We start from the raw sequence: 54,015 nt of genomic DNA on the forward strand, positions 1-54,015 counted from the left end.
AAGGAGGGGGCAGCGGGCCGCGATAAGGGCGGGAAGTTCTGGGGCTGCCTTGGGACCGGAGGATGAACCTATGTTATTTTTCCGAAAAGCATACCGAGCTCTCCTCTTATTATAGGGAATAAACTGGGGGGGGGTGGAAATTAGCCTCGGATCTGTCTGGGGTTTTATTTGGGCATGTAAAAATCTCGCGCTCGTAACTTATTCAAACTCGTAGTCGCAGCGATGTCAAGGAGATGATCCAGGGTTTGCAGGCTCAGGTTTCAGACAAAATCATTTCGGTTTTGGCCCCCACCCCCGAATTAACACTTTGAAGAGTAAAACACTTTAGTAAGCAGCACGTGATAAACATAACAGTTGACTGATGATGTTCTTAAATCGAGTATTTTAAAATACTCGCTTATTTGCTTTAAGCAACAGTGGTTCAGCTTCATTGCACCGCCTTCAGGAAAAAACTAACCTTTCCTTGGCTGCTGATCTAAGCTGAGCTGAAAACTTTCCATTTTACTAGAAATCCTGAGGCAGCCCTGCCATCTGGTAGGAAAACATGAGCAATTCTCTCTCATTCAGCTGCTTCATTTTTCTTAAGATTACTCCCAAGCACAGAACAAGAGGCAGAGTGCAGGAAAAAACTGTTTCATCTCGGTCTGAATCCTAGACAGTCGGTGTTCTCCCTTATGTGTGCCTGTACAGTGTTGTGACTAGCAAGGTGTTGTGCCTAGATAAGTACTGTAGGACTGATTGCTTTGGCACGGGCGGTGAAATACTGCGTTGGTTCATGTAAACTGCTTTTCATTTGCGGGTTCCTTTTATTTATTCAACAAACAGGTAAATTACTCGTGGGTTGATAAGTTCCTTTGTAGTTCTTGTAGAATAGCTTTTATTTGTACACAGGCTAAGAAGTTTGCTGTGTATGCCCTTCTCCCCTTACATCAGAAAAAAAGGGGTTAGACTGTGTTTTGCGAGAAGTCACGTTGAAAAGCAGAGAAGGAAGACAGATTCTTCTAAGCTTCTCCCTTAGCAGAATGCCTTTCCTGCAGCAGGCAGGGCTGGGCGTGTGTGCTTGCACAAAAGCACTTGGCTGTCTTCTGGAAAAGCCAGAGTTGTGCAACCCTGGTATTTATTGCATCTGTTGATAGCTGTAATTCCTGTCAGCCCTTAGGTTCCGGAAACAGACAGCTTCCCGGGCCGCGAGAGAGCTTTTCTGGTAGGATTATTTTGATACTTGTACCTATTGAGGTATGTGAGTACCCTTTCTTTTTTCCTAGGATTATGTAACCTCATATTAACTACATATTCCTTATTAGTGTATGATTTAAATGTAGCTCTGCATGGTTTCATACAGGAGAGGACAGGAACTGGATTTACTGCTCCTCTCTTCCGTAAGTTTCTAACTGGTTGAAATGCTGCCAGCTTCAGAAAAACAACTCCAGGTTTGCCCCGTATGAGAAAAAAAAATCAGGCGCTCTGTGCTTGTGGGTTTTTTGGGTGATCTTCCTGCTAAAATGGTTATGTGGTTTACTAGAGTTCATTCCTGTATTACAATAATGGTTTACTAGAGTTCATTCCTGTATTACAGTAACTTCTTTTTTTAATTGAAATGTCTTCGGTCAAAAGCGAAACTGCAAGTAAATGTGTAAAGCTTTGCAGGGCTGAGCTGCGCTGCGCGGTGAGCAAGCCGCTGGGACTTGGGCCAGGGGAGCGGATGCCAATGTTAACCTAGTAGCTCTTGCTGCTGTCCTGTTTTGTGTTGTCTGCACAACGCCTTCCTCCCCTGGGGCTGTGATTTTCCCCAGATGTGCTTTGCTTTCGGGAGCGTGAACCTACTCTGGCGTCCCTGGAGTTATCCAACGGATAATCGAGGTGGTGGAAATTTGAGCCTTCCCATGCTGGACTGCAAAGCCGGTGGCACACAGCATTCCCCTGGATTACGAAGACAGCGTGGGGTATGAAAATAAAGGTGGAGCAGAACCACGCTCTCCTTTCAAGTTGCCTTCCAGCTGGTTGGTTTTTGGACACCTGTATTCGTTGCCTTGCCAATCCCTAGAGACGAGGAAGGCCTAGGAAAAGTCATGCTTGTTACTTTAAATGGATGTTTCCTGCTTACGTATGCCTGGTGTGGCTTCTCTGTGTAATTATCGGTGGCATGTTATCGACACTAGCCGTTTGGGCTAATTAAGTATTTGTAATGCGTAGGCTGAAAGACTGAGGTGGTTTTGGCTTGGCTGCGGTGGTGCGTTGTTTTTCTAACAACTGATTCGTAAGGCTTCGGATGACTCCAGAGCCTCAATAGGCACATCTGGAAAATGGAAAAATACTAGGAACTCTTACATTGCTTTCAGTCACGATCGTCTTTGAAAATCTGAGAGTCAGTGAGGGCAAATACGTTCCTTTCTCTTTCTGGGATATTCATGGTAGGTCAGAAGAGTTACCGAAAGTGTATTCCGGGTTAGTGAGTGGAAGGACTGGTTTTGGATATCTGTTCCAGCTAACTCTTTCTGAATGACTCAACATGTAACCTTCCTTCAGGAGCTTCCTCCCTATGCTTTAACACACCGTAAGAAACATTACCGGCACATCCCTGGGGTTTTTTTTGAGTGCTCTGGCACATGGTGCAGTTGGCGTGGCTGTTAATGGTCTGCCTGGCCGGCCACAAGTTGGGAACGCTGTGATAACGTTTCTCGGACACTCGGGAATCATGTCCTTTATAGTGCTGTCTCTCTTATTGTGTAAAAGCCGTTCTGTGGACATTTGAGGCGAGATATGAGACCAGCAGTAGTCTGGACCAGTCTGAAACTTTCTATTTCTCTCTGCTGTTTAAATTAACACAATGAAAGTATCCTTATCCTGTTGGATCAACAGCAAGTCTAGCCTGATTTCAGTGGTGCTGAGATTTCACCATGGTTCTGTCCTTCCCTCCTAAGGCCAGATTTTACATGTGGTTATCAAAACTGCCGATGTAGTGCTTAGGTTTGCCAGCTGTGTGACAGGATGGGATGCAGGTGTAAAGGGCGACTGCACTTGTAAATATTGTGTCAGTATGATTTCCGTGGTTTTCTGGTGGCCCTTTTTTTGGTTACCGGCTTTCCCACTCACTGGTACAGCTTGTCAGTGGTGTCATCATGTGAATACCGAAGCAGATGCTGTGACCCGGTGAGATGTCTTATGTCAAACTTTGCATTAGAAATACTTGCAGTGGATTTGAATGCGCTGGGGTTTGATTTTAAGGCAAATATGTAGAGATGCCGTTTTTCTGCAGGGTTGGCCTCTCGCCACAAGGGGACATAAGCAATGCGCTCGTGTTTCGATGTCATGCGTGCAAAAGATGTGACGTGCAGCCTCTGTAGTGAGGCTAGCAGAAAGCCTGCGAAGAGCGCCAGAGGTGAGCGAGTTGCCACCCCAGCCCTCTCCGTATTCCCCTGGTTTGTGCAGCCCCGCGGGCACGGCTCCCGAGGGATGTGCGCTCTGTTTGCTGACTTTCCCCGGCATTAAATGCCTCGCTCTTGTCTTGCTGCGACAGGCCTGTCTCGTGGGCCTGGGCGTGCTGGGTGGCAGGGGGCACGCTGCCGTAGTACCTCCCCTGTCTCGGGACTTGCTCTCCTGGGGTGGTACAGGGGTGACGTGAAATCATCCTTCACTCCTTCAGGGATGTATAGAGACACGGAGGAGGAAGCTGGTGAGAGCTGATTGCTGCTTTAGAGCCATAAAATCCAGGCTGGTGGACGTGTTTGCTTGTGCGTAAGCGATGCTAGGGTGTAATAATATTCACTGCCTACACCTGTAACGCTCGTGTAGGGTTCAAATACCAACCCGTGCCCTCCTGCTGCTCTTCCTCTCTGCTTCACAGCCCGTTTCTTGATCCAAACCACCTTAGCGCTGTTGAGGGTACAGGGGCGGGAGCCAGTAGGTGGCAATGTGTGACCAGACATGGGGAGCCATCATTTGTTTTGGGGTTTTTGGTGTTTTGGGGGGGGGGGCGGCTGGTTTGGCTTTTTTTTTTTTTTTAAGTCAGAAACTTCATTTTGATATTGCAAGAGCTGTTGTGGTACTTTTAAGTTAATGGTAATAATGGCAGTGGTAACTTCCAAGAGTTTGTTTGGGAAAGGCATTAACAGAGTACGCAATGACCTATAGCTAGGTTATGCAATGAGTTATTGTTACCGTACAGGAACCAAGTGCCTCATGTTAAAACAGAAAAGAAATAGGCCCTTCTCAAAGACACATGCATTCCAAAGATAAAGCAAGATATTCAGCTGGATCTCAGTGTGAGAGGGAGGAGAGATGCATGGGAAGGAGGTGCGTTCACTGAACTTCTAGATCCCAGTGCTAAGAACAGCTCCGCTCCATGAAGCAGAGAGGAGGTCTTCCAAAGGAAGAAGAGAGAGCACAGTTCCCTCTGTCTTTATTTACTTCTTTGCTCCTTGCTTACTCAGGAAAAAGAACTCTTCCATTTCCCATCTCATCTGACCTGAATAAACTGATGAGGAAGCTCACCTTGACTACTGAAGAGAACTGTTTCTTACAAGACAGACTTTGTTTCTGCCACTCTTCAAGTTGTCATTTTCTTTCTCTTTCTACATCACAGTCTGCCCTTGGTCCTCCTTCTGAACCCCTCTGGCTTCTTCCCTTTGTTTCTTTCTTGCCTGTCTGCTATCTCAGATTCTCTTCCATCTTCCTGCTCCTCTTGCTGTCCGTTGTTCTTCCCTCTTGCCATCCTCCTGATTGTTTTTTCTACCCCCTCTGTCGCTCCCCCCACCCTTGGTTTGTTTTTTCTCTGGGGCCTTTCTTCCCTCCATTTGGATTCTCTCCCTTTCATCCATCCCACTGCCCTTATTTCCGCTTTCTCCCCAGTCTGCTTTTGCTGCTCAGGACTAGACACCTGTGGAGTGACTTACAAGACAAGTGAAACTGCGCGGTCATGGGGCAGCAAGGAAACAAACACCGGGAAGAGACTGGGAGGTGGAACAGACTGATCTGTCTGTTGGCATCACGCAGCAAGACCCAGTAGTGTGTCCTCAACATTTCCCTCCTTATTCTGTTGAAAGGACGGCTGCCCTCTCTATAAATAGCTGGTAGAGATCCAGGGCTAGAAAAAGAAAGCACAGCAGGGACATTGTGGAAGGAGGTGGAGGTGTTCCTTGTGACTTGGAGCCCCTTCTTATTGACAGCTATGTCTTTGGAGGAAGGTTCGTGCAGCTTGGTGGGAGAGAAGCTCCTGTGATTCCAGCTATCATGAGACAAGAGTCGGAAAAAGAAGAGTAAGGGAGGTTCAATGCCATAGAGCAGATGCTTGCTTTTTGCTCAAAATTAAAAGTAAATCATCTTTAAGCCCCGATACAGAAGAAAAATTGTCAGCTCTTCCCTGTTGTCTTTTTTTTGAAGTTGGAACAAAGCCTGGAGTCTTAAGCGTGTTGGAGCATCACGTTTCTCAGAGAAGAGTGTCTGAATGAATTCCAGTAGAGCTGACAATGAAAAAATAATTTGTACAACTTAGAAACATGTTGGGGATGAGTAGTCTGCGCACAGCTGCTGATTGTAACTGTGCTCGCAGGATTCCCCTCTGTCTTTTAATAATAGTTAGAAAGCTGTGGGCTTTTTGTTGGTGAGCCCTCGCGGAGTTCTCTTTGTTTACCAATAACCGTGAGTCCAGCTTCCAGTATTTGGTGGTCATCTCTCATCTTTGTATGTGGAGGTGATTTACCAGTTGAAGTTTTGCTGCCCTGGTTGTACGTCACTACAGTTGTAGCTGGCGTATACATCTCCCTACATTTGTTACTTTGTGGAACTTCTCTCGAGCTAGGAAGAGAAAATACTTGGCATACAGATAAGGCTTTTCCTTCTGTAATTGCTTCCAAGAAGTATGCAATTCATGTGTGATGTTCCCCACACACACAGATACCCTGTGAACTTCCTACATATGACCTATGATATCTTCACGATAGCTCAGTTTTTGACCTTGTCAGATTCACAAGCTATATGAGACTGGACCTTATCAAGGCTTGCTTAAGAGAAGTCTGTGTTGCTGTGGGTAGCCCAGCACACAGCGTGACACCTTGACTTGAGTTCTGTGCGATAGAGGGCATGCCAGGGAGTGGAAGCTCCATCTCTCACGTCAAATCTCACGTTGAAGATGTGAACGAGGGAAGGCTTGAACTGGTGTGTTACAACCGTCGAGTGAGGGTTGATCAACCTTTATAATCTCACTGATCAACTGTGACCGTTAAGAGACCAACGGCGTTCTTTGCAAGAACTGGAACAACAGTCCAGGTTTCCTACAAAGATTACAGTAGAGGTAAGTATGTTCTCCCTAGGTCATAACCCTTGCATTTCAGTTTGATGTTCTCTGCTCTTTGCTGTTTCCTCTTCTAGAGAACTAAACTGTGGAAGCTCCACTTTCTCAAAGTGGCCAGATACCAGCAGTAATCAAAGGCATCGCAATACCTAGTTCGGCTAGTAGCAAGTATTTTAAATACTGTATTGGGAATTGATAAGGTTCTATAACAATGATAAAATCTATTTGCTGCATTAAAAAAATCTGTTTCCTCTTGCTCTGAAGCAAATCCTTTGGAGTCTAAGAACTGTGACAATTGGTATAGACTCCAGTGAAATGATCTGGCTGAAAGCAGAAGCTTCACAACCTCAGCGCACTTTGGAATAGCCTCCAAAGCACCATCTCTGTACTTCTTTACATTCGCCACACGAGGGACAATGTGGTCTTGTCTCCTAGGTATGTAGCAGCAATTCTAAATGTGTTGGTTTATCAACATTTTGGATGAGATACTGTTTTGATAGCAAGGAGCTTAAACATTGCCTTCCCTGGGACCAAGATTTTGCCAGAGAGACTGAATCTGCTCGCTCTGTCTGGTTTGACACCATTTAGATGGAGATAATTTCATGTGTACAATGCAGACTGAAGAGAGCCAACCTTTCCAGCTCCCTTCAAAAGCAGTGACTGAACAAAGAATGTTACTTTGAAGAGTTACAGATAAGCACTAAAATAAACTGTCTTTTGCTGATACATAGCAGGACCAGTGAATATAGCATTTCTTTTTTTTCCCCCCCCTTTGAATTTGTATAGATGTTAAGGTGTTAAAGATTCCACGTTCTGTGCTGTGTGGCAATAAAAACTCTATTCCGTTATCTCAGTTTATAGTGTTTAAGGGCACCCAGCTGTGAGAGATGCAGCCTGCCTTGGAGGTACATGACCCTTTTTTTTTTCCCCCCCTTCCTTTAAAGATAGATATATGATTGTGTCCCAGACTACTCTACCTGCGATGTCTTTATGTTGTGGAGCTTATGGCACAATGCAACACTATCCGTTTTCCTCGGATGTAGGCTTTAATTGTCGTTTCTAGTGAATCAGTTTGGTATCGCTCTTGCTTTCTAGCTGGCATCCTAAAACTAAGTGACGAAAAAATAGGCCTGAAATAAATGTGAACCTTGCTGAAATAAATGTGAGCCTTTCCACAGAAAGGGATCTAAGGTGGAATAGAGGCAGAAAGAGAAGACAGGAGGGAACCACGTTTCAATAAATATTCTCACTTTGGCATCTTTGTCTCGCTCCGGCTTACGTTGGCTGTCGCCCTTTCAGATTGAGCCATTGTAACCTGCTGTATTTCAGAAACCTTGCTGGACTGTGAGAGAGAGGATTTGCCCAAGGAAGCAGGTGCCTGGTTCATCTTTACCTTTTATTGTTCTGGTAACCCTCCCTTGGAGCAGTTGCTGTCTGATGATGTTTCGAAACAAGGCATTTGTGTTACTGTAGGCACATAGGCTCTGGTTGTAAATTGGCGTTGAGAGGTAGCGAAGGCAGCCGCGTCTCTCTTCTCTCTTGCTTGGGACTGGGGAGGCTCTGTCCTTTACAGAAACTCTTGGTGATGAAAACAGTAGGATTTCACAGCACGGGGAGCGTTGGTTTATGGCTCTGTGTATAGCCTCACAAGGGAACACTGTTCAGTAGGCTTCAAAGTGATTCAGCCATGGCATAACCGTGGCTGTGGCCACATGTAATATAGCCTGTAGCTCTTTAAAGAGGATTAGCCTTAGATCAGGGACAGCATTCATTGCTGGATTTCATGTAAAGTAGAATATGCTAATGAAATGGAAATGTCTACAGCAAACATTGCATAATATTGTAAACCTCAAAATTGAGCATTGTGTCTTGATATCTCTGCTGGAAGTCAAACTTTCATATTCTGTTTGTTACTTGGAGAAAAACTGAAGTTTGTAATATCACCACAAGCTGTCTATAGTAAATTAAGATCTAGTTTGCAGTTTTACAAGCAAAGTTAAAAAGATAACAACAAACATTTGAAGGTAACTTTTCAAACACTATTGAATGCTTTAATGATGTCATAGCTCTCCAATAGAGACAAAATCCACCACACCTTAAAATATCTTCATTTGGGTTTTCTGCAACAGGCATAGGCTTGGTTCGATCCTGCGTTCTCTCCCCGTCTGCCCTTCTGTTGCTTTAAACACCGTGTTTGGGCTTACAAGAGTTTCAGCGTCAGTCCTGCAGAGAGACAATATTTCTGACATGCGTTTCTGAGCCGTTTTGTCTTTTTAAGGCACTTTCTGTCTGTGCATCAGCCTCAACTAGCATTCCGGTAGGCTTGATTTGGCTCTCCTAGTTCAGTTTTATGCCAGTGTTTTGAATGCTTAAAGTTTAATATTGTATATATGTAAAAAAAGCCCCCAAACTTCAAGAGGACCCGCAATTCAAACTGTCTGACTTGAGATGTTGTAAAGGATTTTACTTGCAGAAGGTCACGAACATCTCTCAGAAAATTGTTTTAGTGGGAGCGCTGGGAAATCACTGGCCGCTTCTGAAAGCCTCGGTTGTGTTGTTGCATGTAAAGGAACTCATTCTTACTGTATTAATGTGCGGTACATAGTTTATTAAACCTAAAATCATCTTTATTTTTGATGTCGCGCATTTGTAAGCTTCACAGGCAATTTGTTACCCTGATACGAAGCTGACTCAGTGCCTGGACTTGAAACCTTTGCCCATGGAAGCGTTTAGACCTGCTTTGGGTGCTTTCTTCCTCACACAAGTAAGCAGGCATTCAGGTGAGACTTTGTCTTACCAGCCCAGCAGTGTGTGTTTGTGGCCTGGGGTTTGATGCCCACGCAGCACATGCAGACAAATGCTAGATATAAAATACAGTGATGGATATTATATACCCCAATGGGCCATTTTACTTTTGTGTGCTTACACAGTGATGACTTGAAGTGCCTCATCCCAGTCTGCTGGGGAATAAAAGTCCAAAGAAAGCCTTTGGGAAGAAGATCCTCCTGGCTCCGTTTCCAAAATGTCCGCTTTCATTACTTAGTAGTTTTTTCTCTCCGCACAGCTCCATATCTTAGGATTTTGTTATTCTGGGATTTATTTTTTATGGTGGTGGATAGGTTGGGTTTTTTTATTATTATTTTGCCGTTTGGAAGGGTTTTTTTCTCTAGACGTGGAGGGTGGTGATACATATTCATGAAAGAGAAGTCTTTCCAGCCCCTGCTCGCATTGACAAAGACTTAGCTGTTTCACAGAGCAAGCTGACTGGAATTGTGTGGGGCCTGCCTGACCAGATTAGAGCAAACAGCAAGTTTATTCCTCCAGTCGTCAGGCCTCCCCTTCCTAACAATTTCCCCAATTGTCATTTTGACAAGGCTGTCATTAGGTGATGGCTTCTTTTGGCCATTTTCAGATAAAGATAATTTCCTTAACTTCCATTTTATTTGACAACAAGTAGTTTGGGAGAGAAAGGAAGTGCTTCAGTAGTTTATGGATTAAGGGTTTGTCACTTCAAAGGCATCTTTGATCTAAAAATATGTGCTGTACCAAATTCATTATGTCTTTTTTTTCTTTTTTTAAAGAACTTTTTAATTTATTGATCTGCCCCTCAATTATTCCCTTTTTTGCATCCCCTGGTAGTACATGAGATAGCAATGGTGAGGGGAAAGCGCCCACATGGCCTCTCTGAAAAGTCATGACCAGGGCAAAACAACAGGTGCTTTTGTTCGGCGCCCAGCGCCGGCTCCGTCACAGATCTGGTTTTAGCCAGAGGTCCCGCCTGCTCCTGCCATGGGAAGGGTGCGCGGCTGGGTGTAGAGCTGGGTTAAAAACTGGGAGACAGAGAATATGTTTCATAAGGAATGGCTTATTGCACATTTTGTGTTTGTCCGGGTCGCTCCTCCGGTGTAATTGAACGGCCTGAAAACATGGATCTTGGGCAGCGAGCGTTTAGCAAACCGGAGTTTGTGTAGTTCGGTGATCAGTTTTGACTCCCCGGTACCCCCTTCTGCCAGCTCCAGGCGGTGGGCACTTGCCGTGTGGTTTTGGCTTTTACAGCTTTCTGTGGGTAATCACACACACACACCCCCCCCACCTGCCACCCCCCTGAGACCCTACACCCTGACTGCTCCTACCACAGTGCTGGCAAACGACCTTCTCTGATTAAGGGTAGCTTTCAAGTCAAGCTCCGGAGCTCCTTTTTTTTTTTTTTTTAATAGGAGTAACTTTCCTGAAGCTCCGTTTTGTGTCTGTGCTGCACTAAGAAATCCCAAACCTCATTCTAACAAAGAAAACCAGAAAAGCTCTTTTCCTGGTCTGTTTGCAACTTAAATGCTCTTCCACAAAGCGCTAAGCTCAGCTTTGGAGCAGGCAGGTGCAGCGGCCGTTGAGTATGTCGCTTGCCCGACCCCATCCACCTGAGGAGGCACGCTCGGAGTTGGACTTGATGATCCTTATGGGTCCTTTCCAGCTCGAGATACCCTGTGATTCCTAAGTGCCGGTCTGCACGGGCAGTTTCTCTTTGGTTACTTGCTTCGCGCTGCTGCAGGGAGAGCGGGATGTGGTGGAGGTTTGAATATGGATCAAGAGCTGGGCTTTTGCAACGCCTGCCTTAGCTGTGCCAGGCACCGGGCTCCGCTTTGACCCCTCCTCTGCTTTTTACGACTGACAAAACTCTGTTCTTTGCTCTAGCGGTGTAAATCCATCGCGGTAGCCCATTACACTAGCCTTATGCAGGCTTAGCTGAGGCTGGGATTTGTTCTGTATTAATATTAATATCTGTTCTACCTAATTACTTCAGCTTTTTCTGTAACATTACCTCCGTATTATACCCAGCCGGCTAACCACCTCCTTGCTGCTGGAGGCTGTTCTTGATCCCATTTCTAAACAGAAGCACTGCTGCTTCAGCTCTGGCTGGGGTAGCTGTGCAGAGGCTGGCTTTTTTTTTTTCTTTTCCCTTTTGCCTGCTAATTGGCTGAGACCACCAGAATTTGGAGGACACAGATGTCACTGATAGTTTGCCTAGGGAGCACATTCATGCCCATCTGTTGCAGTCTAGAAGGCTGTTCATATATCCACAAGGCCTTCATTTAATTCTTGTCAGAAAGTAATGTAAATCCAGTTTACCTCAGAGGTCACAGCCAAGATTTATGCCAATGAGCCCCCTGCAATTTACACACACTGTAGTTGTATAGGATGAAAAGAAACCCTTTCATGTTGGTGCATATTAACAAGAAAGCTTGCCTTAGGAGAGGCTTTTTGATTGAGGTTCTTCCTTATTTTAATACAGCCAATGCCAGTTGGTATATCCAGCTTTACCGAAAGAAAACATCTAATCTTTAAGCCAGAGAAGTAAACTAAATAAATAAATAAATAAAGCCCCTAGCAAATCGATTTTTTTTTTTTTTAACCATCTTTTCTCTTTCATGTGGCAAAGCCTCTGCGCACTGAGAAGAAAGGTAAATGCTCTAGGAAAACACAAGCATGCGTGCATTGAAATAGTCGGGAAACGGAATTTGCTTTCAGTGGAAGATGATATTTAACTCAATCAGTGAAACCTTTGCTGAATTTTCGTAAGCGTGTTTTCTTTTTCTGTTTTTTTTTTTCCCTCAAGCTGCCAAATCTGAAAATAAAGTTGAGCCTGTTGTTTTTGACACATGCAATGGGAAGGACTCCAGAAGGCTTGTGCGCAAATCCGCAGGAGGGAGAGCAGCGGAGGGTGCCGTGCGATCTGCATGCTCCCTGTTACCTGCTGAAGGAAAAAATACCAGCCTCAATGTTCAGTCCCTCTTCTAGGGAGAGTCTTCTACAATTTTTCAGTCTCCCTACAGAAAGCAAGGGGAGACAAAATATCATAATATGGAGGGAAGATGAGACCATAACTCGATCAGCTGGGGTGCAGCTCATCGGTGTCATGATTTCACCCGTCCTCCTTATTTAGCAAGAGACTATACCAGCTTAAAAAGCTCCCTCAAAAATTAGCGTAGCTTCATCGACCTTAGTGAAGCTACGTCTAGATAGGCCACGGTACACCACGAGCTGCTGTGTGCAGTCTTCGTGTTGGGCAGTGAATTACTTGATTAGGACAAGGAGACTGGATTTCATAGAGTCGGAGGTAAGGATTCCTACCCCAGCACGCACGAAAAATGCTGTCCCACCCCGTGGTGTTGGCATGGCTAAAGTGTACGGGAAAGCCTGTTGAATTAGACCGGAGGGAAAAGCTAGAAGTGCAAGTGGTGCAGATACTTGAATTGAAAAACAGCTGTTAAAAAAGAAACACTTTTAAGTACTTTGGTTATTAAAATTGCTTGTAAGAGCAGGCAGAGAAAAGTAGCACACAAAGGTGGATCAGGGTGTGCCGACAAGATTACAAGGGGGTTTCAGAGTTGGGCACCTCTGCTTCTTTAGGCCCAGCGTAGTTTGAGGGTGTTCCTTTCATTTATACTGGCACCGCTCGGAGGGATCCTCCTCCCTTTTCCTCCTACCTTTTCTCTAGTTTGTCCGGCCGGTGGATTTTAGCTTGGCAGACATTTCCAAATGTTATAGGCATGAAAATCAGTATCATTTGCACGGTATCATAATGACCGGCGTGGTTTGGGATTAGGAGGGAGGAGAGCAAGGCATCAAAATGAAAACAGGGCTCAGATTCTAAGCTCCAGTGTAGCACTTAAAATAATTAAAATGTTTATTTGAAAGTCAAAACAGCCTCAGTCATAAATAACTATCCATTCCTCGATTGATTGTGTCGAGTCCCAACCGAGAGCTCTGGGAATAAGGTTTATTTGCTCCCTGTTGGGATTAATCCATAAATGTAGTCTCCACATGGAACTCATCAGGTCTTTGCTTCCTCTTCATTAGTCTCCCTGGAACTGGAGGGTAGCCTGAATAAGATGAAAATTAGGAGAATATATTTTCAGAGAGAAAAGGTCTGGTGACCTCTAATTTGTGTTTCAGGACCATAATGCTGTGGAAAATTTCCCAAATGATGTTGTCTGAGAAACCAATGCTTGTTATGCTTGCCGTATTTGAAGTTTGAATGCGGCAATTACATCTTCTTTTTCTTAAAGCCTCCAAAGCTAATTGCGGTCTTAAACTAGCTAGATTGACTCCCAGGCTTCCTCCTATCCACAGTAGAACTTAAAATTCCTTTCTCTTGACAGATCTTTTGGTCTTCTAGCCCAAGGGCTCCGAAATGTCACAGTATGGCCCATTTCTTATTAAAGAGATCATTTCACTGTAGCCCACCCAATTCCTCCCGCCTTCTTGTTCTGAACCCCAGCTCCAATTAGAGGGCAGCCACAGAAATATACTTTCTCATCCTGAGACCTTTGCAATTTTTTTTTCATCGTATTTGGTGCAAGAAGTTATTTTAATCCAGGCTCCAACCAGAAATGGCACAGATTTTTTTTTCATCATTTCTGTTTTAAAGCGTCTAACAATTACATCAACCATTTAAAAACACTCTGTGCCCAAAGCTGGAGTAAAGGAGCTTTCCTGTCATCAAAAAATGCTTAAGTCCTCAGCCTGATGCAAAATTGTTTTTATTATGTGTTTTGAAAGCGGTAGCTACAGCATTTGTTAGTGCGTCCTTAGAAAGCATTTTTGTCTAGACAGTTTTGCAGCATATCAAGCTGCAATTTTTATCACTTCAAAACTGTAGTCTCCTTAAAGTACTGTTTGTTAGGATTTAACGGTACTTTAAGAAAGCTAATTAGTAAGCACTGAGAGGGTTCTAAAGGCCTCTAGAAGGTTTTGCTCGTTTTGCTCTTCGGCTTTAGTCTCAGGTCCTGTATTTGCCCCAGGTCCGTAAGCTGCATGCTTGGTTATTTTCACGTCCCAGCTGTCATTCAATGCTACAGCTGTCACAAAACACAACTTACAAAGTGGCATCTGCGTAAAGGATGCTGCTATAGTTTAAAGCTCTTCGGTGCATTTTAAGCTGATTTTATGATGCGAGTCATTGCCCCTAGTGATGGGTCTCAAAAGGCTATCTTCCTTCTGAGTACTAATGTACAGTTTATTGCACTTTTCTGTATGGTTCCAGCACTTTGTTGTCACTGCTGTTGTAAATCATTATTTATTACTCTAAGTGTCCTTGCTGTTTATTCAGTTCTTTGGAAAAATGTACTTGAAGAAAAATTTCTCACCTGCTGACATTCATATATCACTGTTATAGATCTGGCAGTTTCCCGGTGAGTTAAATCTTTACAATCCTAGGAAGCCAAGTGCTGTACTTCTGCACTAATTTAAGCTTCCCCGCTAAGCCCCATCAGTTCTTTGTGAGACTCGCAGCCTGTGTGGCTCACAAAGCCACGGGGCCCTCCTGCTTACAGTAAAGACCCAATGTGATCTTCCAGGCTGCAGCACTGCAGGCCTCCAGCCTTTCCACGAGCTGGGTTTAAAAGACTAATTTTGGGCTCTGGACTGCAACATCGATAGATAAGTTGGAGCATGTCTGCAAGCTCCCTTGGATGCTCTTAATGCTATGTTATTTTTTGTAAAGGCAAGTATCCCAGCACTTGTTCGCTTTAGTGCGTCTTCATAGAAATTTGTGTTTATGAACATACGTTTACCAGGGCTGCGAGGTGGCAGTCGAATGCAGGCTTTCTCCGACGTGCTTCTGCATGCTCTTGAAGCAGTCTCCTCCGCTCACTCGGACTGATGTTCGCAGTGGATCTGAGATACGTGTATATGTGCTCGGTGGTTACTAGAGAGGACTCCCTAGAAAACGAGATTTTTGAGAAATCAATTACACAAAGGAATGGAGTCAGGGCCAGATGGCAGGGATGCTTCATCCCAACCTGGGAGGTACTCATGGGACAGCCGCACACTCATTCCCGCAGGGCTGGGTAATCAGATAAATCAATTAACAGATGTCAGTGCAGTTAACAGAGCAAGCAACACTAGCATAGGTGTGTTGCTGTGATTATAGCAGAGGGGGCTGCTTTTCTTTTCCCCGATGGACACCCAGCAACTGGATCAGCTTTTCTAGACCTGGCAGGGTAGGAGGAGAGGACTCTGCTTTTCCCGAGAGTCTGCTTTCTGGGTGTCGTCACCAGGTTCAGATGTCTGTCCTTGCTGACCTGGAGGTGCCTGGGGAGAGGGGACCTTTGTGAACTAGGATGTGGCCTCGGACCTTGTGCTGTGAGCAAATCCCATCAGTGGTGGCCTTTTTTTTAGAACGATCTTTGTCAGTGACAGATAGTTCAGCCCCCGTCTCCTGGCTGGACTTTGGACCACGCTGTAGCTGTGTCTCCAGCCCTGTCTCTGGCCCCGTCTCCTTTTGCTCCTGACGGGAGCCCCTAAATGGGCCCTGTGCCTGATCCATCCCTTTGCCATGTTGGGGGCGATCCCAGCACCCCATTGCCAGCACCCAGCTATGCTCACCTGGCTCAAACCCTGCAGGACGGTGCCCTGCGTGGGGTGGCCCTGCTCGCTCTTACTTGGAGCTTAAAAAGATGGAGAACCCTTTCTGGGTTTTCCTTCTACTTTGTTTCTTAATGTCCTCTACCAGGACAGGGAGAGAAACACTAGGAGAGGCCTTCAGCTACAAATTCTGCAATTTTGGCTTTCTTTTAACTTTGCCGTGCTTAGGAGTTGTATTCTTGGACTGTGTTGATACCTGCCTGTGCACCTGTTTTCTGAAAACACCTCTAAATCCTCTACAATCCAAAGCGATTGGAGAAAAGGAAGGTAGAAATATCAGCTTGGGCCGAGCTATGAAGGGGAGGAAAAATGCCAGAAGTCCCACCTCGATGTTTTGTTGGAGGGATGGGAACTGAACCTGAGTGCAGACGTTAACCTGCTCTCATTATAAGAACTCTGACCTGTATTGTATATTTTATTTGATTGTTTTTCCTGATGGAGGCAAGCATCTCCGAGGTGCCAGGGAGAAAGGACAGGCTCTTTTTTAAGAGCTTTCTGAGCACAGAGTTGATTGCCTGAGAGTCACAAACACAGCAGTGAAACCTGTGCTGTTCTTCAGAGCACTTTTTCACTATAGGGGCTTTTTATTCGTTTATACAGTAGACATCTCGCAGACACTGACAAACTTGACTTCACAGCACCCGAGGTTTCTAGCAGTCCATTGGGTGGCCCAGCAAACAGGCCGGATCTCAGCTGGCATCTCTGTTCCTCTCTCGTGTATGTGACGGTGGAAGGAGAAATGAGGCACAGCGTATGTGACTTGACATCACCAGGACATCAGCAGCAGACCTAAGAACTGAAGCTAGCTCCTCTGTATCTCAGTCCGACACTGTGCCCTTGAGACTCCCTGCATAGGGAGTTGGACTGGATGATCCTTAGGGGTCCCTTCCACCTCGAGATACTCTATGATTCTATTCTGTGATTCTAATTCTTACCAGAGGATGTTTTGTACCCTCCAGAATGTGAAGACTACAGTCTGCTTTTGCAGCTGGTTGTATACTGTGCCAGGACCTTCTCGTGCCATGCTCCGGAGCACAGCTGGAGTAGAAGGAAGCCCGGTCGAGGTGCTCCACTTGTGGTTTGCACAGAAAGAATTGACACCAGCTAAACACCACTGCAATCACAAAGCCAAGCCTCAGATGCTAGGAAATGTTGAGCGTTTAACTGTGTTAGTCTTGCCTAAGTTTTTATCCATGGCTCTGCATCTAGCTGATCTTTTGCTTGTCCACCCTGCTCTCCAGTTGCTCTTACATGCCTGTGCTCCTGTCCTCAGTCTCCCTTTTATGGCTACTTTTTAAATTTCTTCTTTCTCTGACATTTGTCTGCAGAGTCAGTCACAGCCGCACTGACTAGCTCCTGCCTCCAGGCTCTTTGCTGATGAATCCCATCTTTTGCCCTGCTCCACCTGCCCTTCCACGGCAGGCTCTCTGATCCTCTCTGCTTTCGCATGAGTGCATCTCTTTTGCCCTCCGCTTTTCAATCTGGCAGCTTGTTCTTACTTGGTGCCGTTGAGAACGCAGGCTATCTGCCACCAGCTCCGGGATCCAGCGATCCCAGAGCTGCAACAGAAAGGAGAAAAAACTGTCTGGAAATTTAGCTGCTAACATGTAAATCATTTCTAGTCAGCAGAGCAAACTGTGCCTGTATGCGTGTTCCTTTTCACTCCCCTTCCTCCCTCATAGCCTTACTGTTTTCCCCATTTTAGAAATGTTTTCACAGAGGCTGTTTCTGACTACATTGCTTCCAACTGTGGGAGCAGTTTTCTAAGTGAGACCATCACCAAACTGGTGGGAAAAAAACCCAAAGTATATCTTTCATGCTTCGTTTTTGAAAGCTGCTCGACTGTTTTGGCAGATGCTGAGCCAGATAGCTGGGATGGAGATGGTGGGTTTTTTTCTGCATCGCCATTGGCAATGTCATAAGCACCTGAAGGACTTGCAGTGGAAAGGTTACGGCAGGCCAGACAGCCGGGTGAATGTACAGAGAGCTGGCCTTGGATAGAAGTAGTCCAAGCAGACGCTGGCAGACCTCTGCTACTAGGGACTTCCCCCAAAACTACTGCAGTGACTGGAAAGGATTTGGCGTTGGTACCTTGCACATCACGCGTGAGTTGCTTTACAGCGTACCCAAAGCCTGTGCCTGTCTGCTACCAGCTGATCTCCTCAGCCCTGAGCTATGGGTGCTCGTGGGTGCCCCTGGCCCCTGCCCCGAAGGATGCTCAGCAGCACCCGGGCAGTGCCGGTGCCAGGAGCGCTTCCTGAGGGTGGGGGCACGAGGTGGGCAGCCTGGGGAGGCAGAGGGACGGCGTCGGTGCGGGAGATGGGAAGGAGGGGTCATCAGGTTTGGAAAGGCTCCTGAGAGCTGGTCTGATTGTGGGAGACCCGTCTGTGACAAAAACAAGCCTGGTGTGTGTTTGATAAGGTGGTCGAAAGCCCCAGTCCTTTCTGTCTGTCACAGAGCTGGTGAAGCTGCGATCAACTCCAGCGCTCGTCCTGTGGGCCTGAGGCTTTGTGCTAGGTGAGCTCCACCAGCAAAAAGACTTTTCATTCTGGCGGGCTCCTTCAAAGACCGTTTTTGCTCCACTGCCTCGGCCAAACTGTGGTACGATGCCGTGTTATGTGGCAGGAGCAGGGCTAGCGTGAGAGGAGGTGAGAGAGCAGTGTGCTCCTGTGCCCCAGGGTAAAAGAGACGGCCCCTGTGGTCTGGTAAATGCACACAGCATCCTCTGTGAGTTCAGAGCACGCACAGCTCTGCCATTCAATCCCGGCTAACAGTGTGCGACAGCCTGAGCCTCCCAGGTGCAAAGGGCTTCGGCACAGCCTGGCTAGTCACTTCCCTGCTTGGGGTTTCACGGCTCCATTGAAGAGCCCGTCCTTTCTCCCTGGCACCTCGGAGATGTTCGCCTCGCAGTTTGTCACCGAGACCCTGCAGTAATTTCGCACACTCCTCTAATAAAGTCCTCCGAGGCTGTCATGTATTTTCATGTATTTCCCCTATTATTTCTCCCTGCTTGAGCCTTTCAGATAATTGATGATACTTTAGTTAATCATTTTCCCCCTCCTTTGTTCGCCAGGTACCTCAGCCTTGAAGGGATCCTTTTCATTTAGAATCCGTGTCTTCTCTTAAGTAATTGATCACCGTGCACCCGGGGACACCCAATTCACAGCCGAGTGGGATCAGCCTTCATGAATAATCAAAACGCCGTGGCCATGCTGTTGCAGGAGTGCAAGCGAGCTCTGGACGCGCTCCTGTCGGCAAAGGCTGACACGGGCGAGGAAGACGAGCGAGAATACCGGCGGTGCCAAGGTGAGGTCCCCAGGAGAGGCGGCAGGACCACGGGCCCGGGCAGCGGCCGCCGGTCCTCAGCCCTGCCCTATTTTTCTTCTCCTGGCAGATGAGTGTCAAGAGATGCCTGGATTTCGAGGCCATGAATGGGACGCGGGCTACAGGCAGGCAGGGAAAGAAGTCCACTTTGTTGCAGTGAATTGCTGTCAGTTCTAATTTTAGGCTTCAGTAAACATGAGGCTGTAAGGAACAGTTTAGTTTGGGAAGAACAATGCCCAAAAGTTTGCTGATGCACATAAATTTCAGTTATTAAGAAAAAAAGAAAGAAAAAAAAAAGGATGCAACTTCTGAATAAGGGCACAGATTTCCTCTCCTTTCATAGGAACTGGGGGAGGGCCTTTTCTGTTTGTCAGCTTCTCCTAATATATTAAAGAGCTCATTGCCTGAATCTTTATCTTGTAAAATGTGTGTGACCTCTATAAGTGGTGTCCAAAGGAAAAAAAACTTGCAATATCCCTCTTGAAAGGAAAATCCATGCCGGCTAATGGCTGGAATAAATAACCGGGAAAGGAAGCAGTATTTAGCGAGCGCTGTTATAGAAGGGTTCTTCATTTGTTTTAATGCTGGCATTACCCGCTGGAAACCAGCATTTATTTTGGTATTGCCGTGGTCCTTTGAGAGTGGTTTGTAAAAAAAAAATAATTCTTACTTCTTAATTCCAGTGGAAATCCAGTTCCTGTCAATCATGAAAGGATGTAATACACTCGGTTCGGTTTTCTCTAGGTTCAGACTTTCAGAGGGCTACATAACTTCATTGCCACAGCTTTTTTATTCATGAAATAAAAGCCACGTTTGAATTGCTGAACTTGTTTGAATTACACCTTTTTGGTGCAGGGTAGGGAGGTTACGTACTCCTTTCTGCCACACAGATAAACAACTTCAGCAAGTACGGAAGAATATAGTACAGGATGAAGGTGGAATTTCTGGGGGGGAAAACAAAGGCATTAGCAAAAAAAACCCCAAAATCTATTTATGTGCAGGTTTTCCTTTGCATGACACATCTGCAGTACTGTCCATTTTCCAGTTCAGTGTTAATAATGTTTAGTTTTGCTTTGCATGAATGACTCAGCCATAACGTTAATTTGATCTTTAAAATCCTTTGTTTGTCTCGGAGCGCGGAGCCGTTGAGAATATGTTTTTCCGACCATCCTTGTTCTTGCTGGGAGGTCAGCTGCCTTTTTCTGAAGCACCTAAGTCTGTTTGCGGTGGATGGTGGCGTATAGGTTTCTGTTATGGATACTGGAAGATTTTTCTCTTCTTTTTTTGTTTTCAACAAAGGGTACTTTGTTTCCTCATCACAAATTCTTTTAAGTTTTATTATGGCTCCTTAGAATAGGCTCTTGAACTCCTAATCAGGTAGCGCTTTTTTCCCTCATCCTCCTCCCTCCTTTTCTCCTGTTAAATACCACAAAGTATGAGAAATAATCAGTTTAGTTCCAGATAAGGTAAATCAGTGCCCTTATAATCACTCGATTAGACATGGTCCTCCAGGTAAACTGCTTCAGGAAATGGGCGATCAGAGCCAGAAGTGATGCTCAGGCTTTTCCGAGGACCGTGTTCCCATCAGCTGAAAGAAAAATACCCAGCAGTGGGGCGGTGACAGCGACATTAATAACTGCTGGAGCTCTCTGCCTGGGGAAGGCAGGCTCTCGGCTGCGGGGGGACCCTCCCAGCGCAGAGGCGGAGGGGGTTTCTTCGCCCCCCTCTCCTCCCGGGGCTGCCTTTGTTTGCCCCGGCTTTCTCAGACCAGGCGCAGGAGGAACTGAAAGCGAAATATATATAAATGGGGGGGAGAGGGGAGAGGAGGAGCGCATCCTTATCTCGCTCTAGTTGAGGGGGCAGAATGGGTGTTAGATGGGTCTGGATTGCTTTTTTATTTCTTTTTAGGCTAGAAATCGTTCCAATCAACTTCTGTGCTGGTGCAACCTCGGTTAATTAATGAATTTATGTTGCCAGCAGTGAGAACAGCTATCTGTTACAAGAGTAAACTCTTGTCCTGGGAGTTGGATTTTAGCTGAAAGCTGCAGGACTGTTCACACGAGCTCCCCAACTGGTTGGTGTGGTTCTAGTGGATGTTCTTGTGATACAACGTCATTTTATTGTCATTAACACGCTAATTGTGTTTATTTCCATGCAGTGACAACTAGACGTCACAGCGAGGCTCGAAGCGGTATCCTGCTAGGCTTACACGAATGTCCAACCCCAAAGATGACTGAAGGCTCCTAGATTGCCAAATCCTTCTGAAAATATTACCCTGGTTTCCTTTTCTAACCAGCTCGGCAGTAGTGACTGCTGAGGATGCCTCTTTAAAAATCAAAGCTCAATATTAAAGAATTTGGCCATGTTCTTTGTTCTTTAGTGCGTCAAGTAGGAGGGGGATTAAGGTTTAATTAAGGATAATATGGAAAACAGGAACAAGAGGACAGCAGTAATACCTTTATACTTTAGAGAGAACACCAACGTCCATGTTATCCCAACGGTTATTTTCGTAGTTGCTGACACTATTATTTTTTTCCTGTTTTAGTGTTAAGTAAGCGTGAGTTTGTGTGGGAAAGACAGAAGAAGAAGGTAGAGAAGGAGACAGAAAGGCTGTCTGTGTAAGCATCCTATTTCTCTTTCTCTAGATCCCTCCCCAAAATGTCAGTCCTATGGGATCATATGGGGAAACATGTGCTTGCTGTGAGTGCCTTCAGGCCCCCCCCCCCATCTTCCTTTGGAAAAGATTTTGGGAAACTCGGTCCTTCTACACAGGGGGATAAAACCCTCTCTCCGTCGTTTTGCATTCCTTGTGATGAGATGGGTATCCCTGCTCCTGCGCTGATCTTGCAGTGAGAGGTGTGTGGGTGGAATCACGACCTCCTCTCCCCTCCAGCTCTGCCGCTTGGCCACCTTGCCACGGCATGGAGGGCTGAGCCCCTCCAGACACCACTTCAGAAGGGCAGGGAAACGTGGCTGCGCGCGAAGCTGCGATGTGTAACGGAGAGCGTGTCCAGAGCTGCAGCAACAAGTGAGAAAACGTGGGTTGGAAAAAGGGATATCTTTTTAAAGGTGACTTTTGGGAAAAGGGCCCTAAATATCTGACTTGCCACTTTTTCTTAGGAAAAACGGACTGGTGAATGCACTGTAATATAAGCAGGAAATGGACTTTTTATGTAGTGCATTTTCTACAGTCATCCGTAAAGAACTGATTAAAAAATACGTAGTAATACATTTATTGCATTGCCTCGTTAAAGCAATGATGGTCTCTGAGCAGGGTTTTTTCTGGGGATTAATGGCCAGAAGGGGCTAGGTCTGCAGCTGATGATCACCATTAACCCCATCTGGTCAATAATCCTTGTTAATCCACTTTTATTGGCCAGAGAGTCTGCCCGGCCGAGTGGTTAGCACAGCACAGCACGCTCAGGCTGCAGCTTCACCCCCGTTTCAAGGAAAATTAAAACGTGGGCTGCAGCTGAAAGGAAGGGGCAAATCCAAGCCCAGATCTCTAGCTGTGTGCTCCGACGAGCAGTTGCATCCTTAGTCGGGTCAGGTTGGAGATCCAACCGAAGCCGATGGTTATACGGGAAGCGAAGGGCCAGCCCGGGGAGGGAGCAGGGCATGGGCATGGGCCAAACTGCGCTCTTGCCTTGCGTCGCTGGAGGATCAGGGGCCGGGCATGGGAGGTGGGAGTACTTCGCCCTCGTCAAAAAAAAAAAAAAAAAAATCTGTTTTTTGACTCCTTTGTGCTTGGCCTTTCCAGCTGGGAGGGAAGCTGTGCTTTGGGTAGGGTTTGGAAACCCTCGGGTGAAAGGTGTGAGGACTGGGGTTTCCGTGTGGCTCCGGGGTGGCCGTGCCTGGGTGGGAGCACGCCTGGACCACGGGCACCTTCTCCTCTTAACTTCTTTTTAACTTCTGTTGCAAATGCAAGAGAAATGCAGAAGCTCAGGCCAGCTCCTCAGCTAGTGTGAATTACTTGGCTAAGCCGGCTTCAAAGAAGATGCATCAGCTTCAAACAGGGAATCCCATAGCGAGGCTTCAGCTGGTATCTGCCACGCGTCCGTGGGCACTGCCATGTTAACAGCGGTTCCCAGGCATGTGGCTTAAACCATTTTGTCTCGCTACAGCAGTGAGCTCTCTTGTGCTGAGGGAAAGGGTGTCCTGTAGTCTTCGGCTACTGCTTTGAGAGCAGGTTGAGTAACTCAGGCCAACAACTTTTTTTTTTTACTGAATCATCAGTGAAATAATTATTCTCAAGAGCGTATGCTTGTTATTCATTATATCCCTTTAAATCTTTGTCTAATTGCATTATATGGTCCGGGTTTATCTCCCAGTTTGGATGTGGCTTTTCAAGCTGGCTCTGCCACTGTCACCAGCAAGCCCTGAGGAAGGGGGACAGGTCTTCTGCGCTGTTGGCCCCGTTTGCTCTGCCAGGAGTCCCCTCCTCACACGGGGGAACAGGTTTCCTCCTGTCTCTCTTGGAGTAGCTCTTCACGCCCAGCCAGCCACCAGCCGGTGTGACTTCCTGCTAAAAGCCTTTTTAATGGCTGATGGCTCCCATTTACCTGGAGGGCAGAGCAGCCAAGGGTAACGGATGACAGGCGAGCTTGCCTTCCCTCCCGATGAGGCTGGTGGTAAGAGCTAAGAGCTGGTAGCAACTGGGAAAAGGTCGGAGAGGGAGGGGAGGTATGCTTTTTGCAGGGTAGGTGCTCTGTCGTAAGTGTTGCGGCTGAACCCGCTGCAATATCTTTACCTGCTCTTTGACCTTTTCAGCTTTGCTTCCTGAGGACTTGAGGACCCTTCTGGAGGAGGCAAAGGAAATGAAGTGGCCCTTTGTGCCAGAGAAGTGGCAATACAAACAAGACCTCGGCCCAGAAGACAAAACAAACCTGCAAGATATGATCAGCACGAGGCTCCCCGATTTACTGGTATGAAGCTCAACACACCTGTTGCGTAAAATGTCCCACTGAGGTGCTTGAGGGTACGCAGAGCCCTGGTAGGTACTATCGCCTGTGGGTTCAAGGGCTTGTTTTTCTGCACGGTGGCAGCAGCTGGTGAGGAACTGCTTGGCAAGCAGAGGTGAGCGAGTCTGTGTTGGGATGGGGCTGCTCACAAAGGCCAAAGAGCCAAAGTAGATTTGTGACACTTATTTGTTTCGGTCCTCAGACAAGAGAGGGTCCCAGAAGCTCCATATAGTTTCCCATTTTTTTCATTAGAGTTGCTATGAAGCAACATGTGTGAATCACTGTTTCCTCCTCCTCGTGAGACAGTTCGTCTCCATGTCACCCCTGCATCTTCCAAGGGAAGGAAAGTCCTGCCCTCTGCTGCCACTGCAACCAAGCCAAGGTTGTGAGATCAGTGGGAGCTCTGCCTCGGGGTTAGGCTTCTGGTCGGTTGGCTACGTAGCTCGTGGCGGATGGCTGTGCAACACCACGCAAGGCTGTTGGTTTGAGGCCTTGCTGGTACCTGCAGTTTTATGGGCTCTCCCAGTGCAGGGAAGATAAAATGGATTCAAGTGGTAAAGTTTTGAGTGTGTCCAGGCGTTCGGCTGTCACTGTGCAAGGAAAAAAGTGCCTAGATAGTAACGACAAAGACATTGCGGAGCGGAGGGCACTGGCTCTGCCCTGTCTAGAAGTGATCCCAGAGGTATATAGAGATTGTCTATGCATTGAGCACCTTGCAGAACAACCACCTCGTTCACTGAAACATGCAGCGATGACTTTGACTGCATTTATGCTGTTTCTGCTCACTTTCATGCTCAGCCCACACTAGTTTGGGCCCTTGCTTTGTCTGTTCCTCTGGTTTCACACGGCAGTTCTGTTTCTGTTTCCACTAAGGTAATGTTTACCTCTTCCCTGAAGAACTGGCATTGTAAGAAAATGCCCAATGTTTACATAAAGTTTTAAAAACCCTACGAATTTGACAAGAATGCTGTGCCTTGTAATTCAGCACTGCTAGGAGGCAATGAGGATTACTCACTTTAGTAGGGTTTGCACAATTCGTCACCTGCTTTTCTTTTTTCAAGAAAATTACTTGACAGGATCCCTTTGAGGACCAAAGCTGGCCAAAACCTAGGCAGGAAAGGCAACAATTTAATGTGACTTCTCCTGTGAGTAAACGATACTTGGCTGCATAAGGAGTTGCAGGACCCAAAAGGTGCTTGGGGATCCCACCCTGTAAGGTGATGAGTTTGAGCTTAAAGATTAGAAAGCGGCAAGAAATGTGGATTGCTTTTTGCTTTTCTCGTTTTCTCGGAGGCATGTCAGACATGACTTGTAGCAAATAGAGGACTCCCTTTTCACTGGTAAACGTAATATCTAGGCTAATGAATATCCCTTTGGCAGGACAGACATAAAGTAAAGATGAGTTTTGTGAGGGTTTGGGGTTTTTTTTTCTTACTGTGGTGCATGTCTGAAGCCAGCACAGTCCCATTCCTTGTGGGAAGGGGCAGTCTGGCCTGAAAATCTGGGGTTTGGGGCAGGGAGGTCTGGCCCTGCTGAAATCCCAGCTGCGAAACTGCTGTTAACTCCGAGGTGGCCAGGAGATTTCACCTGCTTCGGAGAGAGCCCTGCCCAAGGAAGGCCGGCAAGTTTTGTTCGAGGACGACGATTGCTTTGAATAGCACTGAGCAATGAGAAGCTCAGAAAAGCCAACTGCAGGGCTGGGAGGCGTCAGCCCCAGCATCCCCTCGCCAGCATCCCACGTCGCAGGGATCCTGAATTTGCTTGCGGAGGGGGGGGCGGGGAGCGGCTGCTTCTTGGGTATTTATTTTCTTTTTCTCTTTGGTGTGTGTGGCCTTAGACAGAAATTTATGGCAGAGGTTGACCTCCTTTACAATCCCCACGCAGCGCTCTAACTTTGGAGCGTTTGTCTGCTCTCTCCCAGGATAAACACCTGCAGTAAACTCCCTGAGAGACCTGGCTAGATGGGAGATTAATGTGGCTGTAATAGTGGAGCAGTGTTTGCAGCATTATGCCCTCTCCCCAGGTAGATGGATCTTTTCTGAGATGATACCAATTATTTATTGCTGAAACATCTGTTGATAACTGCAGCTGCCCTTGTTAAACAAAGCATATCATGGGGTCATAGACTATAGGGACCTAAAATCCTACCGCATGCTAGTTTTAGACTATTCACCGACACCCCCTGAAGTCCATTGGTTACCGTTGTCTTCAGTGTTTCATCCTGTGGTTGAAAATACTTTGTAAACGTTGTGCTGCCTTTCCCCATGTGCTTTGAAGTATTATTTCATCTTCATCGGTAATTTATATTCCAGTGCCATTGTACCATGGGAAAAAGGGAAAACCTTTTTTGTTTTCCATTTAATTGTAGATAGACTGACATTTTGACCTGTATTATTAGTATTAGTCAGGAAAAGGGATTTTTTTCCCCTTCATCCATTCCTTTCCCCCCCCCTCCCTTTTTTTTTTAAATAAAGTTTCAAGGCAGAGCAAAGGCTGCTTCAGTTCTTTGAATAAAAAGCTGGGGGGAAATGAGGCTGAAGAGAAGTGATTACAGTGTGATGAGGAAAGATAAAAGTCTGAGCAACTTTTTTCTTCTTTTTTTTTTTTTTTTTTTTGGCATGAGGGACAGAAGGATAATCTAATTCCCTGGAGGAAAAAAAAATAAGTCTTTGTCAATTTATTGTTCAGAAAAACCTTTAAAATTTTTCATCTCTGTTTATTTTATTTTGCCATGCTTAGAATAAGCTCATAAACCGTAATTCATTACATTTAGAAAGTGCTTTGAGATCCATGAATGAAAGGCACTTCATTACCATAACACACTGGTGGTGTTACGAGGAGGCAGAGCTGGCTACCAGGGCTCACCATGAGGATGTTTTACTCTGTGAGTAGGCTGAAAAGCTCCATGAGACCAGCACAGTGAGTAAGCGGATTAGGTTTTGGCTTCAAGGGTTTGCCTTAGTGTTGCACTTTAAAAAGTGGGATACCCGTTGCTGGCGGCTGCACGCTAGTTTGACACATCAAGAAAGCAAAGCCACCTGCACCTGCAGCCTTTTAAAGTGCTCTTCTTCGCCTTTGCTGTGGGATGCTCATTACTTCTGCACGCTGGCCGAAGCAGTAGGAAGGCATGGCAAAACCAGCTGGGGGGGGGGCAGGGGGTAGTGGCAAGCCAGGCTTTCCTCAGCGCTCTCCCGCTTCAGCCTCGGTTCAATGGGAACCACGCTGCTGCCGGAGCAGGGCTCAGGGCAGATTTTGGCAATGTACGTAAACTTATCATTTTTTTCCCCCCCCTCTCTCCACTATGTGAAATTACTAAACCTCCCTAGGGATTTTAAGGCAACAGATTTACTGTAATCCTTGAGGCAAACCAGCACTTCTGGTTTTACAAAATCTTTGCATCTTATAGAAGGTGGGGTTTTTTGATTTGGTTCCCCGCCCCCCCCGCCTCCCCGCCGGGGATTCACCGACCAATATAAAGGCCACCCCGGTTCAACAAGCTCAGCATACCGTTTTCCACGTTTTCCTCGCAAGTTTTAATAGAGCCTCCCGGTCGGCTGCCATCGGCTAGCAAACCAAGCCCATCCTGCAGCCCCCGACTCAGCCTGAACGCCCCTTTGGTGGGACTCTGCGCTAAGACTTGAAGGGTGATAACCAACCAACATGTGTCCAAAGCAAAAACTGGGAAGCACTGGGATTTTTGTTTTTAACAAATCAAAGCAAAATCAGAACTGTAACAGCATCCTTGCTGGCGAGTATAAATAAGGAGGGATTACTTTTTCTCCCTAAATACCACACGCGCTGTGGGGTTCGGACTGGGGCTGCAGATCCGAAAGGGAGGCTGCCAGGAAGGTTACCCTTCCTGCAAATCTTGGCTATCCCAAGGGATGGAAATAGCCTTACGCTCGGTGACCAGCCAATAGAGGGCAACATGCCCATGTACACGCAGGCTTTGATCCCACAAACCCTGTTGTGGGTTTCATTGAAGGACAACTCTATGCACACAAGTAGTTCTCTTGTGGGATGATTCGTGCCACATTAATATTTTAATTATTTTTTTGCAAGATCGGAGCCCGTTTGCAAACCCATTGTAATGATGTGGGGCTTTACTTCATTTTTATCGTACGCATCACTAGTTGCTGCATCCAGGCTCAGGCATTGAGCCATGGACCAGGATCTGCTGGGATAGGTACAGTGCGAATACAAAAGGAAAAGCCCCCAGGAGCAGGGCTCCTGCAGGTCCCTCTGTACCCGCTGCAGGGAGCTGTGCAGGCTGACCCCGTGCTCCCTGCCGTGGATGGGGGAGCGCGGATCCTGGCCCTGCTGGCACAGAATCTCATGGGAGTTAATGGGAATATTGAAAAGAGTGGAAAATAAGGCCCCGCAGCCCTTGCCTGGGCCTTGGCTAATTACGTGCTGATGGATTGCCATTAGGGAAACCATTCTGAGGGACGTGCCCTAACTACCCTTAGGTGTGTGTGTGGCACTTAAGAGCTGGGAGCCTTTGAAAAAGAACTAAAGAGGGGGCTGAGGATTTAGTTTTCTCCTCCTTCTAACTGTTGATGTGGTAACAGGAGAATTAAAGCCCTAAATCATAGCCCTGGGATCTCGGTTGTTCAGGCTGACCTTTTGCTACCTGCCTCATAAGAGCTCTTCTTGGGTGATCCCAGTGAAACGGAGAGTGATGTAAGGGAAAGCTGTGGCTGTGGGCTGAATTCAGCCGGAGAGGGAATCCGTGGCACCCCAGCCTCCCTTACGCTGTGCAATCCCTGACGCTTTGTAAATGAGAAGTATCAGAGATCAGGTGCAGGCAGGAGAGCTTCAGCTTTCCAGGCTGACCGCCCTGACGCCGCCAGCGCGCAACGCTGCAAAGCACTCGGTCTTCCGCTGCCTATGTGGGAAAACTACAGCAGAATTTATGAATTTAGAACCCCAAATAAAAAAATGGGAAGTCTGATCCTGGCTACCTGTAGGGCTGTCAGTTCACTTTGCTCATGGGTAGGATTTCCCCTTCTCAGATGCAGCTTCATGGAGTATTTCCTCCCTGGAAAAGGCTTTAAATGTTGTATTACTGAGATTGCTATGTTGTGCTTTCCTTCCAAATTAAACTACTTCTCAAATGGATTGATGTTTTGAGGACACAGATTTAGGAAAGAGACTCTTGGATTTTTGGCTGATTATAATGGTCTTGATGCCGCCCTCTCGGGCGGGTTCTGGCACTGGCACTTAGCTATTTTTAAGTATTAAAATATCCCCTTCAACACAGTATTTTAACGTACCACAGGGGATTGCCACAATAGTTTATAAATAGTCTAGAGCTTGAGCACAGCAGGACAGATCAGGACCACGAAATGATTGTTGCACCTATCCTTGGTAATAATTAAGAACAGGCACTCCTGCAGATGGCTGCGGTCCCCCAAATCCCTGCTGCCTTGTCAGATACGTGAGGCCCCCAGGAACTCCCCCTCGAGGAGCTTCCTCGGCACTTTAAAGGGTTCTGCTTCTGTCCTCGCCCCAAAATGCCGCTGTTCAGCAGCCAGAGCCTCCTGCTGCTTTCCTCCCTGCTGAGACTGCTCAAATTCATCACACAGATGGTTCTCCCGCTTGCCCCCACGGGTAGGTGCACTCCCTTCATTACCGCAACCCAGTGCTGAGAGCTACATGCCAACAGCAGCTTGATCAGGGATGGTGCCCTCTCTGCTTTGCGTTGATGGGCTGCGGGAGGCCCTCTCCGTCCTGAAAGGGACGGAGCTGGTCCTGCCAGCGGGACTCTCCAGGCACCGGTCTGCTGGAGCTCTGCTTCCTGCAAGCAGCAGTGGCCCTCAGTTAGAGGGTCGAAGCCGAGAGCAGCACGTGGAACATCCCAACAGCAGTAAAATGAAATCAGTGGCAAGTTAAACTGCAGAAAAGAGGGGCTCGGGGGTTATTCTCGCTCTAGTACTTTCTCAGTTGGTGAAGCAAGATGTGGTCGGTTGTAAAAAACTGACCCATTCTGTGGTGTTTTGAGCTGCTAATAATGGACCTAATGCTGCTCCCATTGAATAAACACCCAACTCTCCATTGGCTTCAGGATGAATAACTTGAGCTAATTAACAGCTTCAGAAGCTCAAGCCATTAAACGGGGTCCTCCGCTGCTCTGAGCAGAGAGGAAAGTGTCCAGGAGCTTCTTATTCCTCAGTCTGCAGCTATTTACTGTGTGACTTGACTGTCCCGTGTTTCAAGCGTATCCATCTGCACCTCGCGGACATGCTTTCTTCTGCCCATCACAGAGGTGGTAGGAGGCTTAATTCCTTGTTATTTGTCGAGTGGGCTTTGATTGCCAGCTGAAAGGCAGAGATTGATAGAGAAGTCCCGTGTGGTGACAGCAGCTTTGGTCTCTTGGAAAGACAGGCTTTGCTAACAGCGCGTGGGGTAAAAGGGTGAAAGACTTCAGCCAAATCCATTGGTGTTGTGACTCTGTGTTTAATCTGACAGGGGATGAACGTAGGGGGAAAGAAAACCGGGCAATTTGTTAGGGTTCAGTGAAGTGCTAACTAGGAACAGCTCTTGGGAGAGAACTGGAAGCACCTGGAAGTACATGCCACTGAAACTCCTGCCCTGTGCACAGAATTAGAAATTCTTTGTTGACTGCTCTTATATTTTGGGGTTTTTTTTAAGATTTTAAACCTCAACTGCAGTTACAAATGAAACAAAGACTGAAACAGTCTGAGACGAATGGATATAAGCAAACACAGAAATGCAGAGCGTCTGCAAAACTGCAGGGACACTCTGAAAATTAAATGATTCCTGCCCCTGCTTTCTAACCTCGCCGCTTGCCGAGGCGTTTTTCCAAAGGGGACCCTCCCGAGCCCGCAGGCTTGGGGTGGGGGGTTGCCTCCGGGATCCTCACTTTATAAAGAGGGCAGAGAGAGTGAAATAAATATTTCATTTATTTAATGGATATAAGCAAACACAGAAATGCAGAGCGTCTGCAAAACTGCAGGGACACTCTGAAAATTAAATGATTCCTGCCCCTGCTTTCTAACCTCGCCGCTTGCCGAGGCGTTTTTCCAAAGGGGACCCTCCCGAGCCCGCAGGCTTGGGGCGGGCGCGGTTGCCTAGGATCCTCACTTTATAAAGAAGGCAGAGAGAGTGGATTAAATATTTCATTTATTTGGGCTTGTAATTCCTCTTACCTCAGCTGCCACATAAAGATTTTCCCCTATTTTCTTCCCCTCCTCCTCGTCCTCATTCACTATGCACCAATAATTTCCCTTTGACGCTTTCCTGCCAGTCCTAGTGCCAGATGGCCCCGGTTCTGAGCTTCTCCCCTCTCTTGGGAGCGGCCCCCATTGTCAATGCAAAGGAGGCGTCGTGGCTTTGAACCCAAAGCTGGGACCCAAACTTCAGCCCCGGTGTGAGGAGGAGCTAACCCACTAATGCAGGAAACCATGCAAACAGCACACCCTCCCACTCATCGCCATTAAGGAAAAAAACCCTTCACTAAAGGCTGTTTTGCATTTTCCCCAATGGTCCATGTATAGAAATCTGGTGCAAATTTAATTCTCTCACCACCTGATTCCACTTCCCAGCCGCGAGGTTCCCTTTGTGTCATAAACTCAATTAGACATACGCATTTCACATCATGGACACAGATGTGAAAACAAAGTGGGCACGTACCTCGCTCTTTCTCTCTCTCTCTCTCTGTGTAGATGCACCTACACCGGCTTTAAAGCGATAAAGAAAGTGAGTAAATCTGTTTAGGGCGCTAGCCCGCTACGCAGAACAAAGTCTCCGGCTGCGGCGGGCGGCGCTGAGTTTCTGATTGTGTTGGGGTAGGCTGTGACATCTTGGAAGGCAATAGGGTTTCCCTGGGTCTGGGCTGGGTCACGGGGAGCCGCTCCCCCGCTTCATTTCAGAGTGGCATGGGGAGGGTCTTTGTGCGTGGTTTGGGTGCGTGCCCGGCACGCCGGTGCATTAGCTGTAGGTGCTGAGGAATTTTCCAGCCACACGAGTTGGCAGGGAATGAAAGGAGCGGGTATTAATTTCTCGGTGTACTGCTCGGAACAGGGGGGACGTAATTGCAAAGATTGACATCGAACCGTGTTTCTGTGTGCCACACAGCATGCAGCCCTGCCTTTTAAAAAAAAATAGCCGAGTTTCTCTCCCTGGCTTGACTTTTCTACATTTTGTGTCCATTTGGGTTTGGAGAGGGACACAAGAGGTTTCGGCATTGAGCGGAGAGTTAAATTATGCAGCTGCAAGACTGCCAAGCCCTTCAGAATAGGATGCTTCGTTTAGATTTTCCACAATGCTATTGAAGTGCTTATTTTCCTCCTGAAGAGACACAAACAGATGCAAACTTCTGTAAACACTTTAGAAATGAATTCAGTGAGTTTGGCCTCTCAGCAGTGCTCAATAGCTGACAGAAAAATGTCTAATTAGTGCAAGTGGAAATAATAGGGCCACTTGGATTCCTTCCATCCTCCTCCAAGTCTACTTTTCCTAGGAACTCAAAGGCCCTTTTGTTTGGTAGGTCACCCTCTCTCAGGCTTTTGTGCTCCAATCTATTAAAGGGAGAAGGGGAGGAAAAAAAAATAGATTAGGCGATGCTCTGTGCTTAAATATATGGCCTGTTGATGAGCATTTCGAATGGCTGGTTTGCAGTGTCAGTTTACAGGTGCTTGGAGAGGGGGATTCCTCCATTGTTGGCCGGCACAAGCGGAGCTGTGCGTGCCCGGCTCCAGGAATCCTTTTCAAGTGCCATCCTTTTAGAAAATCCAACTCGGGCTCAGGGAAAAAAAGGAAATTTGTACAAATCCCCCTCGCTGGAGTGCAAACAAGCTAGCAAATGCTTGCAACGGATCGGTGCTGCAAGCCGGCCTTCGTGCGTTATGCTCTAGGCTTTTCTCCAAACGGTTTGACATGGGCTTTCTCCTGCACACCTCAGACGGTGGTTATGCTGCTCAAAATCAAGAACGAGTCTTGTTGTCAGATTGTGGGACTCTGAGGTAAAAGCAAAGAGAATAGGAATGAGGCTGGGGAGAAGTCCAAGAAGCCTGAGCGGTGTCTGAAGCGGTTCGTGGACGTTGCTGTCTCTCTGGCTCTGCCTGTGCGTTTACACAAGGAAGGCAAGGGAAGTAGGCTCGTGCTAAGACGAAAATGGGAGATAGCTGTCAGACTTGATGTTTTAGTGGGGATTTGGACAAAGTTTTCTTGGCAGTCTCTCATCCTCTGATGGTGCCGTGGGGCCTGAGCATCCCTCCCCTGTGTTGCTTTTACTCCGTCATGAGTGGAGTTAACCGCTGACATGTGTGAGATGAGAAACGCGTCCTTTTTCTGAGGAGGCTTTGTATGGTTTAAGGTGTTTTCTGTTTTTTCTTTCCTCTTGTGACTGACCGCACCGCAAAGCAGTATTCGACCATTGCCAGCTCCCAGGTGTTGGAGCCAGGCTGGGCAGCAGGAAGCCGGGCTCTCCATAGGCAGCGTGAAGCTGCTGAACGGCTGGTAGCCATGAAGACCAGACAGGTCAGGGCACCCACGAGGCTCCACAGCTGAAGAGATGGGTCTTTCCTTACGGCCGATGGCTGTATTTCAGGCAGATGTTCCAGTGAAACAATGACTGGATGCCATCTTCCCTATCCCCAACCTGCAAAAAGGGAACCTCCTGGATGTCAGCGTGTGGAGCACCTCCTTGCTCCACCGGGCAGGAGTACCAACCCCTGCCCACCGTGGAAAGGGGTCGGTTTTCGGTAGATGTCCCCAGGTCCATGTGGACTTCCGCAACCGCGATGAGGCTCTGTGCCTCCTCATGGCTGTCTTTGCTGGCCTCCTGTCCTCTTAACAGCATGCTACCTCAGGAGCTCCAGCTGATTCCTCGTGTCAGTGTGATGGCTCAACCGCTGTGGGAGTCCAAGAGAGTTCATACAGACTTAATAGTCATTAAAGATGACCTGCAGGGCAAAAACATTGGACTCCTGGCCTGTTTGCTTGTTTCTGGTGTACAAAGGAGTGGATGGCTTGAGCTCCATCTGGGACAATGGCTATCGTGACCATTTCCAGTCTTTCCAGACTCATGTCCTCCTTTTGAATTAATTGTTATTACTGCTAGTAATCTGTTGGGCGTGATTTAAATTCGTTAACAGACCACCAAATTATGCGGTTCCAAATACTAAACAACAATTAGAAAGATCAAAAAAAAATTAGGACTTACATCTACTGCTCAAACAAAATAAACAGCTGGAACCTTCCTATCTTAAAAATGAAAATATGATCAGGAATAGTCATAATTATCGGTTATAATAAACCCTATCTGATCACTGCCACAAAGACTTTCTCCATTCTATAAACGCCTAGGAACATAAAGATTATAAGGTGAGTAGAAATTTTGAGACAGCCTTTTAATTGCTAGTGAATTTTTGCTTCTCGTAATGTTCAGTACTTCACTTGCTGTAAAACTGTGTAGCCACCTTAGAGCAAATAGCTAAGGATATCCCATCTGTTCTGAAACGGTACGTAGGCAGCACCGTGAGGCAGAGGGTTACTAAAGCTGAATATTTTCTGTGGACGGTTCACTGAGCCTTTGCGAGGTTTCTCCCAGGCTGCCCTATGGCACTGGTGTTCTTTTCAGGTTTATTTGAAAGCCTCCATCATGGTCAAGGACTGCGTGACGGCAACTGCTATTGTGTTCCTGATTGACCGGTTCCTCTATTGGATTGATGCCTCCAGCAAACTTCTTCAGATTGCCAAGGGTCTGCACAGGCTGCAGCCCACCACGCCGATCGGTCCTCAGGTCCTCATCCGCCAGGCTCGCCTCTCCGTCAACACAGGTACCGCTCCGTTTTCTCAGCTCAAGCCCAATTAGGAACTACTTGACTTTGAAGGAGACACTTTGTCCCTTGCTGAGGATGACATGCTTACGGCCCCGGTGCCATCTTTTCAAACGCACAGCCCACTCCCAGCCCCCTTGAGCCCTCCCAGCTCCTCTCACTAGCACAAAGGGGCTGGTATAAAGGGTTTCAGAGCCAAAAGCAGGAGAGAAAATTGTGAAAGGGTGTGGAAAATACTAATTGGAGCTTTTGTTCCTTAACAAATCTTCCCTGCTGGTTTCAAACAGGGATATCTGAATTGCTATACTTCTGACCAAGGGTCTTTAAAAAGTAAATTAGAATCCTGGCATTTTCTCTGCACTGTCCCAGCTGCTTTTTTTTTTCAGAGTGGGACCACTTGACTATGCAAACAATGCAGCTTACAACCCCGCGAGGATAAACTGATTTTTAAAAAAAAATTCCATCATTCCTGTAACGTGGGCAACACCTGAAGGATGTTTAATGTATCTTCCCACTGTCCCGCTGGGGAGAAGAAAACAAAGCCAGACAACCCTGCTCTGAAAAACCCAATTGAGGAATATTTTACTTGCAGAAAAGAGAACTATGAGTTCCCTGCACAGCCATTTTTATTTGTGGCTGTGGACTTCTTGTGCTGCCATTGCCATGGTGCCTGGGTACTGGCACACTCCAGTTGATGGGCTAGTTCAGCCAACACTTACACTGCTTCACTGGCTGGAGCAGCCTTCTTGAATTCAGCCGGACAATTGGGACAGAAAGCAAGGTTCAACATGAATCAAGCTGATCAAATTAGACTTTAAGGCGTCTCCTGCAGCCCATCAAGCCTGCGACAGGGAGGCAGCATAGCCTGTGGCTACGCTTTCTGTGGTGGGACGTTAAGTCAGCTGGCTTTGAGGTGCATCTGCAGAGCTTCCCCTCCTGGTGAACTCCCTAGTGAGACCAAAATGGGTTTCCAAAACCCGTGTTTCCTTGGGACAGATACCGGCAGCTCTGTTGCTGAAGGAAGCAGACTGGACTGCTTGCTTCTGGAAGAGAAATAAGAGCAGGGAATCCCAACCGGTGGGGTGGCCAGCAGCTCAGTGCCTGCCCCGATCTTGTTGCTACCTCCCCTGCTCTGAATCCTGCAGCAGCCCAAGGCATGGGAAGGAGCAGAGCGAGAAATGAGTGCCTGGAGCCATCTGCCTACACCGCGGGGCTTGGGTTTACTCTAAAACCAACGCGCAGCCTTAGCCTCCCCCGTAAAGGAGAAGTATCTGTTGTTTTCTCCTTGCGGTCGGTTCACTGAAGGCGCACTGTAGAACGTAGACAGCGTGCACAGACATTCAACAGAAATACCAGAGCTTGACTCGAGGAAGACTTTCTCACATCTTAAGATTAAGCACTCTTCCAGGAATGTATATTGTGTTAAGTAAAACAGATACACACGTAATTTCATCTCACTGTGCAACCACATATTATAGAATGTAGCGCATGTGCATTTATGACTATTGAGAGCAACAAATCTATGTGCAGGTGATATCAGGGTGTATCAGGTTAAATATCATACAGCTTCTCGATGAGGTTTTCTGAAGCAAATGTCTGGCTAGAAACAGTTGCCTCATCAGCGTTTTCTGCAATGTTTGTTGTATATGTGAAATAGCCTGCGTCAAAGAGATTCCTGAGCAGGAGGTGGCATCTGCAGCGCATACTTCATTGGAAAGTTTAGTCTAGGTGTCAACACACTGACAGTGCTGGGAAGAAGAGTACAATTTGCAGGGGCTTTCACTGATGAATATTTTTGTTCACTTCATGCCACACGATACATTTTTATATTCATTTTCTATCTTTTTTTTTTTTATTTTTAATCAGGTAAACTTTTAAAAGCAGAATATATCCTAAGCAGCCTTATTAATGACAATGGAGCAACAGGTACGTATATATTCCTTTTCCAATTTCATAGTTGCTATTTTGGTGGGATTTTTGATGCTCATTTTAACAGTCACACAAGCTTCAAATCCAGCCAATCTGACCTCAGTAATGACTCCTTACATCATTTTGATGATGTTTGTAGAAATTACTTTTTTTTTTTCTTTCTGTCAAATGACTATACTGCTGGTCATGTGGCTTGTTTCAGATCTGGAGGGATGTGTAGTATTTCTGATGGTAAGAATTCATTAATTTTGACAGACATCCATAATTATTATTTAGTTATGCTTTTGAGTCAATATATTTTAGGGTTTTATAACTGTTCTCCATTTTCTTAGCCTTCAGGGTTTATTTAGTCAATACGTTCAGGTTTCTCTACAACCGTGAAACTTAGAAAATTTAAGAAGCCTGTTCTGGGTTTTGTTGGTTTGTTTTTCATGTGAAACTGAGATTCTCCTACAAGAAGGGCCTTCATGCAAGAGGGCTTTAAACAAAATACTAGCTATCACTATTAAAATAGAACTGGCTATGCAAAACACTGCATTTCATCTCCCTTGGGATTATGCTTTTCTTTTAAGATTATTTTCATAATATTCAATGATAATACTTGTTTGTTTAACACTGAAGATGTGTTGTTGAACAGATACTTCATGCTGAGAATTGCAGTGAAATGTTCACATTACTTAGGAAAGCTTAGTGATTTTATTTCATATTCTATTCTGAAATCCAATATAGATTTGATAATGAAAGACTTTGTGTAACTAATCATACTGTGTTAACATGAAAACTTTCATTTTAATCTTCATGAGATACTGATATCCGAAAAGGAAATGTGTTTTGCTAATGGTTAAAGGTATTTGGCTCTGCTGTATATACTGGTGACAACAAAGATATCCCATATTAATCCTTTTGACTGGTTTTTAGTGGAACTCTGTACAATGTTTATATACAATGACTTTTTATTACTTCAGAGAAGAGGGGTACCTTTCACTTTTTAAATTGTTTTTATGCTCTAAATAGCTGTCACTCAAGCTACATGCCCATATAGCTGTCTACTTATATTCCTTAATGCGCTGTCACTTTGTCATCTCTCTGACTGTAAGTCCTGACTCAAACCAGCTGAGTTCAGCGGGGAGAATCCTGGCAATTTACTGGGATTTAGGTTACCCTCAGAGGCTTAAAATGGCAGCAACGTTTGTCATTCTCTACTGAGTTTTTCCACTCTTTCTGCAGGTACCTGGCGATACGCTAAGGAAAGCGATAGGATTCTTGTTCAGTCAGTCTGCTTACAAATCAGAGGACAGATTCTGCAAAAGCTTGGTAAGGCTTTTTTCTATAAACGTCTGCTCAAGGTTTTCCCCTATTTTTTTGTCTTTGCAGTCAAGCTTTAAAATGGTACATTTGGCATACGTCTGAGTTTTAGCTTGTGTAGAACCTGATGCCCGTAACAGCCACAGAAGATGAGTTGTACACCCATCTCTTTGCAGCAAGGACCTAGAGCCACGTACCAAGCAAACGCATTTTAGAAATTATCACTTTATTACTAATCTTACCAGAAATCGAGGAGCATTCCGAAACGTTGTTCCCTTTTTCCCTGTACTACTCCATGTTTGCTAACGCTTTTCCCAAATTTGCTGTTCCCAAAGGCATGCAGTAGTTTATCACAGGTACGTCACAGCAATTTCCTCTCTCAAGACAAGAAAACCCCTTGTTTTCAGCATGATGGGCTTCTGTATTCAGGGCTTGGTACTTGAGGCCAACAGCCTGAATTTTATGCTTTTGATGTGACCTTTCATCTTCCATGACTGTTGAGCTGAAGTCTTTTATGAGCATAAAATGTGTGTTTGTGCACATCCAAAAGCTAAAGGAAACTAATAAATGTTCAGTGTCACCAAAGCAAAAAATGCCATGGTATGGTTTTATACTGTTTTGAGGGCTCCTGACTCAAGGAGGTGTAAAATAAACTATTGAAAGCCATCTGTAGCAGTAATCTGCTTAGTGACTATTTTTCTGATTTCTTTCAGGGATGTGGTATGAGGCAGCAGAGTTGATTTGGGCTTCAATTGTGGGATATTTCAAACTTCCTCAACCAGATAAAAAGGTAGTATTTCCTTTTCACTCTGGATATTCTTGCCAATCTAATAATCACTCCAGATTAGCTTTTGTTTACTTCAGAAAAGTCTTCTAGCAATAATGTTTCAGTTACGCACCTCAGACAAGGTTAACATGCAGGACAAATATTCTAGCCAAAGTCTGTATTGCACATTGTTTCCGCATGCATACACAGACTTACGGACACCTTTTTTCCTGCAGGGAATGAAAGTAATAGTTTTCATTAAGCAGAATCATCTGAAGTGAACCGTCACCTAGGATGTCACAGGTGCCTCTGAAAAGGACAGACTAATCCCAGAATGCAGCCGTAGATTTTATTTATTTATTAGGACTAAGGCTAATTTTTTTTTTCCCGAGTAACCAAGCATGTCTATTTGCTGAGCTGCACTACACTATCCGTTGCGGGTGATGGATGTTACCCGGCACTGCTGTATCTGAACACCTTGCAACAGCTACCGTATCTGTCTTTAAACCTTTGTGAGGCTTGGCTGCACCCATCTTCCCACTGTAGATGAAGCAACAGTCACACCACGTGTCCGTAGCTAACCAGGAATGTGAACCTAAGTCTTGCAAGTCCTAGGGTGATGCTTTAAGAAGTTTTGTAATTGTACCCCAGCATAAGATACACCACAAAACCAGACCTCGTCACCTCTCCTCTGCCATACCTTAAAGCTTGACCTCAAGCTCAGAACATTTCTATGGGAGCAAAGATGTGTAGTGAATTTTGCGGAAAGCATCCAGGTACTTCATGGCGTTCTTAACTATTTAGCTGGGCAGACCCTTAGCTAGCACGTATAGATCAAATCTTCCAGAGGGAGACAATGAGTTCATAGATCTATATGTTACATGTTCATGTCTTATTTTTTAATTGATTCTGTAGAACCAATTACAAATTACCAAAAAACCCCCAATTGTATCAACACCAAGACTTTTGTCCAACTCTGTTTATTTGATTTTTAAACAGTGCAATAAGCTAGGGAAGTGTGTTAAAAAAGATGCTTGTTTTCTTAGGCTATGCGTGATGAGTATTTATTACTTCTGTCACCTCTCTAAACATCTTCACCCTGGATTTTTTAGAAAGACTGGGATCAACTGGCCAGTTCTTAAACATTATTTTTGGCTTTCTGTGGTCTTTTCTGAAAAACAACGGTAAAACAGATTGAGTCTTTTTCCAGATGTGATTAGCCAAAGGCTTAATGCAGCTTTTGGTGATATCACGAGACTTCACTTTCATTATCACAAACAGCACCTTGGAAAAATGCAGTGCTAAGAAAAATGCAATGCTATTTAAGTTGAAACCTAGAGCTAGTGATAATAGGGATAGCTGCCACTCATGGAAACTCATACGTATCCACCAGGCTACACTTCCTGCAAACTGAAATTAATAAAAACCTACCAAGATGACGTCTCTGAATTTCTTAGCAGTGCTTCTCTTTGGATCTTGTTTTGTTGTGGTTTTTTTTCTGGTATGTTCTACACAGAACCTGCTTTATTGTGAGCAGTAAAATTCAAAATACAAGGGGGAAAACCCTATGATAACTTTCCATTTCTCTTTCAGGGAATTGCTACTTCCTTGGGTATTATGGCAGACATCTTTGCTTCCATGAATGAGAAGGATTACATACGTTTTAAAACGAATGCTGAGATTGACCTGGTAAGACTTGGTTTGGTATTTGTGTGTGTAGATTCTTCAGATGGACTCTATGTTGTTGTCCCAAATTCACCCACACTTTGTTCTTCCTCCAGTTCCTCTCCTGTGCTGAGAGGGCTGAAGAAACTTCCATTGCTCCCTGTGAAAAAGTTCATTAGCACCTAGACGGAAGAATGCCTTGCCTCAGGAAAAAGAAAACATTAAGAGTATTTACAGAGTGTGTATGTCTGTGTCTGTGTAATATATAGAATATTTATAGGGTCAAAAAGTGACACATCGATGGTAAATCTGAGCAAAAAGGCTCCTGCAGAAACAGACCTGGCTGTTGTTGTTTAAGATAGATGTCCCGCTCTATCAAGACTCAAAGGTCTCAGAGAGCTCAGGGAACCTACAACAGACAAGAAACAAATCCCAAGTTGCCTTGCTTCAATCTAACAGGGTTGCTTACCAGGTAGACCCACCTCTTCGAAAAGAAAGCCTTTGAGATGAGGTTTTCCCTCTTGTTTTTTTGATTTCACTAGAGCCTTCTCCGAGAGTTCAGTCATCGCTTATTATCAGCTGCTGAGGCCTGCAAACTAGCGGCAGCCTACAGCCAGTACACCCCCCTGTTTGTCCCTACAACCGTGGTATCTCCGAGAGTTCAGTCATCGCTTATTATCAGCTGCTGAGGCCTGCAAACTAGCGGCAGCCTACAGCCAGTACACCCCGCTGTTTGTCCTCACAGCCGTGGTAAGTATTAGTCTTCATTCTGAAAGTGTTATTTGTATAAGAGGAGAGTCCAGGCTGTTAAATTTGGCTCTAATCTGGCTTTCAAACATTGCATCACACAGGGTATTGTGTCTGTGTTGTGGGTATGATGCTATATGTTGCTCTGAACTCCAATCAGAAGCTAAGCAGATGAGCGGAAAGCAGTATCTGTCCACAGAGTGAGGACGGGCTTTCAAGCCTATCTGGGAATGCTGCTTCTCCTATAACTACAGCTGTATTTCAAAGGAAAAAGAGCAAGATTATTTCCTCCAGGAAACACAGCAGCCGGCAGTTAGAGCCGATGTTTGCTTCAAATTGTATAAGGGAAATAAGCATATTTTTTCCTCCCTTTATTTATCTCTGACAGAAGTCCAGGTTTTTAAATCCTTCATTCCTCTTTCATCCCCTCCCAGAACATCCGTGGGGTGTGTTTGCTGTCCTATAGTCACTCCAAGGACTGTCCCCCAGAAAAGAGAAAGTTCTACCTGTCCGAAGCCAAAGAATCCTTTGAGATCGGCCTCCTCACCAAGAACAATGAGAGTCCCGTCACCAGCAAGCAGGAGCTCCATAGTTTTATTAAAGCGGCTTTCTGCCTCACAACAGTGCATCGATGGCTCTATGGGGAGAGTGAGAAACTCCGTGAGGTGAGCCAACTATGTAAAGAAGCCATGGGAAAACTGCATTCGTACAGCTCTTCGTTTACAGAAGAGGAAGAGAAAGGAATGCTTGCCAAAGAGATCATGTCTCTGATCACATCCGTGAAGAATCGCCTGCAAGTGGAAAGCTTCCCTAATTCTGATGCCAGGTCTTACGTTCCAGACAGTTACAAAGGCACAGTGGAAAACCCTATCCTGCCACGGGAAGTCAACTTTGAGAAAATCCTGGCCAAGCATTCTCAGCATCATCTGTCAGTGTGTGAAGTGTTTGAAAATACTTGCAAGATTCATAAAACCGCACCAGGAGAAACCCAAGTGGGAGCTTGTATCACAACCTTAAGAACAGAAACCAAAAACATAGACACTGTGTGTGCTACTGAAGAAATAGCGTACCAGAGGAAAGGTGCTGCGAAAATGCTGGATTCACCGACAGCAGGAGGTAACTCGGAGAGACTCAGTGGCCGAAAAAATAAATACATCGGTTCTGATGTGATGAAAATTTCCTTCGATGAAGAGATTGAGCCATTAGAAATAGAAATAAATCATGAAAACAGTGTTTTCAGCAGATGGCAAAACAGGAGTCAAACCACTACTTCAGAGAGCTCTTGGTGCAAGCTGTCAAAATCAAGTTACTCTTCCAGCTGGGAGGCACTAAATTGTAATAGCAGCAGAGAGTCTCCCAGGGAAGGGCAGCAGCAGGAAAAGGGCTCAGCGGAAGAGCAATGTTGCACAACAGAATCTGATGAAAACGGTCAAGCTGCGTACTTGCGCTCATTGCCTCCCAGAGCCTGGCATCCTTCTCCTCGAGAGCCTCTACATAGCTGTTGGGGATCTCCTCAGCCTTCCTTAGGGGGAGATGCGCCCCTAGCTGGGAGGCTGGTAGAGAAGGCGTCTCTTTGCGGAGAAGAGCTGCGGGAGGGAAGACACCGTGGAAAGAGCTCTTCAGAAGAGAAAGCAGGGGAGGTGAACAAGGCAGTTCCTTCCCTCTCCACCCCTTCTTCTGTTCCTACCAGGCCGGAGGAGGAGGAGGAGGAGAAGTCCTCCTCCCGCCTGGAGCTGGCCTGCAGGACCAAGGACAGCGGCAGGGAGGGCGGCGGCGGCCCCGCGTCCCGGTCCCAGGGCCGTTTTGCGTGGGTCCACCCAGAAGGAGAAACTGCAGATGGCACAGGGGATCCCTCGTTTGACGCACGTCCCCCCACGAATGGGGTTGCTTCTGTACTATCAGTGAGCATCGAGCCAAAAATGGCCAGCGACTCCTCTGTGCGTGACTGGCTGAGGAAATCTGACATGGTGGGGAACAGATCTCTCAAAGTGCCTGAAGTTGACACCCAAGCAGAAACAATAGATGACACTGAATTTGACTTCATCAGTATTGGAGACTTAGTAAACAATTATCCTACGGCATCTGTTCCAGAGCATCAATCAACTCCCAGTGCACCAACAGCTTTGCCCTCGGGGGGAAAGGTATCCATAACGGAGCAGTTTGGCTGTGCCACTACTGAAGAAGATGAAGAAAAGTCTCAGGACATGGTGAGCAGCAAGAGACAATCCAGTTCATCTCTGAGTTCATGGTACAAACCAGCACAGATGCCCAAGAGTTCCCCTGAAGGTCCATTTCTGAACCCAAGGGCAAGTGGTTTTATCTTCATGCCTGGGAGAACGAAGGAAGAAATCCTTGACGCTCGATTTCTGAGGGACAGTGATTACATGCAGCTTCTGGCAGGGGTAGAACATAATTGGCTTGTCCAGAGACTGATGCCTACTGGAATTTTTAAGTCTAAACAGCTTTGTAAAGCATACTGTAAGTTTCCACACAGCGATGGGCATTTTCGCACAGCAACAGGTACTCCCGCAGAGAACAGTCTTGACTCAGGCTTTTTAACACAATGTTTTAGTCATCATTTATTAGGACTTAATTTTTTATTGTTTTATGAGTTTTTGTATAAGAATTTTAGCGGTGGAAGAACACTCCCTTGAACCATTTTCTCCTAGTCCTTCTTACCCATCTGCACATCAGTCACAGCTTCATGGAAATGGGCTCCATCTCCATGCTTCAGTCCCTTCATGCAAGAGATAATTTAGGCTGCTTGACCTCCCTGTGCCAGTTCATCAAGCCCTTTCTACCCCATTACTGGAGTAGTCTCTGGTTTTGTCGCCCATTTAGATTCCACATTTCATCCCTGCAAACTGTGTATTTAAGATCATGGTTATTACGTTAATCAGAAATAACAGCCATACCTTAATATGCAGACACTTGATCAATATACTAAGAAATACAGAAGCTAGGAGCAATGCCACTATAGGCTGCCTCATTGAGCTCATTAAGTAAAACCCACTTAGGGCTCATCCCATCTTGCATGTCTCAAGCCTGCTTAGCAATTTTTTGTCCTTAATGTAAAATATCCAACTCTGCACCTAGATACCTCTTAGCACATATGTTGTAGCCCCGTACTTTGCTTTCAGAGGAGCCTGGATATCTTCTCTCCTGGGTGCTGGTTATTTCATCCCTCAGCACAGGCTTAGAGCAGTCCTGTGGAATTGTCCATTCTACTCGTGGTGTTTTCTTTTTGTAGCTGCTCTCCTTTTAAAATACTCAAAGAAATCGGGCCTCTGGACAGGCCAAGAAACGACTGTATTCATTGGGGACTACCTGAACGTGGCAAAGGAAGGCAAACAGAGAAGTGCATTTTGGATACACTTCCTGCACCAAGAAGAAAGCCTGGGAAGGTATTGACCAAACCAATTTCTGAAACAAAATGTTTATCAATGCTACTTCTGTGTAAATATGAATGAAAACTGTCTGGTAAGATTAGTCTTATACCTATGATTCAGCTAGTCCAGTGCCTTGTTAGACGGTAGCTTTTATCGAGTATTTTCAGAAGACAGTACAAGTTTTTACTTGGACGACTACAGAAATCGTAGTCACAGTGGGAGAAGATTGTTTCTTTAGTCTGTTTCAACCTAGTTTACATTTGGTTAGATTTTGACTGATTTTCTGTAGCAAGAATGTTTTATGGCTTTCCCAAATCTCTTGGGCATTTTGGCAATCTTTCCCATCACTCCATGTAACTCTCTACTTTTTAATTTCTGGGAAGAAAAAGCTACTTCACTGTTGTCTTCTAACGGCCATGTCAGTGTCCATTTGTTCATGACAACTCTTAGGCCTGACTTCACCTTTGTCTGTGCTGGGATAATCTCATGGGAGCTTAAATGTTGCTTGCTTTTTATTTGACCTCTAGCTTTGCATTGGAGAATTAGCAATATAGCTATCTATATCTGTACCTGTCTATCTCACAATACCTGTAGGCAGAAAGGTGTTTCAGTTGCTTTTCTTCAGGTTTAGCAGCAGGTTCATGCAATGGATGCATCTGCTCTGAAAGCAGGATTAAAATCACCTATTTGCTTCATAAAGGCCTCTGCTCCAGGAGAGCTCTGCTACCCGCTAACTGCAGATTTTGGATTGTTATTAGAAGTAGCTTATGAATTATTATGGGTTAAGAACAGCATTTTAAGTCGGGTCTCCCTTCAGAGTCAAGAAGAGTTGACTTTAAACATTCTGGTGTTATGAAACCCCCATCCTAGGATTTGATTGATCAGTACAGCATTTTATGCCGGTAAGAGCTATAAAAGAAAAAGCCCACAACTTTAACTGCTGCCATTTTAAATGCATCACCAACAGCTGGCTTTGCCTCTGAACAGCCAAGCTCTGCTTTGTGGTGATGTTTCTGTCTCATAAGTAGGGCTTCCCAAGTGCAGTCTGCTGCAAATCTGGCTACGCCAAACACTTCTCTTTTTGTTTAGGTATGTTGGGAAAGAATATAAAGAAGAAAAAGGACTTCTTCATCATTTCAGTGACGTGGAACGGCAAATGACTGCCCAGTACTACGTGACGGAATTCAACAAAAGGCTGTACGAGCAAAAGGTCCCCACCCAAATCTTTTATATCCCATCTGCAGTACTCCTGGTAAGAACTGTCTTCTAAGCAATACAAAGGAATTGGTGGGAAGAGTGTCTTAAGTCAATTTTGATTTTAAAATACTAGCAGTTAAGCCACCTCTAGATGACACACTGTCATTCATGTGATCTTACCTGGTAGCTGCATTTGCTCATTTTGGGACAGAAGACACTTACCTGCAGAGCTACAGGTTCATGGGTGAACTGGCAGAAAAGATGCCATGTCCTCTAGAAGTCGGAAATTCCCTTGTAAATGAAGCCCAGGAGTTACCCAGCCTTTTATATCATCTAACAGTATATGAACATCTGTTTTCAGGGGTAGTCATGAAATCTGAACAGCAAAGGGACCCATTTTGAGCACCACAAAAATGTCTAAACCTCACTAGAACCCAGCAAGTGAGGTTCTTGCAGACAAGTTGATTTGCTGCAGGACAGCTTTGAGGCCTTTTCTGCATGATGCTGAATTTCAGGAACACAGGACTGGAAAGGACCTCCTCGTGACTCATCAGGTCCAGTACCCTGATATCACAGGCAACAACACTGCATAATCCCTTTTTGTACTCATTAAGCCCTATCTTAAAAGCAGCCGTGTTGTGTTTTGTGTTTTAACCTTCATTGCTTCCAATAAGAAATCATTCTAGAGCTACTCTCTTGGTGTCTGGAAAATTTCTGCTAATTTTCTAACCTAAAATGAGTCAATTTGTATTTATTGTCTTGCAACTTCTTTGAGGGCTAGTTTTAAGGAAGGAGCAGCAATTCTTGCAACTTCTTGGAGGGCTAGTTTTAAGGAAGGAGCAGCAATAACATCCCCTCATAGCCTCTGTTCTCTAGGCTAGGGAAGCCAAGCTCGTTTTAGTGTCACCTCAAGATACAGGTGTCTCTTCCCCTGTTCATCCGTGAAGCCCTGAGCCTGTTCTACTTTGAATTTAAATATCGATGATCAAAATTGTACAGTGTTCACCTGAGATCCCTCCACCTCTTTTGCAGAGGTAACAGGAATCCTTACCCTTAGCGAGACCTGCATTTTTCATGGCCGTATCACACTGGCAGCTCAGTCATCCTTCAAATGGCTATCACAAAAGCTCTTTTCCTCAATAACAGCCCCTTAGCATAGACTTAGGACACCTTTAAACCACAGTTCAATTAACTTGATGATACAACCTCACCACTGATCCAGTGCCCTACAGGAAAAGCCTGCTCCTTTTCCACTTGTCCCTGATGGCACAACCAGTATCTCTCCACCTGTGCGGGCCGTACTCAGTCATGAGAAGGGAATGCGTGTTGCCTTCCCTGCAGCTGAGCATACGTGGACGGGTGAAGAAAGGCTGGTGGAATTGGCAGGGCCATGAGCTTCAGCGAGGCCACGGATCCATTGGTCATCTCTCACTGAGGAGCATTTCTGTCTCTCCATCCCAATGGTCCAGCCTCAGAGATGGGCTGCTGAGAGCTGGCCAAGGTATGGAGTTATCTGAGAGAGCCTGGGAGGAAGGGGCAGCAAAGTCATGAGAATTACTCTCTCTCGAGTGGGTTGAAAAAACAAGGAGCCTGAAGGTAAAAGTTTCAAGAAGAAGCACTTTGGGGTTCGTCTCTTTAAACAACAAAAACCAGCTGCTAAAATACCCAGCACTCAACCAAAGCAACAGCCGCTTTTGGTTGTGGGAGATGCTTGTTTGCCCACTCAGTTCTGAACACATGGAGTTTGAGGAGGCTGCATTAGACATGCCCTCAACTCTTAACGCACGGATCATACTGGCCTGATGTGTTTCAGGTAACTGTAGCCAGGACAGGTCTTGCTTCTGCCCTCTTTCTGCTGCACGATGGTTGCGAGGACAGCATGCAAAGCCGCGAGACAAATGGCCCTGCTGTGCCAGCACCCAGCCTGATGGTTAGAGGCAGGAGCCACATCTGGGTGACCCGGCACAGAGGTTAAAGCTGGCATCCAGCCCCCAGTGGGAAAGTAAAGGATCTTTGCTTTATTCTTCTTTTATTACTTCTTATTTTTTAAATTTATTTCTTATTTTCTTTATTCTTATGCTTAATTTTCCATTTGACTTGTGTTTCAAATACAAGCTTCAAATACAAGCAAACACATTTGACTTGTGTTTCAAATGGAGAGCTACCCTCCACAGTGCAGCGCTGAACTCGCCGTTTCATTATGAGTAGGTATATGATAGCATGCTATGCATATTACTGTTTCTCTTAGCCATTCTGGCCCTAGATCTGGCTCTATGCCACTCCCTAATAAGGCCTAATGGGAGTCTGGCATCAGTACTTACAAGTCTCTGAACGTAGAAATGACTAAAAAAAAACCCAAAACCCTCCCACTGGTTATTTACACACTGAAGGACCAGGTGCAGGTTTACCCAAATCTTTTCAGCTTTCTATCTTATTCTTTAGACATAGTCTCCTGAAAGAAGTTTCCTATTTGCTGGACAAACTAGATACTTCTAGAATTCATTGCTCGCGGAGTTTGCCCTGTCAGGCTGACCGCGTGTTGGATCTTGTACCACCCTTTGTTCTAGTTAAATGTGAGCTCCTCATCTAAACAGCCTGTGTTTTGAATCAGCGGTGGGTTAATATGAAGACTCTTTCCATCCGTCTTATGATGGCAAGTTCTAGGAGGAAAAAACAAGACTTCAGTTAGAGGAGCTTTAGCATCCTTGTTTTCACATCTCTGCTTGCGTGACTGTTGTTAACACTCTCTTTTCAGATACTGGAAGACAGAACTATAAAAGGATGTGTGAGCGTGGAGCCCTACATCCTTGGGGAGTTTGTGAAGCTGTCCAATAACACGAAGGTAGTAAAGAATGAGTACAAAGCCACGGAGTACGGTCTGGCCTACGGCCATTTCTCCTATGAGTTCTCCAATGGAACAGACGTTGTTGTTGATCTGCAAGGTTTGTTATCACAGTCAACTTCATTTCTTGCGTGTTCTCTCATGTTGCAGAATATGCTATATAAAGGACGTACTGCCTTTAAATGACGTAAAGTGAGGGAGGTGTGTGCAGGTATGTTTTTGCCTTGAGCAGTGCTTTTGTTCTCCACTGCATCACAGCAAGAGCGCGTAAGCCGCATGCTCCCAAGTGCGCCACAGCTTCATGCCATGGAGTGATCTGCATCCAATTAGACTAAAGCCAGTCTGCAAGGATGTGTCTTGTGGAACCATCTAAAGGAGAACCGCTAAAAGAGGCAGTGGGTTTTGTCACGCTTCTTCCTTCCTAAAATTGGCAAGCCTAAAAAAAGGTCCCCTATTCAGCTAATGGAGAATTGAGCTCTTTGGTTAAGAGCCAAGGATAAAACCTTTCAGACTCAACCTGTAGCACACAGGTCTCTTTGGGATATTAATTTAATTAAATATTCATTATGTACCTCTTGGCGTTCTGCTTTTGCTGGCATGGGGGCAAACTGGGAATCGCTGAAGTGACGTTAACAGAGTGTGGGCTGTGCCAAGCAGACAGTCCTGAGTACGAATAATACAAAGGCTGTGATGTTCGATACCAAGATGTATCCTTTCTTCCACAGGTTGGGTGACAGGTAACGGGAAAGGCCTCATCTACCTCACAGACCCCCAGATTCATTCTCTTAATAGCAAAGATGTTTCACGCTCCAACTTCGGGAAGAAAGGAATTTATTACTTCTTTAATAATCAACACGTGGAGTGCAATGAAATCTGTCGCTGCCTTTCTTTAACAAGACCCTCAGTAGAGCTGCCAATGTAGACTCGCACGAGACAGTCACACAAAGAATGACCCATAAGCTGGAGAGTATTTTATCCTACACACCTTTAGGAGCATACTGTCTTTGTGAGAACAGCGTCACTGAGATGATACCCGTGTGAGTTGGGTCAGTCATTACCTGCACGAGTTTGGCGAGTTCTGGCCTTTGCATCCAGGCTGGTAATACCATGATACCGTCTTGTGTACCCTCTGAACCTCATGTTGTTAGAGCCATCTGTAAGAAATAAGAGAAGAACATAAGAAGAGTAAGAAAACAGCCTCCCAAATTCAGCTAGAGGTGTACTACAAGACTGTATAAACTTCTAATCCATTCAGACCCAGTAAGGGCAATAGGCACCATCTGCTCTTTGGAAACGGAGTATGAGATGGAGTGAGACAGAAGCAGAGACTTGTACTTCGACCATCTGTAAAATTTTCAAAAACTTGTATCGATGCTTCAGGGAACAAATGGTACTGTTTTGGTTTGCTTCAAAAATAACAGTTTCTTTCAGAGGTGTGCATGTGTATGTGCATATGTGACCACACAACATCTAAACAGGTGGAAATATGGTTTTAACTGTAACAGCCAATAAAACTCTGCTGCTCTGCAAGGAAAAAATAGTGTTCTTGAACCAAGAGATGCTTTGCATGAATAATTTAGGACTGCTACATTTAACAAACTCTCAGAAGACTTTCCCAAGAGAAGAACAGTTCTCAGTTAAGGACAGCACATCTCTTCTGCCTGTAATGGAACTGTGAGCACCACCGATTTGGCGACTAATACCATAACTAATTCCCACAAATAATCTCACTGGACATGAGTGTAGCCGCTTGTACAAGGGAGCGGTTCTGGGGGGAAGTCCAGCATCTAATAAGCACAGAGTAAGCAGCCTCAGTGCCAATTTTGGTTCCAACTAGGCAGGCAAAACACCCCCTCCCTTCGAGCCTCTGTCACCCAACCTCACGGAGCTGCGAGGTGCAAGGTGTTCAGGAGGGAGCGGTGCCTTTCTCAGCCGAGTCGCCGACAGAAGCAGACAGGAGACTTGCAGTTTGCTGCCAGTAGCAAGGATGACGCGTCCGATGGGTTGTGCCTCAGTGCTGGTGGAGGCACGGCCTGCAGAGCTTCCAGCCGGCTGCTTTTCTGGCACATCCCAGAAAATACATTTATGTAAGTAAAACAGATGTCCGATAATATTTAAGTGATATATTTACACGCTGCCCCTACCCACAGCCCACACCGAGACCCTGATCCTCCCACCCCACTCCACTCAAACAGCCGAAGACTAAATTTGTACCTACATGGTGGGGGGGTTTCCTGACAACTCTGCCTGCGCTGGGAACACGCTTTGCTATCACACATGCAAACAGCTGCAACTTAGTCCTTCAACGCCAACATTTTAGCAGGAGTTTTGTTATTGTTTGTGGTTGTTACCGAGCATACTCGGAGAGCTCCTGATTTTTAACACCAGGACTGAACAGCCCGCGGCGTGTGTGCTGGCCACATGCTTCAGTAGTGCCTGCCTGGGTTAGAGGCAGCTGCAGCCTTTTACTTTTTATGAAACAATCTTTTGTGAGGGTTTGTTGTTGTTGTTGTTGTTGTTGTTGTTGTTTTGTTGGATTGGGTTTTTTTTAAAACTAAAGCTTGCAATTCATTCGCGTGACCTCCTTCGACACCTACAGCAATTCACGTACTGATAACCACTCGCCTACCTCCAAGAGACCCAGCGGACAGAGTTACTCTGTCACAGCAGATTTCAGAAGCCCATAGAGGAAAGCAATGCCCTCCCAACTTCGTGAATTCTAGCTGAACAGCTGAAATCTTATTTTTTTTTCCTGCACGGGCTGGTTAGCTGAGAAGAGTCAAACCTGCTGGCATGGTCAGATAACGTATACATACGCTGTAGAGAAAACAGCCATAAAAAGGAGGGGATGGGAGCTCCTCACACGAAATGCTGCGCCCCTTCAATGCTGAATTAAGCCAACTGGAGTGGCTGGTTGAAATAAAAAACCGCAAAACTATTGGCAATATTACCCAAATTCAGACTATGATGAAAGATGCATTTTCAAATCAAATATGCTGACTAATGCATTTTGTCCTAAAAAATTCCGCTGTCCGTTTGACATCTGCTGCGGACAGGCTTTTAATGAGTTACCTGGCCAGGGTGAGTGGGCTTCAACCTTTGTTTCCAATGGGTGATTAAGCCCTTCCTGGGCTTACAGGAAGATGCTTGTTTCAGCCTCTGTCAGAGATGCAGATTTTCATTAAAAGCGGAGGGCATATCTTTGCACCTACAGGTTGCAGCTGCTTTTCTGTTCCACAGGAGAAGGAAAGTGATCTTACATTCTTCCAGCACATCTTCCCTGGTGTTACTAGCCTAACCGGCAGGCAGAAGAACCTACTTCTGGGAAAGTTGAAGCAACAGTTACACGTATTCCCCTTAACAGTGCCACATACGACTGGAATAGCACAGAGGACTGGAGCTAACATTTGTTGCTGCCTCTCCAGCCGAAAGAAACTACGATGAGACCTAGATTTTACTCTTCCAAGACCGTGCCAGCACCTCCAGAATACGTGTGCGCGCACGCATACGCGTGTGCACTCCCACGTGTATTACGGGGTTCTTAACTTGAAAAATGGTAGGTAGCTTTCCCGCTCCGTGAGCGGTGAAAAGCTGCCTTCGTTTCAAATTCTCCTCTTCCCCTCCAAAGCCCCTGACGTCCCACTGCCCCCGAGCTCAGAGGCTGGGATCGTTTCTTTGGGGAGATTTTCCTGATGAGAAAGGGAACACAGCATCAAACTTCCACAAAAAGATGGGTCCCCAACGGAGAGTTAGCTTTAACAAAACCATCCGCTTTTGTTTCTGCAGCCAGCAGAGATTTTTAGGCTTTTGTTCCCATTTTTTAGCAATGCTATTGTTTTCTAGGTGATGTTTGTGCCGAGTTGTTTGGAAAGATGCCCTATCAGTGCGCTGACCGATTAGAACTAGGTGTAAAGAGGGAGAAGCCAGAGAAGAAAAAAAAAATTAAATCTCTTTATTATGGTGCATAAACCTTCAGTGTTGGGGAGCTGGGCAGCTGCGCAGGAAGAAAAATGCATTCAAAAATATAATGCTAGTGTGAATAATCCTTTCTCGAATGCTGCTTGCAGACTGCTTCAGCTTTGTCAGGTGAACTTGAACTGGGCCATCAGATTTGCTGCCGTTCCCATTGCACACTGTCTATCACCCCGGGGCATTCACCATCTTGACTGTTGTTAAAAGCGAGCAAACAATCCATCATTGAGCCGGGGAGTCACTCGCTCATAGAAAAGTAAAATCAGCATGTGACGGTACACTCGGCCCCAGTGTTTCGCAGATTAAAGTGATACATGAAAACTCACGTGTTACTGGGAAGATTAAGTCCGTTATCTTGTTCTGCAGCCAATAAAGGACAGCCTTGTCCGCAGCAGTAGGGAAACGCTGGCTTTAACCAAGTGACAAACGCTGTGCATACATAGCTTCGTGCTCCGGCAAAGGAGAGCGCCGAGCTCTGAAGAGGAAACAAAGCTAGTTAGCAAGATCTCGGGAATTAATAGGCAGCAGAGATGCTGTGTTAAAGCCCCTCTGCAGAGGCTTTCCCTTCTCTATAGAGACAATTAAAGGCAAAACAAAACCTCGCGGACAATCTCTGCGGAACAAAGTGTCCTAATACGCCGCCAACAGCCGGCCCTGCAACGTCTGCTGTAACGGCACATGCAGTTTCGAGACCCCTGAAAAGTAATGCCTTTTCCAGCTTATGCCTCTGGTTCAAAGAAAGAAAAAAAAAACCTATTTAGGTATGCTCCTGAACAAATCGATCTGTGGGAAATTGTAGTATTTTGATTTCTTCCTAATATTTGCATTTAGCAGCTGATTTCTTCTGTTGCTTTGTAGCATACGTTTTACCATCTCGGCCAAAGTTATGGCTGCTCACAGTTAAAAGTTAGTATCAAGTATCGGCTTGTCCAGTTCCCTGTTAAAACAGTCATCATCGTATTTAACCGCGTAGCTTCTGCTGGTCTTACTCTTTACAGGCTTGGGCACAAATTCGGAGGTATCGGTCCTTCACAAATGCAGGCACTCTGTCTTCATCCAGGGCTTGGATACTGGAAATCCTGGATTAACGTGCTCTATAACCTCATCGCCTGAAGAACTTAGACACGTACATGGCCTGAAACGCACAGAGCTTAAATTATTGGTTCATATTTGTGGTACAAATAAGTGATTATTGGGGGAAATAAACAGTTGACTCAGACTGATGATGGAGCATTTACTATTTTGGCTGGAAGTTTCATCTTGGAGCTGCTGACCAAAAAACCTGCCGTTCTGCTATTTCCTCTGCTTTCAGAAGAAAGTCATTTGAACGAACTGAGACTTTGGGAATACTTTTTTCTTTTTTTTTTTTTTTTTTTTTTAAAAATTTCGGGGGTTTTTTTA

At 45.8% G+C, this 54,015-nt stretch overlaps 1 protein-coding gene across 1 annotated transcript; it reads left to right on the forward strand.

Moving 5' to 3' along the window:
• The first annotated feature begins 18,897 nt into the window (after nucleotides 1–18,897).
• Nucleotides 18,898–49,564, forward strand: ALPK1 (alpha kinase 1). The gene is made up of 13 exons (XM_009282627.1): nucleotides 18,898–19,018; nucleotides 23,807–23,961; nucleotides 34,604–34,802; nucleotides 36,669–36,728; nucleotides 37,959–38,045; nucleotides 38,750–38,826; nucleotides 40,396–40,491; nucleotides 41,010–41,114; nucleotides 41,649–43,692; nucleotides 44,465–44,618; nucleotides 45,693–45,855; nucleotides 48,556–48,742; nucleotides 49,368–49,564. Exons 1-13 carry the CDS (start codon nucleotides 18,898–18,900, stop codon nucleotides 49,562–49,564), a joined length of 3,645 nt encoding a protein of 1,214 aa, XP_009280902.1.
• The last annotated feature ends 4,451 nt before the right edge of the window (nucleotides 49,565–54,015 follow it).

This window comes from Aptenodytes forsteri, unplaced genomic scaffold (genome assembly GCF_000699145.1).
Source record: "Aptenodytes forsteri isolate BGI_AS27 unplaced genomic scaffold, ASM69914v1 Scaffold326, whole genome shotgun sequence".
Classification (NCBI taxonomy): domain Eukaryota; kingdom Metazoa; phylum Chordata; class Aves; order Sphenisciformes; family Spheniscidae; genus Aptenodytes; species Aptenodytes forsteri.

Coding starts and splice junctions, on each gene's coding strand:
- ALPK1 (XM_009282627.1), top strand. CDS start 18,898: ATGAATAATCAAAACGCCGTGGCCATGCTGTTGCAGGAGTGCAAGCGA. Junction 19,019..23,806: donor AGAATACCGGCGGTGCCAAG/GTGAGGTCCCCA, acceptor TGACCTTTTCAG/CTTTGCTTCCTGAGGACTTG. Junction 43,693..44,464: donor ACAGCTTTGTAAAGCATACT/GTAAGTTTCCAC, acceptor TTCTTTTTGTAG/CTGCTCTCCTTTTAAAATAC.